This window comes from Ixodes scapularis, unplaced genomic scaffold (assembly GCF_016920785.2).
Source record: "Ixodes scapularis isolate PalLabHiFi unplaced genomic scaffold, ASM1692078v2 PGA_scaffold2__306_contigs__length_199485367, whole genome shotgun sequence".
Taxonomy (NCBI): domain Eukaryota; kingdom Metazoa; phylum Arthropoda; class Arachnida; order Ixodida; family Ixodidae; genus Ixodes; species Ixodes scapularis.
In genome coordinates this window covers 90,659,348-90,731,436 of record NW_024609857.1, presented here as the reverse complement: position 1 = coordinate 90,731,436, position 72,089 = coordinate 90,659,348, and positions in this window count along the sequence as shown.

Below are 72,089 nucleotides of genomic sequence, written 5' to 3'. Positions count from 1 at the left end.
ATAAACAACGGCCAAGGGGAGCACAGCGCCATGCACAAAGCCCGAGAAGCCCGGGCAATAGACTACTTCCATAAAGCCCTGCATGCAACACGGCGCGCGTTGCACTCTGGGAACTAGTTGGCCAGGGAGGAGGGTGGCATGGTTTCGGTTTCGATCGACACGTCGACAAGAGACTGTTTTCTGGTCCCGAGAGCGTCATTTGTGGTCTCTAAACTAACCTAAAGGGTCAGGCCTCGAAGCTTTAGCACAAGCCCGAGACGTATAGCTTGTCTTAACACATGCTTGTTGTATTTTTGTACTTGAGCCTTCCTGTTAGCGTTCCAATCGAGGTATGTGGACGAGCCAGTGCTGGGAGTCTCGACGCTGCGAAGCTCGGGTGCTCGGGGATCTTGCTTGTGTACGAAACAACAAGCTGTAGCAAACAATAAGTATGTATACATCGAGCTCGCGCCTTTACATTAGTGTTTTTGATCAGGAAGTTTGCTTCGTGCGCTTTGTGCAGTAGTGAGGTCGAATTTATTGCGTTTCCTTAAAAGTTCATGCGTAAACGCTGGCATCAACTTCGATACCCCGTGAGGATGCGGCTTGCTTTCCGCCCAATGAAGTAACAAGAAGCAGACGTTTGGCAAACAAAATGTGTGTAAGGCTCCAGACGAACAAATTTCAGTTGTAGTTCACTGGTACTAGACGGGATTACTGACATTGAGGTCAAAGATGCACTCGTCGGGTGAGGTGACTAAGCCACGACTTACTACGTTCGCATACGCACGCACAATATCCGGTGTTTCGGGAACCAAGGAAAGTGCCCCGGTCTTCGTTTTGTATCGCTCGAGAATGAGTATATTGTACGTTCGTGAAAAGTCAGATAATCGAAAACGCAAGCAGCGCGTTCGGTCGCGGCGTGATAGCATGAGATGAAGCTGCTCAGTCGAAACCGAAACTGAGTGGCCAACTAGTTCCCAGAGTGCACCGCGTGGCATTTCGCCGCGATGGGGCGCGTCGGTTTTGGAAGAAGTCCATTGGCGCCTCGGAGTCGCGTCCAGCCGGCGCGCCGGCAACCCGGCCGAGGCCTTGGGGCAGGCGCCGCAACGTTGCGGCCACCGCGCGCCTTCGTCAGCGAAGGCAAACGCCACACGGCGAATTCTACGAATCCCGATGAGCCAGTAGATTTATTGGAGTGAAACACGTGACAGCGTCTCACAGGCGTCCATTCTAGATGCTCTAACTCACAGGCGTCCATTCTAGACGCTCTAATTCGCCCACTGAGTCGTAGCTTCCACGGTTTGCTAAGTGTGCCCATAGGCAACCAGCAATACAGCTGGATGGACGGATGGATGGATCTGGCTAAACCCTGTGAATCGGGCGGTGGCTTGCGCCACCTAGCCAACATTATAAATCTAATTATATGTTTTGAATTCCAAGATTAAATCTCACCCCTGCCTCGATTTTAGCCACCAGTCTGATAACCTCCGCTTGGTTATTTCTACCCGTGTAAAGTCTATTTTTCCTTCACTGTCTTTAAAACCCAATGCTTTGATTAAATCCGCCCGGTCACTGTTAACTGTTGGGTGAAGCCCTTTACAGAAAAGTATTAAGTGTTCAGCCGTTTCCTCCTGCTCCCCACACACACTACATAAAGTGTCCATCTCCTGGTACTTAACCCGGTACGTCTTAGTCCGCAATACTCCTGTCCTGGCCTCAAACAACAAAGAGCTTCCCCTAGAATTATCGTAGATATTTTCTTTGCAAATTTCCTGTTTGAACATTCTGTACGTCTCCAGTGCTGGTTTTGTCTGCATACCCGTTTCCCACAGACCCTTCTCTGTTTCTTTTATCCTTTTCTTAACCCGTAATTCCTGGTTGGCGCCCCCACTGCCGCCCAAATATTTGCTTGATAATTTTCTAGTTCGCTTTCTCCATTTGGTATCTACATTCCTCATGTACAAATAACTGAAAACTTTCCTAGCCCACTGCTCTTCCTCCATCTAGCGACTGAAAAATAAAACAAATGGAGTGGTCCAGGACGGCCCGGGTCGCGAGGGCTGCGGGCGGACGCATTTAGAAACCACGTGCGAACGTGGCATTTTGGATCTGCGTGAGACTTTTTGGAACTGTTTTTTTTATAAAAATAAATCTAAACTTCACGTCTCTATGACCTTTCCGGGTTCCTGTGACATCTCCCCTAAGCCTAGAGTTTCCCCCAAAAATGAACGCCGCTACTGCTGCGTGAAAGACTGTCAGAGTCGCGAAGGTTACCCAAGCCTCAGACTTTACCGCTTCCCTTTAAGATCTTGGGAAGCGACACGGCGACAAAGTGGATTACTGGAGTGCGATGCATCAAGTAAGTGAATTTTACATTAATTGTTGAAGTGAACGAAAATAGATGTGCAGGCTTGGAAAGTGGTCTGGCAGACTCCTTTTGCAAAATAACGTATTTATACAAGTTGTTTTACGAGTCTCTGAGACAGCCATTTAGAGAAATACAGTAGAAAAAATCGGGCCGATTGTTGCTTCGCTTTGACGTCGAGAATCAGGCGATCAGGTCTTCAAGCGAGACGCCCTTCGACCTGTTCCGGCACTCGTAGTTGTAGGCGTGCATTTGGTTGCGACCGCGCGCGCCGTTCGGCACGCGCGGTCGCAATCAAACCAAGCATGCAAGTTTTCAAATAGTGGATTTTCGTCGAAAAATTTTTTGTTTGTTTCGGCTGCCAAATTTAATGCTGAGTCTGGTAACAAATGTGACGGCGTAAGGAAAACAGGATGCACATTTTTTTTTTCTAGGAAAAGCTCGTGCGAAGCGTAAATATCCTTCTCACTCGCACACACTTTTGCCTGTCGCCTTTTTACATCAGGCTTGTGTACTGTTCTCTAGCACGCAGAGTTCGGTTCTAATTACCCACATTTGATTCTAGTGTCGTGGGGGCGTCGGGAGAAGAGGACAGTCGAGCGAGGCGCGAGCGGGGGCCAGCCGGCGAGGAAAGAGGAAGAGCCTGCTGCACGAGGCTGGAGCCGGGCAGGAACGATAGAGCCGTTCTGGCTGGTCCGGCTAGTGTTGGTCCCCGGAGCATTCCACCAGCGAACTTCGGATTAGGACCGGCGGAAACGGCGAGCCTGGCCTTATCGGCCTCGGTCATGACGGTCCAGGAGTGGTTCCGCAGCGAAACTCTGGCTGTGATAGCCCGGAACAGCTAGCGTACGCAGTGCGTGGGAAGGCGATCCGCAGGCGTGGACACGGACTGCGACTGCGAGCTATGAACGACAGGTGACAACTAGGGTCGGCGGGTCCGGACCGCCGGCTCTCGAAGACGGGCAACCGGGAAGTACAGTAAACCCATTCGCTGCCATCTCGTTGTGTTGTGTCAATTGCTGGGATGCGAGCGAAGCACAGACCGATCGGGCGGCGATTATTATAGAGCGACCCTGCAAGTGCACGAAGACAGTTCAAACTGGTGTCGAAATGACAACTCCAGATTATGCTCTAAACACTTCGACCTATCAAGGCTCCCGGTGGTCTTAAAAAACCGCATAAAATAAACAGGGACATGGCGCGCACGTGCACACGGGGACTGCTGAAATCGGGGTCGCCGCCGCTCGTCACGGCCCGACGGGCAGACTGGCCGACCCATTAACACACACACCTCCGCTTGTGGCGCTGAATGCAGCACTCTCGTGGCGCCGCCTGGCCATTACCGGCTGGCTATCATGCACTTGCGCCATCTTGCCCCAAACGACACTTAAAAGCATGATATCGCACAATGTGAAAGACCTCACTCGAAGCTTCGACCGATCATGACACCGCCTTTGTTGCACTTCCTGAGTGATGACTCATTTGCGAAAGGTACGTTGAGGTGCGCGGAAAAATAAAATTCCGGGTGCTGATGAGGATCATGCGAGTCATTTAATTTTATTGCAGCCGAGCGAACGTTATAGTTGACGCAATCATACAATTCTGCGCCCACTGACACCAACTTGACAACAGGAGCCGAAATCCACACGAGCTTTTCTATGCCACAGAGAGAGGAGCGCTAGCAGTTTGGAGCGCTTCCCCAACTCCGACGTTACCGCGCCGCCTCGAGGCGCCATCAGTCCGTTGGCGTCTCGCCGTCTGCCGGGAAGCGAAGAGCGAACGCCGAGGAGAGACGAAAGCGACTCTCTCCCCCCCCCCTCCCCCCCCATACCCCCTCTGCCCTCTACAGCTGGTTGAGAGATTGCGGAGGGCGCTGGCAAGGAGCCTGCAAGAACAAGCACCTCCCCCCCCCCCCCCTCCTCCGCCCTCCACAGAAACCGGCGCGCTTACATGGCGAAGGAGCAGGCGAGCGACACCCAGACCAACCCTGAAGGCCTGAACCCCACACAGTAGTTGCGAAGCGAGAGTCTCCTCGCCCACTAAGACGGCCCGGGAGCTCACGTGACCAACCCAGCTAAGATAATACCAGCGCTCACCGCGACTCATCATGGCCATGGTCCTCAGGCTCACGTCATCACGCAGAATAATGCGATCACCGGACTCATATCCACCCTAAGACTCACGTCTTGATTCAGGCTCATGCTCATGAGCCTCGAAACTCACAATCACACTCAAGAGACCTCAAAACTCACTCATGAGTACTTCACTTAGCACTCAAGCTCACACTCACACTCAAGAGTTCTAAGAACTCACAATCAAACTCACGATCAAACTCGCGCTCATGAGTTCGCAGGGCTCACACTCGCACTCACACTCATTAGTTCCCAGAAATCGCGATCACACTCACGGTCAGACTCACGCTCGTCAGTTCACAGGACTCACACTCACACTCGCACTCATGAGTTCACGTAACTCATGATCACACTCACACTCACGCTCACAATTTTTCGAGACTCGCGGCCTGACTCACGATCACCTCAAATCTGACGGTGAGCGTGAGTGATCGTAAGTGATCGCACTCATGAGTGAGAATGCCGAGGTATGCTCGCGACTCCTGCAAAAGCAAGTCAAGCGCCTGAGATGTAATGTGAGATGTCATTGATTGTTTGTGACACGTCGGCGCACTTCAAGATGCTTCGGACTCTGCAAGACCACACCGAAAGTTGCCCAGAGACGCTTTTGCTGGAAAAAGTGACCTCCTGCAGATTCAGCTCTCGCCTCCACTGGAGGTGTAAGGAAGATCCTTTGACTGTTCGCTCTAGTTTCATAAGTGGTGACTCACGCACTGTCGATTGTCATCTCGCACTCGCATTTATATGCAGCGGTATGCTGTCGGTCAAGTTGCAGAGGTTTTGCGAATTTAGCTTGTTGCCCTACTCTCCGAGTGCCCAGCAAAGGGTCACAACCACGATCAAGGCGGCAGTGCGCCTCTTGTGGATGGAATCATTGACTGTCGCACAGCAAGAAGAGTGCCGAGCAAGCGAGGCCACATGTGCCTCTCCCATGATGAGCAATGAGACGGATGCACGGCATGCGTGCCGTAAAAGCAAGTACCATACAGATGTCATTGCCCTAGGCCAGGAGAGACGCAAGGTCGTGGTAATTGTGCATGTCACCAACAGTGATGAAATCTTGCCGCAGAAGCATGAAGTCGTAGGTCGAAAACGTTGTACGAGTGTTTTGATCCAAATGGAATCGAACTGAAAGATCACGCTCATGACAGGAATACCTCCGTGAACAAGATCATCCGAGAGACGAATGGCAATACGACAAACACGAACAACCGCTTGCAAGCAGCGCGAAGTATAAAAAAGGCGTGATGAGCATAGCCTCGGGACCAAAGAAAAGTGAATAAAAAACGTGGCACCGTCAACTCTGGGAAGAATTCCAGCCAGTACGCAACTATATCTACATCGCCACGGCCACCTGTTGCGGTGATATGACTTCCTACGCGCAGCACCATTAAACTTCGTTAAATATATTGTTCGGTGACCATCAATGTGCTTCGGATTCACATTGCAAGGGCGTTGGACTCGTGCCGAGTACGCTGCTCGTCAAGGTTCCCCTAGCTCTCGATCCCTTGACAAAGTTTATCTAGTTGACGACACTATGCAAGTACGCACATCATTTTGCGTGGTTCAAGAACACCTTCAACGTTTAATCGTTTCAACAACACGGTGCTCATGTACCTGGCCAAACGTATTCACTACAGGAACAAAACGCATGACCTGAGACAAAGCCTCGCATTGCTTGACTGGAATGAGCACGTCGGACGAACGAGCACGTCGGTCTACCGGCACCCGGACAGGCAGGGCGGCAAGACAAATTACTGCAGAAGACATTACAGGTAAAGTCCTACCTTATTTTCACTTTCTCATGAAATGATTGCGTTTTATTTTTATGCTTGTTCTTTAAAGATTAGATAAAATCATTTGCGACCTAGGCAAGTGGTTTCCTTATGGAAGACGACGATGAATGAAAGCTACGACCAAAATTTCAATGTTTAAATGAAGTGCAAGTTTAAAATAAGTAAAATCCTAAGAGTGTCAATTTATTGATTTCTACTATATTCAAATCTCAACACTCAACAACGTCGCAGGCTGCACCAGTGGAAGCTCATATCCATCCCAAGACTAACTTGGTGCACCATATAGCAGTACCGAGTCGTCGGGCTTGTTACTTTCCTTGCATTCCTTTTTAGACCATCAACTCTGCCGCCGTTTAAACCAAACAAGTTCCGCGCCTCCGGTTCTACCAACCATTGTGGAACCGTTCGTTATGACAGTTTTAAGGATATGAAATATCCCTGAATAGTGAAGGATAATGTTTAATGAACACCAAAGCTTAACACAAACTCGTAACACTAAAATCGGACAAACACCTTAAAAAATCTGTAAAAACATAAAACAAACACGTTTTCAGAAAACTGTCTGCGTCGTAGTTGAAGTAATAATCGAGAATTCGGTGCAGACGCGGGTTTGATCGTTTGTGCTTCATCTTGGTGTTTAATGGTGGCTCGTGTCCTACATCGAGCAGGATCGCCGTAGCGTTCACACGAAACTCTTCTGAAAGATCATCTAATACCTTTAAGAGAATACTCGGTGCCAGATGTCTATGCTGGTGTTCGTCCTCGAAAGGTTAAACACCATCACGTGCTTGCGATTCTACACCAATATTGCGAACCTTGGTTCCTTGTGATTCCGACCGACCCATGTATTCTTGAAGTAATATAGAAAGTACTTGTGGTGCTCCGTTCGCCCGAACAATTCCAGCACTGTTTGGTGAGCATTTAAAATCTGTCGCTAACATTAGAAACGCTGCAAGAAAATAATGCGATAATTGACTTTAGCATTAGGTGGTAGTTGGAAATGGCGATAAATTCAGTGTGCATGCTGCTAGAGATTATTTGTAAAAACAAGTAACAGGCATACACGCACCTCGACACTAGGAAGGCATTGACGAAATGCATTCTAGTTAACCTTTTCGAAATTCATAACTGCGTTCACCTGTGGAGGGCTTAAAGTTGCACGGTCAATGACCTCACCGGCAGTCACATTGCCTTCTTATTGGTTGCTTTGCGCTTATTTGCAAAAAAGAAATAGACGAGGGAAACAACCCTGCCTTTACATAGTCTTAGAAGAACCCAAAGTGGATGAAACCTTTCCGGTGCTACTTTAAATATGCCTTCGCACAGCCAGGTGTTACAAGCCTTTATCCGACACGAATCCGTGTTCCAGGCAAAAATTATCCTTTAAGATTCATTGACACCTGTGTCAACTGCAAGATATAATTCAGGAAATTCTTTCCTTGTGTTACACAGGTGGTCTCGTATTTCGACGTATCCGATTCGGTGCGGAACTTGAACAGTGCCATACGTTTTGAGTCTAATTCTGTTAAATTTTCTGTACAGCGATGTTATTTTAAGGAAGTTTTGCGATAGTCCTTAGGTTCGCCCCTTGAATGCACACAGCTACAATGTTTCTAGGGATGCCGTGGGAACGCTTGACTGCAGCTTTTACTTCATCCTGGAGAAGGCTACAGCGACATTATCTGTACTTGGCAGAAGGCAAGTGTGACTTCGTGTCAGAGTGGTAGCCCCATCTGCAGTGACAGCTGGTCTATGTTAACAACCCTGAAACCACTCACATCTACATGCCTGGTTCAAGTTGGACTAGGCTTTGCACGGCTGGGGTGAACATTATGGCGTCCACTCAAGCCACACACCGCCACATTGGAACCCCGCCACAGCACGCAGGCGGAAATGCACGCCACCATTGCCTATGCCAACGCTCGACACGAAAACGTCACCTCTACAAAAATTATCAATCAGTTTCAATTGAGTTTCTAATGCATTCTTATAGAGTACGTTAGAAACTCAACTGAAAATCATTGGTAATGTTTTCAGGGCTTGCAACAGCAGCGACACCATGACCCATATCCACGACTTCACAGAATTACAAGCTACTCACCGAGTCTGTGCGTACGCTCGAAAAACCAGCACTGCGATGAACCATCTCAAAGGGCGCGTAGGCGGTGCGCCCCCTACGCGCCCTCGCACGCACGCTTTTACTTCCTCACACGCGTTCTTTTACTATCCGTGCACGACAGGGCTGGCCTGGAAGTTCAAGATGACCTACCTCCTGAATAAGCTGAGGCCTGCCCACTAGGAAGAGGTCCAGCGACATCACCAAGGCACTGCTCTAATGTAGGGTCTTCCTCTCGGCACCAGCCAATCCACTTTTTGCGCTCTCTCCTTTTTTCCCCCGTCTTCTCCCGTAGGCAGCTTGTCACGTTCCGACGAGTGCAGTCCGGATCTATCCTTACACCGTATTTGTTACACCGGTTCCGTCAGCACAAACGACACAACAGTAAAAGGGCAAGGGACATCCCTACTCCCCCTCCCGGTACGTCCCGATCGCGCCAGACTCAGGCTGACATGGAGCACCTGCCTTGGGTCTGCCCGCTACATTGGGAACCCTGGAACCGCGTTTTGGCCACCGTTCATCTTGATTCTCGGCTTACGTCGTTGCGCGCCTAAAGCGACTGCCACCAAGTTCTGGCGATCGTTGTTCGGGTACCTCCAGGACCCTGCAGCTTCACCTGTTGTCACCGGCTTCAATCTTTCACCGCAACGTTCTAAAGCAATCAATATGAAATAAGCTTGTTACCACCATTACGTCGGCAGCTTTGTGCTCAGTGCACATGTAGCCTTCGAAGCATAGCTTCTGCACACACCAGTAGTCATGCTTCTGTGCAGAATTTCAATTCCTACAGATGAGGTGAGCCGACTGAACTGCTTGACTGAGCACTGCGGACAGTATGCAGCCTCTACACAAGTGTCTTACGTGGAACAGCACTAGCCCACCTTAACAGCGCTTTACAAGAACATATGTGCAAACGAAGCGCCAAACCCGCACGCGCATTATCAGAGTAGAAGACAGTGCGTAATAACAGAATCGAAGACCACAGCAGAATGGCATAAAACCCCGTGCAGGGGTGGAAGGGCGGGATAGGGTAGCGCGGCAGTTCGCCGCGTGTTTCCGCTAATCCTGTCACGGCCAAACAAACCGCCGCGAACCACGGGGAAGGGTTGGTTGTTTGCAATCGTTGCGTGAATGTGTCTTGATATTAAACGTTTTGGAATGAAATGTCTTTGGTCTGAACATTCTGGGACGACCTCTTAACGATAAAATTACCTTGGGTAAAGTAAGTATGCTCTAGAAAGAGGCTAGATACCGCATAAGCTCTGCTGGCATTAAAGGTCATGGTATAATCTGTACTTGGGACAACTGGTCTTGATATGTAACATCTCCGAATAATATCTCTTTCGTATTAACTGTTCGGGATGAACTGTTCGGAGGTGAAGTGGTATAAGTTGAAGTCAACTCATATGAGCCAATAGCCATTATAAGCAAGGCAACGAGGCAACTAAAAATTAACTACAAAACTGACTTCCCAAAGAAGTAGACTCCACTCCTTTTGAACTCAGGAGATATTTGGCAGTTCTGAAAAGATTAAGAACTGGCAGCACCATAAACCAGCCCCCCCCCCCTAAAATAATGGGGAAAGGTGGATGGGGGGGACAAAAAGATTAGAGAAGATACTGAATTCACTCCAGAACCACGAAAATGTACCTGCCACAGGAAAATGTCGCCACTCAACATTGACCACATTCCATAGGGCTGTAAGCACATCAGAAAAAAAAGGGATGAAGCACTTGCAAACCTAGACCTCAAGACAAGCCGTAATACATACATGCATGGATAAAACCCATAGGCGATTAAGAAAAACAGGCTACGACTTTTGAGATTTGTTTTCTACTTTCTGAATAATACGGGGCGCAGTAAAATGTTTTACTTTTTTTATCGGGATTTCTTCCCCTAAAATCGGCCAGTTAAGGAACATTATTTAATTCAATGTCTTTCAGCATTTTAGGGATCCATTTTACGCATTATCCGCGAGAACTTGTGGCTTGTATAATTTTCAAGAGTTGTCTACACCAATGGGTAAATAATGCGGAAGAAAAGGAAATATAACCAAAGAGCGAGTGTTTCGTAAATGGCGCCGGTGTGTTCTCTTGCCGTAAGCGATTTCAATGAAAACAAAGTTGCGCGGCGCGCGTGGTTGCAACCAAACGCAAGTGCGTGAACCAGCCTTAATATGTATTGGATTATACTGTACGCAAAAGGGCATAAGTAAAGGTAACAATTTCGGTATAAATTAAGCTGACTGAGTAACCCGTTTCATTCGTATTGAAACACCGTGTCCGCGGCCCACCAGGTTTTCTGAAAGGTCTTGAGGTACCATCTAGAAATTTCTGAGAGGTCTGATATGCCCGTCGACGTTTTCTAAGGGGCCTGACGTGCATGTCAGGAATTTCTGAAGGGTGTGAGAGGCCCTTCATAGTATCTTGAAGGGCCTGTGGGGCCTGTTGCAATCTTGTGCGCGTAAGCAAATCACCCGCCAAAATAGATATAACCGGTGTGCTGGCGAGACCACATGACCCTTCAGAATATACACCAAATCAACCGGGTTACTTCATGCCCCGGTGGTGGCGCTTCGGAAGCACTTCTGGTCTGGGAGTGTGGTCGGAAAACTCTGTGGGGTGTTCATTCCTGTGTTGTTTTGGAAGAAACAAGTTTAAGTCTGCCTTCCGGTCAAAACGCCGCGAGTGGGGTTGTACCAAAAGAAGCGGGAAGCAGTGAAGATAAGTTTTTGTGTGTAATTTGCCTGATCGGTTAGTCCAAGAACATGAATAGGTGCAATGAAAAAGGAAAACCAGACACCGTCGAATTACGATGGCTTGTGCGGCGAGCACTTTGGGTTGAATGCACGAATACTTGTGGTCGTCAGATTTATTTGTTTTGTTCCAACGTAAACACGGGAAGATGGACAAGTTGTTCGGACCGCCCGCGAATTAAGTTCATTGGGTCTTCACGTTTAAAAATCCGTCTGATCGTTCAAACTATCGTTTGGTCTTTCAAATTCGTCTGCTTGTTCAAACTGTCGTCTGCACGGTCAAACCTTAGCGGCCCGTAACCAAACGTTGATCCGGTAATCGCGGTAAGAAGTAAGCTCGGACCTCATTCGACTTTTAAGCTTCAAGGTTGTTTGGGGTAAGTATGCTCGACGTAAACTGTAGATATAGGGAGATGCTCATCGTTGTTCTATGTGGCCATCACCGACTTCACCGACTTGTTATGCCTGATTCACATGGTCCAAACCTGGTTGTGGGTTTCAGTATCGATGTCAAGCATTGTAGAAACTGTCCACGTTTTTGAAGCCCGAGCTACGTCACGACTGAAAATTGCGATCATAATCTCATCATGTGAATCAGGCTTTAGCGTCCATACTGCGGCGTTTACGGGGAATGAATCGTCGCACGTTCACATTATTTTCACACTCTAAGAAATGCCTGCCCGTCTACTTACCTGGAAAACACTCGAAGAGCCAATCTCTGCGATCTACGAAATCAGCTCAGCGAACTATGAGGCGTAACATTTGTTTAAACCTAAAAATGAAGGCTGCGCTGCGTCATTAAGCAATGCAAGCAGGACGTTTTGCATTGTGTCATGCCGGAGCGCAGACTTCATTTTTAGGTCTAAACGAATGTTCCGCCTCATTATTCGCTGATCTAATTTTGCAGATCACAGAGATTGTTTCTTTGAGTGTTTTGCGGGCGAGTTAACGTGCAGGCATTTCTTAAAATGCACAATGTTTTGCGGTGTAACCAGCCTCCTTGATTTCGCTCAGGCATCTAAAGTAGTAAGACATTGCTGGAAAGGCGCAGAATCAACAATTCCAGCGCGAAAGAGAGCACGATGGGACTCACACCGACGCCGACATCCCATTAAAATCGTTTGCTGATGCAGGACGTGGCGCTTCTTAACCACACCCAATCGCTTTTCTGCTGTGCCGGTGGGTTGCCGATAGGGCTGCTCCGGTTTGTTTGTAAACATGAGTTTGTGAATATGCTTCGGGGAAGCCGCTTGGTCATTTTGTATTGGTCGACCGCCACGAACGAACGCTCAGTGTCGGCTTTCCGTCGCACGGTTAGGATTTATGTTCTAGAGCCGCTCAGTGTGCAAATAAGAGGTCTCTCAGTGCCCTGTATTTTTGCTCTGAACGTGCTACTGAATGTGCGTATGTGTATGCGTAGTGCAGCTGCTCAATTTTAAGAATTTAAGTACCGCACATTACAGGAGTTTACTAAGTGGCAGTGTGAGCACCCCGAAGGATTTTGTTTTGCGTCAAATAATTCAGTTTATGATGCTTGGTCAAATCGATACTGTCTACAGGTGCTTGTGCCCGTGTTTGTGTACATTGGTTAGCATTGTTTCTCGAAACTACGGCAGGCGTTTAAAACGATGTCTATAAAAAACTTCCAATGACGTTTGAAACTGCATCTTTGCTTCGTGGTTTAGAGTTATATGGGCATATAAAGAATTGGAGGGCTGAGGGGTCCGAAATTCTGAAGGGTTAAAGGGTCTGAAGGGCTGAGGGGCTAAGGGGTTTGATCGGCTATTGGAGTTTGGGGACTGAAAGGGTCCAACAACTCTTCAGGGCTGACGGGCTTTTTTCAATGGGTATACGCACCAAAGCAAGACGAATAAAAATTAATTTTATTTAAATCATTATTTAATTCAGACAATCTTCGATGATTTAAATTAAACATTTCCCGTGAAAACAATTCCAAACATATTATTTACCATTTATTTAGGAGTTGTCGCTTTTGCTGCATGTGTTTTTGCTTGTATTTAAATAAAAATATAATCGAGCAAGAAATATTTATTGCAACCAGAACACGAGCAAAAAACAGTGCCCTTCCGAGAAATCGAACCACTGTAATTTCTTTCTATTTTCTATTTCGTTCCTCTATAACTCATTGCAGATGACAACGAGAAATTAAAAAGCGAATACTAGGAAAGTAATGTCCTATGGCAATGAGATCCAATTAGAAAAGAAATAGAACCGTTTAACCAAGTAAACAAAGTCAAGCTGGTTGTGTTCTAATTAGCAATAAATTAATTATAAGTCAACTGTTTTCTTCTGCAATATCATGAGTGATCGGACGGATTGTGAATTAATCTGCCATGTTTAAGAATACATCTTGTGATAAAATATTCCTACTTCAAGCTAGAGATTTAAATAAAATAATGTGATTCAAATTATATAAACGTGATTTAAATCTGATATTTTATTTAAATACAATTAAGTAGATTTTTAATTTTAAAAAAATCTCGATTTTACAGTTTGCCGCCAAGTCTTTACTTCATTCTCAAGTCCCTCTTTCTCTCTCATGTAAAATTTCGTTTTTTTTTAAATAGGCTCACGATATACCCAGCATCATCACAGCATAAAGGGGCACGAAGGCAGCTAGGAGAATCATTCTTTCAGATGGCGTGTCACCTGAACGGAAAGGACGCAAATGAGCATGGTCTGGATATTAGGGAGGGCCAAATACTGCAGTGCCCAATTTCAGCTACCTACACGCCCGATGAAACATTGACTATAGTTTGCCTCTTCGTTTTCTGGCTTACCAGTAAGCCGAAAGGCAGGTGGCAGGCTTCAGAAGGATGCCCCTTCTGAAAGTTCCAGTTTATTCTCGAGAAATATCGTTTTTTTCCGGATTAGAATCACATTGAATATAGTACGTTTGTAAATGCAGAAGTATCTACGGCGCTGCTCCGGAGCAGTCAACCCTTCTCCGTCGTAGTGGGAGTTACGCTATACGTTTTGTATTCGTTACAAGTACAAGTTCGCCTTACTAACCATTATTTTTACTTGAACATTTTTTCACCCGTTATCACGCAATAAACATTAAAAAAACGGGCTGATAAGTTGCTAAAAAGGCGGAAATATACTTTTCAATTGGGAGTGGTCAGTGAAGGCCATATGTGAGGTAATTGTTCGCAAAGAAAACTTAGAAGAAGTCCCCATTTATCGACTCCCCTCTGCCAATATCCTGATTTAATGGTTGGACGCACGTGCACCATTACCGTGCATTTCACCCAATCAGGATCGTTGTACCCGGCAAAGGAGAAATTGGAGCTACTCCTGAGCATGCGCTGCAAATGACCTCAAATATGGTGTCCAGCGGGGAAGAGATGCCTCAATAAAATAGCGGAGTTCGTGCAATTCTTATTGGTACAATAAGTGAAGACTCGAAATTGGGTTATGAGCGAATATTTGGAGGTGTTTCTACACACCTATAGATAAATATGGTATGGTTCTGCATTGTACATAAAAAGAAGCCTTATATTTCGTGATTTAAAATTGAATGCACGGCGCTTACTTTGAAATGATGGCGGATGCTACCTTGATGGTTTCTTCGGTGTCGATGTACGAAAATAACATGTTTTCTGCGCACAATTATATCTGTTTCTGTCCTTGGGGTTAATGGCCTCAAGACTCGACGCTCATTATTTTGACTTAAAAAAAAAAAAAGTTTCGACGCGACCAAGTTAGTCCCGGCGTTAAATAACTCGTGACAGTTCCAAACTGCATTAACTCACTTTTTTCTATCAGATGACGCAACACACTTTATTCCAAATGCTGCCAGCTATACCAAATGACATGGTTCGTTGAACTCGCCCATGTGTTACGGCGTTTGGATAAGTGATTGTTCCACGAGACAGACAGTTAACCTCGTTGAACGTGTTTATTAATTGATTTCACGCGACTGAGTCATCAGCGGCACGTTGAAAAGTCGGAAACGCCTTGCAGCTAAACAAACGCCGAGCACGCAAAGTGAGTGCTTCAATTCGCGGCACCGGAAACCGGAGAAAGGGTCGTTCACCGACGAATACGAATGTCACACGTGAGCACTCAAGTATGGCGTCGGGGACACATTTGAGACCCCAAACCGAGTCTATCACGCGCGCTTGATAGATGATCACTCGAATTATTATATGCATTTTGAATCTAACACATCTGGTATCCCAGGTTTCTTCTTCATGTATTCATTTATTATGGGCCTCGGGGGCATTACATACGTATTACATCCCATGTGAATGTGATTGATAGATACTCAGTTTTGCATTGGACCCGCTGGAGTAAAGTTTTCTTATTACCCATAAATACGTTTTTCCTCAGAACCTCCACGTATTTGTGGCGATGTGAGCCGCAGTGGAGTTACCATTTCCCCGTGTTCTGGGGAACTGTGGCCAGACTACTCTATTATCCGGTCTACACGTCGGACGACTTATAAACGGTAATTTTCACTGAAAGTTGGTATGCACTGTGTTTCCTGAAACGCTGGTCAAATCGCGTTTGCAAAAAGTGCACATGCGCCGAAAAAGAGGTAGATGTCCTTTTGGTCTCGGTACAAGTATCCTGTAATCAAGAAGAGCTGACCAGCAGTCGCCATTTTACTACATACACCGCAAGCTCAGCTCGATTCGACCGAAGGTTAACATGGCGGATCTGAAACCAATGTCGTGGGCGGAGAGACGGTGCAGTGGATGAATTGGATGGTCGCTATGTCCGAAGAAAATCTCATCATCATTAATGGTCGCTTTGAATGCTCTACACCGAGGCCGTTGATATAGATCAATACAAAGAAAGGCAGAGAAATCGGTGAAAGCATCGCGAAAGCGGGCCTCGAGTAACTCAATAAACCGGGCATCACAAGTAGGCTAACTAAGCTGACCAGGCAGAAGGGCTCTACCCCGGTCAACAAGACGCCTCGTCTTTTAGTGGACACCACGTAGAGATAACTCTGGCAGCATTCACCTCCCCCTAGAGATAAAGCTTATACACGGACGAGCGACGGACGAGAAGAATCGAGCCTTTAATCATATGGGACCGCCTCAGGAAACTATACTTGAAACACGAGGCAGTCAACATATCAAAACGAGAACACGCAAAGCGATATAAACTCCGTATTCCGTCCGATCGTCATAATATGATATAGAAACACTGTAAACTGAATACACTGTGTTATTTGAGATCTTTCTCAAATAAACCCTATTCAGACAACGCGGCACCGTCGGGTATGTAAAGTTTTGTTGTTGGATTGGTACGACCTGTTGACTTTTATGTTGCGAGTGGGGATTACCTCTGCCTTTGGGCTACCTTGTGTGGTCAAATATGTTTGTCACTTGAGCCCGTTGTAGATTGTTAAGGCTGTGTGTTTGGCGGCGTGGAAAATCTCCTCAAAATGAAACAAGTACCCCTTCAGGTACTCATTCGGCGTGTGCGACCGGTTTTGGTTCCTGGGTGACCTGATGCGCTCCCAATCCAAGCATGTCTTCGTTCTGATTCAAGAGTTGCCCAGCCTAAACGTGTGTAGTTTTGGAGCCTGCGTAACATGCAAGTCCGCCTTGCAATAGGGCAACGTGCCCATCTTGTCTACTAAAAGGAAATTTCCTAAAGCACATTTTTCAACGACTCAATAGGTGTGCTACCTATTGAGTCAATTGCGCCACACCTTGAGTGTCGGTTTAAATGTTATTTTTATTTGAGCTCTCAATAAGGAGGTCTCATCGAAACTCCACTCAGTGAACGAACACCTTGCATGCTCTCGAGGTTCCCAACATGATTTGTGCTACACTTCGAGGTTGTCAAGGCGCAATGTAAATTGGCCCAAGCGGCGACGCGATGTTATAATGAGAATAAATTATGTGTTTGAGTAGAAGTCTCTTTTGCGCCCCATCGTGCTGTTAGTGTAATTCAATGGATAAGCTCTGAATATGACTTATTTGAGAGTTGAGAAGTAATGGTCAATGGTCGTTCTGCACAGAAAGTGACATACGGATTACGCTCCGCCATAGTAGGATTGAGCAAAAGACGTATAAATAATTATTTATGTTGTGAAAGCTATCAGGAGAGGGAAGAAAGATGCTCCTCTTTTATTCGAAAATTGTTGTGAATTACGCTAGTAGTATCACTTCACGAGGAAAATCACATAAAATAAAGAACCATAACCTAGAAAGCAGTTTTCCCACTTTACGATGCAACGCACGCATGTCTTGCTTCATGTGTAAGAATGTAATCACAAAGAAAAGACTTTACCGTGTGTTACGTCAAATTTTATTTCAGACCACAATTTTCTCAAGAGAGGGGCGTTAGGCTCCGCACTCAGCTGGGCGCTGTGTCTGCGAATGACCTTGTAGGGGCTTCTGCAGGCACTCCGCTTGGCGGCAGTTGAGGTGCGGCGTGCTTCCTCTCGAGGGATCAGTTACTCCTTTCAGGCTGTCGCATCTGTATTGCAAATTTACGTGCAATGATGAGAAAATAGTCCATTTTCAAGAGGGCGTGCCATCTCTACTTCGTTTCACCTTAAGTTCAGACGCAACCGACGCTGTGAGTTGATGGGACCAATCAGACAGCATCAAAAGCGCACCGTCATGGCGTTCGTCATGTTTCTGAACGTGTTCTATCATCGCTGAATCCATAATAAACGAAAACAAGGCGAAGTGACGTGGACTTTTGACACCGCTTAATTGGTCTCATTAGCTCGTAGCGTCGACTACGTCTACCCTTAAGCTGAAACGAAGTATAGTAGCAGCTGCACCTGCTATCCGAGTCCGCCGTTGTTTGGGCAAGCACTACGAGCATGTGTTCGGCGCATGGAAGTAGGAAGCTTCTGGAGGTGACATGCCGCCACCAGAGGTGAAGTCAAAAGTGTGGCAGGGCACGTACCCCAACGATGACCGAAACCACTGTACTTTTGGACACCCTCAGGTGCCCGCCGGCGGGCACCCAAGTGACCAAAACCACAGCTGTGGTTTTGGTCATCGTTGGGGGCGTGTCCCTCCACACTTCTGACTTCACCTCTGGTGGTAGCATGTCAGCTCCACAAGATTCCTACTACCATGATAGCACATGAGGGCTGCGCCAATGTTAGGCGTGAGCTCGGCTCGGCTCGTATTGAGAAGCGCAGTGCTCTGTCAGCGTTTGGCGAGGATTCAGATTCGATCACGCGCCTCGTGCCCAATTAAGGGATGTATGGCTGATTGATGGATGTTAATGGCTACACCCTTTGTAACGAGCGGTTAGCTTACGCCACCTAGACTAAGTTTAAAAAGACAAACATACAATTCCTCCCGCCCTTCTAATCCAATTTTCTTCCCCTATCACCAGGCAGTATGGGATATCACCAAGCTATCCTTTCTGCGATCTAGAAAAAGCTTAAAACATCACCTCCCCCCCCCCCCCCCCCGCCTCTTCCCCTGGGGAGGGAGTCGCCAATTTTTTCTGGTCAGACCTTGTCGGCGTTACCCCAGCACCAGACCCACAGGGAGACAGGGTTCAGAGTTTGTGCCGGACAGGCACGTAGCCAGGAGTTTGTTTCGGGGGAGTTTGTTTCGGGGGAAATGCTGTATGAGGGGGAAGGGGGAGAGGAGGCCCCAGCAAAATGGAAACTTTCGGAGGGGAGGGGGGGGGCGGGGGGGGGGAGGGGCCGGGGCCGCATGGCCCCCCCTCCTGGCTACGTTCCTGGTGCCAGAACCAAACGGGAAGGAGTCCCCATTTTCCTCTTTCCCGCCTGTCCCTAGCCGTGCTAATTAGTTTTGCATCATTCAGTTTTCCCTAGATAATTTCCACCAATCTTCTAATCGCCTCTTTGTTACAGTAATACTTTTCTCTTCCGTCTTTTCATTGTCGCCAGCAAGACCCAGGGCCCCGGCTAAATCCGTTATCCCATCTGGGAAGGCAGGGCGAAGCCACGTGATCTAGAAAACCAATTGCTTAAGTGTCTCGCTCTTATTTTGGCAGGCGGCACATAATGTGTCTCTCTCCGGAAGTTTAGCCCTATACGTCATCGTCCTCAAAACTCCCGTTCTCGCCTCAAACAAAAAATGATTTAACCAGTGAATTGTCAAACATATTTTCCCTTCTTATGTCCTGTTTCTGTGACCTGTACATTGTCAGAGATGATTTTCCCTGCACTCTTTTCTCACCTATTATTTTTTTTTGCCTCGTTCGCTTTTTTGTTTACTAAAGTCGTCTGCTGAGCCCCATCACTACTGTGTAGGTATTTAAAGGAGCTGTGCAACGATATTCAATTGGAATGTTTTTCTCTCTACACGAGCTTACTGGCACACCTGGGACTCAAGGATACTCACACGCAACGCCATTGGCTAAGAAACTCTTTTGTTGCGGTGTAATTTCAAGGACAAAAGCGATCATTTTCATTCAATCTCTCCTTTGCAAAATTTGATGACGTAACTCGGGGATCGCAGTACACCCAAGTGACGATATTTGAATGCGGTTCACAGATTGGACCCGAGCATTGCGTGGGCACTCGACTTGGGCTCGTGACAATTGCTAGCTCGAGAAGCATTCGGGTTGTGACCCGTGTCCAATCGCTGCAACGACGACAACAGCCGAGCCATAACAATGTCTGGAACTCAGCGCGTGTCCTGTGCTTTGCCAACCCCAGCGCGTGGCTATGATCAACATTGGCGGCATATAATCGGCTCCAGATCACGTGGCCGCTTGTTCTGGCTGCGAGTTGAGGGGGTGAACGCTGCTCGTTTTTCTTAAATTTTTTTCTGGGACTTCTATTGCGTGGGGTAAAAAGCGAACGCGTGTTTCATAGGTCATTAACGTTAGGGATCCGTTTTAAGCGGTATTTGTGCACAGTACAAAAATTGTTGCATCGCTCCTTTAAACGTAAGCTTTCGGGTTCGGTTTGTTTACTCTGTGTTTAAACTTTTAATGTATAAACAATTGAATACCTTCTATGCCCACCGCGTATCAACAATTTCGGTGCACTTTTGTTTAAATTTCACTTTACTGATTGCCTCCCAGTTTTTAGAAGACGACCAACCCATGTCTCTCTGTACTCCCTAATTTGGTGTCTTTCCATGTGCTCCCAGTGCCAATCTACATACGCTTCTTTGTCGAATTTCTATTCCTGATTGAACCCCTGATTTCATGCACATATACCTCTGACAACATCATATCTATTTTTCCATAGTGCCATGATCCTCATAAAAGATGATTTTATTCCGCCTTTTCTATTTATATTCTCCTCATGTTCCATTATATAATTCCTTCCTTGATCAAGCCACACTCCCAGATATTTTTATTTTCCTACTTGCTCTACAGCAATAATCTTGGATCCTCAGGGGTTCCCTCTTTTCGTGGTAAAATACCATTACTCCGGACTTGTCACCACTAAACCTCATCCACAAGGTGTCCCCTTCATATCAATCAATCAATCAATCAATCAAATTTATTGCAGCTTTCAATTCACTACATGTGAATTTCAATACATATACACGTATTGCCGCTAGCTCTTGTAATGTGTCCTGATTATCTGCCATAAGTACTATGTCGTTCTCATACAGTTCTAGTATAACCTGTATTAAATTCCCTCCTTACATATAACTCACATCAAAACCTAAGTTGCTCTGCTCTAGTTTCGTTTCAATTTTACTGAGATATATTATGAAGAATATACTGTACACAGCCCTCCCTGAGCCCTCTTTTTAGTGCAGCGGGTTCTGTAGTTTCTGCTTCTCATGTTACAACAACTTTATTATCTACGTAAACCTGCTGAAAAAAAAAACTAATTTTGCATCTAAATTGTACTTCTTCAGTTGACCACAGAGGTTACCTGGCTCACATTATCGTACGCTACTTTGATATCCAAATCAGCTAACCACAAAGAGGTTTGGTTCTTTATTGCTATTTCTATACATTGTGGGGTGTCGAAAAAGTTATCTTCCAGTCTTCTGTCTTTTCGGAATCCATTTTGGAGCTCACCCAATATTTGTATATTTGCAAGCAAGCAACATTGGTGTTAGCCAAGAAATGGCGACCACCAATATTGCTTGACGGAGATCTGAAAAGGTGTATTGAGGGGCGAGGGACGTACGGGGGGAAAACAGGTACACGGAGTATTTGGTTCATCACAGGGAATACATAGAAGTAAAAAGGAATAACGCATTTCTAATATTGAGCCCCCTGTCGAGAACATAAAATGCCGCTCACATAGTTTATGCAAAATCTTCGTTTGTTCCGGATGAAGCAAAAAGTTTGAACATTTGCATTTCGAAACTCCACAATAAAAAACTGGATTATTTCGTGGGGTAACGTCCTATCGTTCTATATGTTTATGGAAGTTAATATGGTCGAGCTTATATCGTAGTTTTATAATATTATTTTCAGTATTTTCTTTTAGGTTGGTCACTTATATGAGGTAAAGTTCCTTTAAGATATTAATCTGAAACCTTTTGCCTTTTGTCACCTTCAAGTTAACAAAACAAAATGAAAAATTTATCCAAGAGTGCTTTCGAGACGAAATATGAATAATCCACGAAAGGGCCAAGCCCAGCAGCTTTAACAAACGCCCAACTAACCAAGAAGCATAATTCAGGAGCTTCTTAGACTAGAAAGAAGTGATGAAAAAAGCACCCTTGACTTTTAATGCGAGAGCATTAACTGTCCCATAAAGCGAACCTAAGTCATCAGCTTTGAAGCCGCGCCCAGACGGCTCCTCCCTATTTAAAAATCCGGCACCAGCTTCCAGTCACAATCGGTGGAAGCAGGTTAATTTCCACTCATTTTCACCAGGAACCAGCGTAGTTTACCAATTGTTTGGTAGAAATATTACCGGCCGCCACTTTCAGTTACCAGATTTCGATGGAAGTCTTACCGGAGACACTTTAGGTTAAAATCCGAAAAAAAAACTTTCAGTGACATTCGGTGGAAACGGGTTAATTTCCACTCATTTTCACCAGAAACCAGCGTAATTTACCAGTCTTCGGTGGAAATATTACCGGAAGCCACTTTCGCTGGAAGGATTACCAGAACCAGTTTCGATTACCCGTCGCTGGAATCCTACCGGAAGCCACTATCGTTTGACGGACACCGAACTTCACTGGAAGCCGACGCAAGGGGAACGGCTAAAGGCAAGGACGCTAAGACGAGCAGTGGAACTGAGCTTGTAATAATGGCCACCAATGCAGTGGAATTCTAGTGAGCGCGTATTTTAGCTCGAGACGACGTTGCAATCCTGCAAGAACTGCGTGCAGCGAATTGTTTTGACGATCCAGAAAGGTGGGCAGCGATCACCGGCAACTTGCTATTTGCGATAGGCTAAAGTCGGGGCCAGAGCAGGTACAAGACCACTCGGGCGGCATTCTCGTGAGTGCGAGTTTTAGCTCGGGACGACGTTACAATCCTTAACAAGTGCGTGTAGCGAACCGTTTTGACGGTCCAAAAATATGGGCACTTTCACCCATTTTCATCCGAAACCCGTTTACCAGTCTTTGCTAGATTATTTGCCGGCAAACAAATTTCACTGGAATTTCACCGGCATCGTGTTTCCAGATTTCGCTGGAATGTCACCGGTAGCCACTTTCGTTTACCAGACGACCCGGTTTAGCTAGATATCTTACCCGAAACGGGTGACTCGCTTTCCTGTTTGCCGAACTTCACTCGAAGCCGACGCGAGGGGAGGGAGAAGCCGAGACGAACTGGGGACTGGGTGTGTTTAATTATGGTGCCTCGAACCAAGGACGAGTCCCCACGCATTCTATCTCCCTCGCATTGGGTTCGTAGGGAAAATGCGAGAGGGTCGTTTTGCTGACTTTTTTTTTTGTGAAGAAACCCGGTTCCTTTGTTCGTCAACGTGCAACGGCCGGCCAGGAACGAACGCTCAGTCTCGGATTCTCGTTCCATGTGTGCGACTTGTATTTTCCAAAGCAGCTGGGTGTGCAGATGAAAAGAAAATATTTTTCAGTGACCTGTTTCTGACGCCTCTTTGTCTGTCCGGCTTCAGAAGCATCCAGCGAGCGAAAAAGACTGTGCCCAAGATTTCTCAACGTCGGCGGATGTTCGTTTCACGCGTTCGTGGTTTTCGCTAAGCGTGCCACTGACAGTGTGTACAAATACGATATAGCTTCGCCAATACTGGAAACTCCTCCAAAAACCTATGAAAGCGGCGGCGAATGTGACAGTGGCGCCTCTTGAGGACTCGGAGTCTACGGGAGATCACAACGCAATGGATCACAACGCAATAGGCTCCGCGACGTCCTCGAGCTTTGCATGCCCCGTTTCGTCACCTCAAGAGCAGGAACAATTCATTACGGTCAGTCCGCTTGCAAAGTGGAATCCACTGATCGCAAGTGCAACGACAATCAAATAACAACGCGCGCAGAAACAAAAATAGAGCAGTTTATTTGGAGGTCTCGAACGCCACTTAGGGGGATCACACGCGTTTGAAGCGCATCTAGGAAGCGGAAAAAAGGCGTTTAGCTACTCGAACTACGTCATAAGAAGTTACTGTTATCCGTTACAAACTGCGTTGTCACAATTTCTTACCTGAATAGGTGATTATTAAAACGTGAGCAATCAATATGTTAAATTTACCAATGCAAGCGCACAAGCCTCTGCAGCTTTACAAAAGCAAAAAAGCAACGAGAAAAATGACGGTGCAAACACTTTCCGAACTTTGCAGAAAAGATGGGTTCCGCATCCCGGAAAAAAAAAATAAAAAGAAATGGGGAACAGTCGCAAACAACGGCGAATGAAACAAAAAACGTTAGCAGACGATACAAAGATACAAATCACCCGCAAAGATCTCCTTCAACGACGACGATCGCACGGAACGTCGAACTTCGGTAGGAGCATTGAAAATTAGCAAGTGGTGCTCGCCGTTGGTGTTGAGTCCACAACAAACAAAGCGAAAGCAACACGACGAAACTATTAAAAAAATAGCTTTACCTCTCTCTTTTTTTTTCAGCTGCTCGTTACACGTTTGTTTATTTGCTTTCGCGGCGTTGCTAGGAACTAAGAACAAAACAGAGGAAAGAAAAAACGTAGTCCAGCTCACACTGCCCGGTAAATAAGAGTCGCACGCTGCAATCTGCGTTGTCACAATTTCGATCATCGATTTAAAGTTGGCGTACCCAGTTGTAGGACTAACATGTACTTCTACTCCTCTGTCCCCAAGACCAGCGTGGACTGGAACCACCTTCCTGCCTCCGTCGTCTCCATCAGCGACCACATTACCTTCAAGTCTGCCGTGTTTCATCACTTGACATCAAAACTATTCTTTGCTCTACATGTTCTTGTTTTCCACCACTCCTCTCTGTAACGCCTAACGGCCCTGAGAGTAAATAAATAAATAAATAAATCTGCTTCGTGCTAGCAGTGTGTGACTTTTTCGTTTTCGCATTGCTTTTCATAGACTTATTCAGGTTTTTTGTTTACTCACTTAGCAAATCAGTTCAAAAGTACATTCAAGTCCTTGTTTACGTACATGTCCAGGCAATCTTGGCACACCGTGCCTTTGTTTTGAGTGTCGACCAGCGGCCTCAAGTGCGTTTTCAGCTGAACTTTTGTTTGGTGAAATATTCGTCTGTTGAGACGTCAGTGGCGATTTTGAAGCCAGACTTGGATAGCTCTTCCAGTTTAATTTGAAGAAACTTAATTACTCACGTTTGTTCGGTCTTCGGGAAGCGGAAGAAGGATTTTCCACCACATCAGAGAAACTTGTTTTTGCACTGGTATAGCAGCCCATGGCATGCCTGCCGTCTCCAAGTACGCGCTGGTGTATGCTCGAAGGTGGCCGGTTCATCAACCAACGATGACCCATAGCAGACGTGACCGCGTATACTCAAAATTCGAATAGAAGTGTATAACGAGCTTACACTTTTTAATATACTTATTAAGTATCAAAAAGTACATATGGAGATTTCGGATCAGAAACTAAAAATAAGGCGAACATAGGAGGTTATCACAAACGACAATGAAAAAAAAAAAAAACTGACAACAAAGTTGCAGATGGCTTTGCAGATGACTGGGCACTACGTAGCAGGCGAACAGGTGGTAGTAAGCGACGAAGCGAAGGAAAGAAAGTAAAAACTAAGCCAAACAAGGCAAAGCAAAATATGGAATGGTTCAAACGTTAAGTAAACACAAGAAATGAAAAAAAAGCAAACAAAAAACATAAACGCTGGAGGAGGAAAGACCGCGGCAGCGTAGCGTCGACTCAAGCATAAAAAAGAAAGTAGACTGAAAAATGGAAGGAGGTGCACGACCGTCCAAAGGGTGTCTTTTTTCTTTTTTTTTTTAAGTAACTACGTTTCTAGTAGTTTTAGTAATAGTGTCAGATTTTCATGTGCAAAATTGACTCCTTCCAGAGGATACTCATATCGCGGTAGCGTACGTGGTTCGAAATTGCCTTTTGCTTCTTTATCCGGAGACGATGGGGATTAGCCAGCTCGCCTATTCGACGAAACGGTTTTAAGCAATACATTCATGAAAAATTGGAATTGCAACAACAAAAGAGATGAATCGATAAGCACAGTAAAGTTGAGACGTAGCTATGTTCTGAAGATTTTTTTACATTGCCATTTTCCAAGAAACAGAGCGATAGTACATTCAAGTTTTGACGGGCTTACGTAAGTTCCGACAGAGTGTTTTCTTCAGGAGAGCCGAAAATTGCACCCTGAAAGCTGTAACATCTTCCCACGCGAAGAAAATGTCCTTTACTCATGAGGTTGCACCTATTTTTTAACATTCAAAGCAGCCAATACCCGTGTAAATTCTTTTTTTTTTTCATTGGTCACTTCGCACGGAGATGGGCAAAACCAATGCGTTTTGGAGAATTCGACTGCTAGCGGAGACTCCGAGCTCGCCAGGGGCGCTGCGATCACTTTTCGCCCGAGCTCCGCGGGAGCTTACATGGTATTTGGTGTGTATGTGTCCGCCTGGTGTACCCGCGTCGACGATATCGGAGACGACATCGTGACTGTGCCCGTGATTTCTCAATTAAGGCGAATGTTCGTTCCGCGTGTTCGTGGTTTTCGCTAAGCTTGCTACTGAGAGTGTGTATGTGTCCGCCTGGTGCACCCGCGTCGACGGCATCAGGGACGACATCGTGAGTGTGCCCGGGATTTCTCAACGGCGGCGGATGTTCGTTCCGGGCAGTCGTGGTTTTCGCTAAGCGTGCTACAGACAGTATACGTGTGTCTTTCCGTGTGATGCGCCTGCGCGGTTTTATTAGTTGAACTACCGTACGTCTAGGAATTTACCCACCGGCATTGTGAGTACCTTGAAAGATATCTTTTGTGACAAAGAACTCGGTTGTTCCTATTTGGTCTGACCGCTTTTGTCTACGGAAGCGAAAGGAGTCCCATAATCCAGTAAAATAGATTTTTACTGGAAATAAACTTCCGGTACCAATCCGGTGATATTCTGGTAAAACATCTGGTGACATTCCGGTGAAAATTCGGTAACAGTCCTGTAAGACAACCGGTGACATTCCAGTAAAAATTCCGGTGACATTACGGTAATCTACGGCTTTACTGGACGTGAAAACAGTCCCATAATCCAGCAAAATAGACTTTTACTGGAAATGGCATTCCGGTAAAACAATATTTTTCAATAGGGCTTCCCCTGTCTCAATGTCGTCTGTGACCGAAAACTGAGGCATAGGCTCCTATCGACTGGCGTGCTTCATCAAGGAACGATGCTTCATTGCCTCCCGTGCGGCGGTGCGGCGGTACGGGCCGGGGCGAGGCGTCTAGTGCGTCGGACACCCGCTATACTCCGTTTCATATATAGCGTGCAACGCTGGGAAAGGTACTGAAGAAGTGCGCATGAAAAAACACAAAAAATGTGCTACTCCGCGCGTTTCGTGGACGAGCGGTACAAGGCGCTGCTCTGGCGCGACCGACATCTCGTTGGCGGTAATTCGAATCCACTTAGGACGCAAAAGTTTGTTTTTTTTTCGACGTATTTTTTGTGCAAAATTGTGCGCATTGCGAAAGTGCATATTTCAATTTCTTTTTTTTCTTTTTTGTTGCTATTTATTTATAAAGGGGTAGACTAAGGGTTGGTGTTGCGCTTAAACCCCGCGCCGGCCTCGTCAAAACGGAAGAACGGTAGAGATCCAGGGCGTCTCTATTTAAAGTCGTTTATTTTTATAGTAGCGTGAAAATGAGAGAGTACCTTGAGAGTGGCGTGGACGCGGTCCTTTATATAACAAATACTGGGATAAGGGAACCGCACTGCCATTGGTCAGACGGCTTGGCATTTTCTCGCATGATGTGACTTCATGAAAGTTTCCTTCAGAGTCGGAATACTCGCCGGTGTATGGAAGTCATCCCGAAGGCAGCATCTCGCTGCTCTGGTGCCGGCGCCCCCATGAACCGGGAGTGATTCACAATAGACGCGTAAACAACACACGGCACTCGAGATCAGGATCGAGTGTTGTTTCCTTTTCGAGGAAAGCAGGGGCCTCGGAATATAGGCACGGGCATGCGCATCGTCCACTTAGCCGAGCAAGGTTAAAGTGCCTCAGGCAGACGGAGCCGACCAAGGTTACGGTCCTGCAGGCAGAAGAACCCAGACGCGTCGGAATGCAACCACGAGCATCGTCCGCTTTGCCGACCAAGGTTAAGGTCCCGCAAGCAGACGGAGCCGTAGGCACGATTCATCACCGACACGGTTCCTTCTTGAGGCTTGTTTCACTTTGAAGCCATAAGGCTGATTTTAACACCAGAAATAACAAAAGGCAGTTCACAACACGGTCCGCGTGCTCGAAGCTTTCACGTTGCGAGGTCTTCGCTTCAGGGACGCCACCTTGCCAGACACTCCGCTGTCGTTACTGACCGTCTCCAGGACTTAACGGACCGACGGCTCCGGGAAACGCGTTCTTGAATTCCTGCACACGTTGGCGATCACCTGCTTGCACTTTTTCGAGATCTTCGCACAACGAACCTTCGTAAATATCCGAACAGAAGAGGAAAGCTTTCTGCGTAAGACGCCATCTTCTCAAAACTGGCGAGGCAGGCGAAGCCGTACAACACGAAAACCCGAAGCGAGTGCCGCATGGACGAAAACAGAAACTAATTTGGAGTAGTTTACATTATATTTTCCTTTTTATTGAAAAAAACGGTGTTTTGTCGAAATCATAACGCCACTATCAATTACTAACCCCGAAAATGCACCTTTTTTTTTTACTTTTTTTTTTTTTTTTGCAGGGCAGCACTATTTTATGGTACGAACGTAGGCGGTCGGCAGTGCAAACCGGTGCGCTAGCTTTGACTGCGTTGCACGCTATGTATGAAACGGAGTATAGGCGGTTACGACTGCCCGAGAGGCTTACTCCTCGTCCCGCTGGGTGCGCCCGCTCCGCCCGCCGACGGTGGGGCCTTCGATATTCATCAATGGCGTCCTCAAGCCGCTCCTTTTAAAAGTGGTTTATGAGTCCAAGTCCTTTGAGTTGCATCCAGCAAATGAAGAAGCATTGTTTTTTTAGCTAGAAGCAGTTCGTCGTGTTCTGCATCTAATAGCGCTGCTGCTATAATCGCGTATTGCCCTTTCACGTAGACCTTCATTTTACTACTCTCGTCAGCGCGCACCAAGCCATGTTGTCGAGAGTATAACGGTTAAATGCGCATAAACACTGATATCCCTCTCAAATCCCCGCCGTTCCTGTGAATGCTTGAGACGGGGAGGGAGACCCGCTGCTTTCGCCAATCGCTGACGTCACGCTCATCGTTCCCCGAAGAGCATCTTTCGTGTGAACACCCCTCAAGATAACTAACATCGCAGTTTGCTAGTGGGTAGTCCCGTTGGATCTGTATAAATTTCTCGCAAGATTTTCAAGCCTTTTCTTTTTTTTAAGGGGTACGGAAACGCACTACTTGCACTTGTTTCTTTGTTTAGATGTGGTCATTGTTGTGCCGGCAGCACAGAAACAGTAATCTAGACATGTGTTTCTGGGCTGCCAGCAGAAAAGTGAAGAACAAACTAATTTTAAAAGATACTAACAGATTTCAAAATTGCGCCTTGTGTCGGTCTGGGAAGCTCCGTTCGAATTTCCTCACGCATGAGTTTCTAAAAAGCAGCGCAAGTTCACGGCAGTACGGCTCGCTCGTGGCGTTACTTAATCCTGAATGGGACTTGGCAGAGAGTTCAAGTCCGAAGGAATGTTTAATCAACAGAAATCACCAGTGATCGGAACAAATTTTTCTTCTCTCTAGCGATTCCACGACCGCTAGTCCTGGCATTTTTTCTTATGTGTGACAATGAGATGATGGTTGAGGAGGTGACGATCCTTATATGAAGTTTTCCAGTCCTCCTCCAGCAACGTAAGCCAAGAGCGAGCTGTGAACATTGGTTCGCCGTTAGACGTCCCCAGCCATATGCGTTCAATTCATGGGTCTCGAAGGTATTTGATCTTCCTGAAGAGACTTCCAGGAATTTTCTCCTTGACTAAAAAGAGCCTTGCCCTCGCACAGGATGTGGTGTAGCAGATTGGGGACGGTCCCCTCTTCCTTGCACCTGTGACTCCTTGGGTCAGGAGAAGGGGCAAATGACTCAAATTTTTTCCATATCTTGTAGGCTTACTCAGGTCGTTAAGCAACGTTACTTCGCTCGCATCCATTATGTTCATTAGATTTCGTCTTCACTTCGCCTCCCTGCTAGGAGCCCAACCTTCAAAGTCTGCGTTCAAATAACCTTCCAAACTTACGTTGTCCTCCGGTACTCCTTCCTAAGATAAAAAATCCACGTAAAGTCATATACTTTGGCAGGTCTTTCATATGTTGAAACAAACGTTTGTTTCTTCTGTGTCGTAGGGGGTGCTGTCCTAATGGCTACATCATCCTGCGTGGCAGAGCACCATTTTAAAGTGTCGATGGCAATGCGGGGAAGTTCTTGAAGCATATGTACTCCCACTTGCGCTTGCATCGTTTTCTGTCCCGGCGTCTTATTGTCGATATGCTCAATCGAGGGACAGCAGTGCAGATCAAAACCAGATAGGGCTATTTTATCCGACCTAATTTTCTGCTGCAGCAGTACGTTCAATTTCATACTTTTAATTCTCCGTAGAAACTCTGGCTGGCGCCTATACAAGCTGTTGCAGTACCATTGCAGGACCTGCAGTGACGCCCCTATTTTGATTGCAGGGAGAGCACGCATGTTGTGGAGCTACGACGCTGCTCGGAGTTGGCGCTTGCTGCAGTGCGGCAAGTTGCTGCATGATGATTTGCTTCTGCTACTGTATCTGCTGCTGCATATGCTGCTACATTTGCTGTTGAATATGGGCAAAAAGCGGCTTGCCAGGGTTCACACGTAGCAGATTTTTCGACACCGTTGTGCTTTGCTTCACGAGCCTGCGTGCCCTTTCTCGATAAACGTTTCAACGATGTGCTTCCTGCCTCACGCTTGCTTTCCGCCAGAGATTCTCGGTCGGCCTAGCGCTGATCTATTTTAATATGGCCTCTAATGATATTGCGTCTAGCTTCCCGTTTCTTCTTTCACAGCTCGATCTCTTTCTTGAGGTTAACAATTCTTTGATACAAGCGAGCGAATTTGTCTTCCTCTTTCTTCTCCGCCGCATCGATGGCCTTAAGTTAGTCCTGCTAAGCCCGCATCTCGAACTCATCGTGCGAGTGGTAGCCCTTGGGTTTCTTGACAGCGTCAATATAGCCGAGACTTGTAGTGCGCGTCCGAGACCATGATCTTACTTTCTGGTTTATTTTCTGGTGCTGCTTGCTCCCAGATGGAGCTTTGCTTTTCGCTCGTTGAGCAGGCTGTCTCTTAATGGAGTTCGACCGACTCCGGCTGCGGCTTTTATATCGCGAGCCACCGCCTAGCGGCGGGAACTCATCGATCCTCACGTGACGATATTCCGGCGTCTTCTTATTGGTTGAACGAGACCTCGAGCACTAATGTTTGGGTTTGCAGTTTCGGCCGTTTTTTTCTTTTTTTACAGAATCTGATCTGCCTTGATTTTGGCCGGGCACCTGTGGCCTGTATCAAGGTGCTTTGAAGAGAAACAGCTGGCGCAGGACACTCTCTCACACGTCGCCTTCTTGCACAATGCACCCGAAAATCCGAGAAGCGAGGCTTCCTTGTGCAAACGATAGCCTTGTGGTCGAGGCCTTGACATCTACATACCTTAGTGGCTGATCTGCAGAGCGAACCTTAGGCGACGCAATCATTGCACAAAACCGTCCTGGGGGGTCTGGTGCCTTGGAACGTATTGAGAGCCATGCTTTTGCCTCCCAGGGTCCTTGCCAAAATGATCTCGTTACACTTGCACTCCATTGCCGCCATGAGTTGCGCCGGCATCTCCGTGGGGTTCACGTCGTGTACTAAACCACGGCATGTGTCACTGGGCGGTTCCTCCTGGGCGATGACCTGGATCTCCCTGCCAGGCACCTTGAAATGCCTGAACGCCATAAAAGATTGAGCGTGGCTTCTTCTTGTAATCGTTACTGCAATTTTATTCGTCGTCTTATTCAGTCGAAACGTAGGAGCTTGATCCTTTGCAACTTCGACGGGGCTGTTCTTAATTGCCAAAAAATGTTCCTCAGCATTGTGCTCCGAAGGATGCCTGTAATATTGTACGTCTCTTAGGCTCTGAAAGCCACAACGTCCCGGTCTGCATGATTGTTCGAATCCCTACCAGGACTGTGCCATGAAGCCGTTGCGGAGGATGAGGTAGCATTTTTCCGCTTCTTCCATCGCTTCCTGCTGTAGGCTTCTTGCCATAGACTTCCATAGTCCTCGTCATCTTGGACCTTGGCTTGACTTCCCTTCAAATCATTCATCGGCGTCTCTATTACGTTTTCGGAGGTTTCTGTAGTGATCGTGCACTGACTGCTATCACTCGGCCTTATCAACACCTCTCTCGATTCGCTGTCGTCATCCGGGACAGACGCCGTCGGAAGCTTCCTACCTAGCGCCTTTACCACTGAGGGGCGGTCACCTGCTGGCCTTGGCCGGCTTGCGCTTTCAGAATTTTTTCTCTCCATGAAATATCCCACTGGGTTTGAATTTTCGAACATGCCTTTGCCCTTGACATCACCATGGTCAAACCTACAGCCATTACTCGCTCGCGAGTACGGTGTAAGGCTTAGCTCCCGCCGTACACGCCGGTGAAGACCCGTGCTCTTCGACGAGTGTTAGGCCGCTAGGTCTTTAGGCTCTCTCAAAAATCGACAATCCGGTGTCCGGGACTGCGAATTCTCACTTGCCTGAGGACGTTGACCCTCTAAAACCTTCAGGAATTGTCGTTCGTGCAAAAAAAAAAAAAGACCTCTTTCGCTCAGGAAACGACAATCTTTGCGCAGCTCGAAGAAACACGTGTTCACGCTCGGGCCGTCATCTTCTTTTTTCAGGCTGCTAAGTACTTGGCAGAGAATGCTAACTATACTCCGTTTCACCTTATGTTGTACCGCAGCGAAGGCTAGAAGCGCGAGCTCATAGCCTTGACAGCTGCCCTTGGTGCACGAGAGCTTGTGCCGCCGAGATGTGCCCTAGAGCAAGGAGCTCGCGCTTGTAGCCTTTACTGCGGTACAACACAAGGTGAAACAGAGTATAGTTTACAACGTACCTTCCGCACCATCAAGTTCGCCGTTCTTTGCAGACGTTAGGTAGGAGCTTGGTCTGAGGATGCGGGGACCTTTGCCATGCCAACCATACCCCCCCCCCCCCCCCCCCTTCCCCGTATGCGCTGCGAATGACGCGCTCAAATATGGCCCCCAGCGAATACCTTTTATACCTAACTTGCAGTTGTCGCCACTGCTGCATACCGATGGTTATTTCTAGTTGCTGTTTCCCACGAGCTACTCCTTCTGGGGTCCGAACTAACAAGGTGAACCGAACGCTTGTGGATGAGCACTGAGGTGCGGTCACCTGCTGGGCTTGGTCGGGTTGCGTTTCCAGAATTTTCTGTCTCCATGGAAATTACCATTAGGCCGGAATTATCGGACATGCCTTTGCCTTTGCCGTCACCAGGGTCGAAGCTAGGGCCGACACCCTCTCGCGAGTACGATGTTAGGCTTAGCTTCCGCCTTACCCGCCGGTGAAGACCCGTGTTATTGCTGAGGGTAAGGCCTAGCACTTTAGGCTGTCTCGAAAATCGACAATTCGGTGTTAAGGACAGCAAAATCACACTTTCCTAAGGACGTTGACCCTGTAGGATCTCCAGGAATCGTTTTTCGTGCAAAACACCAGACCTTTTTTCGCTCAAAGAAAGACTGCTTTGCGGATCTTAAAGAAACGCGCTCGTGCCGTCATAATATTTTTTCAGACTGCTAATCACTTGGCAGATAATACTAACGAGTCTACGAAGTGAATTCCACGCCATCAAGATCGCCGTTCTTTGCAGACGTTAGGTAGGAAACCCCCCCCCCCCCCCCCGGATGCGCTGTGGATAACACGCCCAAATATGGCCACCAGCGAATACCTTATATGTATAAATTGTAGTTGTCGTCATTGCGGCAAACTGACGGTTATTTATACTTGCTGGTTCCCTCGAACTACTACTTCTGCGGGGTGAACTAACACAATGAACCGAACGCACGTAGCACATAAAATACCGGCGTGGCCGCGCATGGCGTTACGGGAAAGCTATCTATAGGCCATGGGGCGTACAGTCCTCGGATATCACTATTCAATACTGGGCAAGATTTCACGCGTAAAAGCCTGCAAGCGGCGACATTCGCAACTACAGTAACTTCGGCCGTGCAGACAGTCGTGACGTCACGAGCGCGATACACATTGCGCTTTTCGCTGCCCGACTTTGAAGCAAGAGGCAGGGAGCTCACGGTTACGTCATTTTGTTTCAGGACCCTTTTAAAACTCGGAAAAAATGGACACTCAAAGGCTACCTTTATCAATGCAATGTTTCTCAACACGCAATGACAATGCAATATTTCTCAACACGCTGTACAAGTTTTGTAGTAAAGGTTTCGCTCGAAATTCACATTTATAAAGTTGGCGAAATAATCTCTGTCAATTAACCAATTTGACACATTGCAAAAACAGCTTGGCTTGCTCAACAGGACTGTGAACACGACTAAATTTGTTCAGGATGCATTCCGTGAACCGTTTTTTTCTAAATCTTGGCATACATTTGCTGATGCATCCTGTTCCATGCATTTTGGTCTAAAGGTCACATAGCCAACAGTTAATTCTTTTAATAAATTCAGTTATTTGGCCAGACAGACGATCACACACACTGATCCGCAAATATTACGAGCCATATACGGCTGCCTCCGTAAAAATATATCACTCACCTTCGGCGATCAAACGACTGACCATGTTACGAAGGACAACTGCGATAGAACAAAAGAAGAAAACAAGAAAAACCTAAACGATCTGTGTTAAAGAAGAACAAAGAAGCAAAAAGAGAAATAAAGGAATATTTGTGCTGATATAGTTTTGCTCGAGCTCTGACATAGATTGCCCTTAAACATAATCATAAATAAATGTTCACAACATTTTTTGAAGCAGTGTGACGCGTTTACGTACTAAAATATCTCAAATGTTTTTTTTTTTTTTTTTTTTTTTTTTACACATGAGCCAGATTCCTAAACTAGTAGATGAAGGCGCTGGATGTGAAGGACTAAGAAACATAACCGAGCGAAATTTGGACACGACGCCACAGATATTGATGTTGAAACTTGAAGCCGAGAGGCTTTTTCTAAAGTGAATTAATGGTCAACTACACAGTTAGATAATGGTGATTCTTGGCTCTCTCTTCTTTTTTCTTTTTTGACTCTGTGAGTTGCTTTGCGTGGCTACCAAAATCGTTATGATTAAATATGTACACTCTTCGACACAACTAGCTGAAACACGATACCGGTGATTTTGTTTTTAATTTGAAGCATGCAAATTACTAACAAACAGCCAATTTCTCTACCAAGCTGTTTTTCGTGATAACCAGGCTTCATCACACTATTGCTTTGAGTTACAGCTTTTAGTGTAGAAAAAAAATAAAACCCATGGTGATCGCCTGTTAGTGGTAGTATTGTTGATCCTTGTACACTTGATCGTTTTGTTATTTGGGGCTCGAAAATTGAATTATTATATTACTTGAAGAGTTCTTTTATTATAACTTTTTTACTTTTCTCTGCAATTTTTGCAAAAAAAAACTTGCTTCAATACATACACTTTGAGAAGCACTTAATGAAACTTAGATCCGTGCAATGGAACATCGAGCTGAGCACAAATAAGAAAGGATTTCACCGACTATTTCGTTCCGTTTTATTGTAATATCCAGTTAAGTGGTGTAATACGTTGTCTCGCACGCTCCTTTTTCGAGATATTTGAAGATAAGGGGCGAGTCTCAGTGTCTTTGTTATGCTTCATTAGGAAAAAGAAATGTTACTGCGAGTGTATATTTGGTTTCGTAGGATTCTGAGGGGGTGTAGACCAAATTTGAACAATAAAAAAAAAGGTCTCCGAAGCTTTTTTGGTACTCCTTTAAGTATCCTCGAATCTAACTCAAAATTCAATAATTCCAGTCTGATTTTTAAATAAAGCGGTAGGAGTTGCCGCAATACTAAAAAGAAGATGTCCTTCGTGAGTTGCAGGATTGTGGCTCAGAGTGCAAAAGCCTTACAGACATTACTGACCAAGATCGCTTGATCCCGCTTTAGTCTTTTCTGAAAAGTGAGACAAAACAGAAGAAGGCTGTCATTAACGCAAGTCGAGAAGGGTACTGGATACATTTTTATTTTTTTTTTTTATTCTTGGTAAATGTATATCTTTAATGCAATATTGTGTGCACACCGGTGATAGCAGAAAATGGCGTATTTGTGAATTTACTTGTAAGGAAAACTTAAACTCAGGAAGTGTTTTTTTTAATATTTTCTTGATGTTGCGATTTCTTCGGTGTCGATTTACGAATATAACATGTTTTATGCGCACGTTTATATATGTTTCGGGCCCCGGGGTTAACGGCCTCAAGAGTTGACGCCCAGTATTTCAATTTTTAAAAAGTTGCGACATGACCTAGTTAGTTCCGGTGTTAAATGGCTCGGGACAGTTCCAAACATCATTAATTCATCTTATAACAATGGATAACAAAACAGACTTGTTTCCAAATGCTGCTAGCTGTCACGAATGACATGGTTCTGGTTCGTTGAACTAGCGCCATGTGTTACGGAGTTTGGATAAGTGATTATTCCACGAACCAGACACTAAACCTGGTCTAACATATGTATTAATTGGTTTCACGCGACTGAGTCATCAGCGGCACGTTGGACAGTTGGAAAAGCCTTGCAGCTAGACAGACGCCGAGCACCAAAGTGCCTGTTCCAGGTTGGGGCGCGGCAAATCGAATAAAGGGGCGTTCACCGGCGAACAATAATATCACACGTGAGCACTCAAATGTGGCGTCGGGGACACGTTTGAGACCCAAAACAGAGTCTATCTCGCGCCTTGATAGATTATCACTCGAGTTATTATATGCGTTTGAATCTAACACATCTGGTATCCCAGGTTATTCCTCCAGCATTCATTTATTATCTCTTAAGGACCCCGGGGGCACTACATGAGTGTTACTTGACACGTGAATGTGATTAATAGATGTTTCGTTCTGCGTAGGACTCACAATACGCGCTGGAGTGAAGTTTTGCTATTTCCATAAATACTTTTTTTTTAGAACCTTCACGTGTTTGTGTTAATGTGAGCCCCGGTGGAACTACCATTCCTGCGTGTTATGGGGTACTTTGTCCCGACTACTATACTTTTCGGTTTATACGTCGCACGACATATAAACGGTCATTTTCATGAAACGTTGGTTTGCAGAATGTTTCCCGAAACGCTGGTGAAATCGATCGCCTCTGAAAAGGTACACATGCCACAAAAAAAGATGTAGATGTCCTTTTGGTATTGGGAGAAGCATTCCGTCACCAAAAAGTGCTTTCCAGCAGTCGCCATTTTGCAACATACACCGAATGCCCAACTTGGTTCAAAAGAAGGTGACCATGGCCTACGCCTATCGCAGACCTGACACCAACGTTGTGGACAGAAAGACGGTGCAGTGTATGAACTTTCTGGTCACCATGGCCGAAGGGAATCCCATCATCATTGGCGGCCGCGAATATTCTACACCGAGGCTTTTGATATAGATCAATACGAAGACAGGTAGATAAATTATTAAAACATGGCAAAAGCGGGCCTCGAGTAACTCAATATACCCGGCATCACAGTTAGGCTAGCTAAGCTGACGAGTCCAAAGAGATTTACCCCAGTCAACGAGAGGTCTCGACCTTGAAAGGACACCACGTAGAAATAACCCCGGCAGCAATCAGGTCGCCCTAAAGATAAAGCTTCTATACAGACGACTGACGGACACCAAGAAGAATAGATCCGTTAGTCAAACGGGACCGCTTCAGAAGAGTATACTTCAAACGAGACATTCAGACGGGAATGCGCAAAGTGCTCTAAAAAGCCAAGTCGCAAGTATCGGTTAAGCCCTGTGGAAAGGTTACCCTGCTACATGCCCACCGGGAGGAACAACACGAAGGCGGGGGTTTCCAAAACAAGAAACTACATTCATTAGTATAAAAGGAATGTTTTGTTAATAGTAATATACAACGTAGCCATGGCGTCCACCGACACGTATCTGTGCTCTCGGTCCGACCTATCCGTTCCGTGGGCGTGTCCCCTTTTTTATCCTCTGGCGTCCATCCTTCATGAGCTCTTGCACGCTTCGGACTTGGTGTCGGTTTTGGGTGGTCAGGAGCGGTCCCTGGGCACGGTGGCAGACCCTTGTCCCCTCCCCCCCTCCCCCCTCCACCCCTTCCCCTCCCCACAAGCGTCCGGCATGTCAAGGACCGCTCCGTCGTTGTCATTGATGAGAGGGGGTTGTCGTCGCAGGAGGTGTGAACGGCGGTGCTGTATGAGCGGTATGGCGCGCTCCAGGTCACGGTCCCCAAGATGATTTATGCGGGCGATGCGGTCCGCGTCTGCCCATTCTCCGTGCAAGGTACCTCGGAGGTGGGCCGCCCGGCATATCTCAGGAACCCCACAGAGCCTCGCTTGCTGAATGCACACCCCAGAGGAACATTTAGCGATTGTCGACGTGGTCAGCGTTACATGTAGAGCGCTATCTTCGACTGTGAACTCTTGTCATGTGTCACGGTGATAAAACAGCACATCCTAAAAGATTTCTCTACTCGTGTGGCGATGTTGTGGTTGTACCCTCAAGACATTAGAAACACTTGTGCCATCGTGTTTGTTTACCTCAACTACAGTGGTCCTTTTCTAGCATTTGTGTCCTCGAACATCGCCTAGATTTCTAATTTTGCGTACTCTATACGTGTGCTGAAGTTCAAGGTACTGCTAGTCGTACTGCTTTGAAGATAATCTGAAGGATGCGATTTTTCAGGTTTGCATTTTCTAAGAAAAGTGATTAGTGGCAGCATTTCTCAATCTTTCAACAATTGTGTGATCACTAAATCATACCTTTACGTTGCTATATCGCTTCCAAAATTGTAGCGCCTTCTGTATCGTAGGTAAAGCGTGTAGCGAGAAATTTATTATTGGTAAAGTCATGTCTTAACGTTATTGTACAGGGCGGCCTACCGCATGTTTCCTTTCTTTTTTCGTCAAATCAGCCCTCGAGCCCTATCCTGGAAAAATAAAACTGAGTAAAGCTTGAGGTTATTCAAAACTGTCTGTCCATTTTCTGTTATACCAGGGAGTGCAAGTGCGTCCCCTTCTTTTTAAAGGCACCCCGAAAACAGTTGATGGCGGCGAAGAAGCGGCCGCCGTGCTGACGACCGTCACGTTCGCCAGAGCTGCTGATCTTGTTGCAATGGTTGCAAGAGCGTGTACGCGCGGCGCAGAGCGGTCGCTCCAGTCGCTCCGGTCACAACGAACGCAGTCGTAGCTCTGGGTTTCTGGTTTCTGGTTGCAAATATTATATAAAGCCGACATGACACGCACCATCCGAGTCTGTGGTTCTCAGATACGCCACAGCTGCTACAGCCTTGGTCGAGGCGTCTGAGAAGATGTGCACTTCCTTCTGCTGAGCCGTGCTAAGTGAAACGGCCGCATAAGTGCGAGGCACTTCTAGCTGCTCGAAAGCCTGAAGGGAATCCTTCCAGTTCTCCCACTCTTTCCTCTTGTTTTCAGGAAGTGGGGAATCCCACTCGCAGGTTTCTGTGACGAGTTCTCGTAGGAGAGACTTCCCTTGTATGGTAACTGGAGCCACGAATCCAAATGGGTCGTACACGCTGTTCACCATTGACAAGACACCACGCCGGGTGAATGGTGTGTCCTGAACTGGAACCCTGAAGGTGAAGACGTCCTTCTTTACGTCCCAGCAAATTCCAAGACTGCGTTGGATTGGTGGAATGTCGTGACTCAGGTCGAGTTCCCTTAGATCTTTTGTGTGGTCCTCCTTGGGGAAAGCTTCCATCACTCTGCTGCTGTTTGATACTATCTTGTGAAGCCTTAGGTTACAAACTGCCAACATTTGTTGCGTGCGTTTCACCAGGTCGATGACACCATCTGCCGTAGGGAGAGACTTCAACCCGTCGTCTACGTAGAAGTTCTTTTCGACGAACTCCCTGGCATCTTTGCCGAATTCTTCCTCTCCTTCCTGTGCTGTCTTCCGGAGTCCATATGTAGCCACTGCTGGTGATGGACTGTTACCAAAGACATGCACTCTCATCCGATATTCCACCACTTTGTCGTGGATGTCATTGTTGCGAAACCACAAGAACCTCAGGTAGTTTCAATGGTCTTCTCGTACCAGGAAGCAGTAGAACATCTGCTGAATGTCCACTGTGACAGCGAAGCAGTCTTTCCTAAAACGAATCAGGACGCCCAGCAGGTTGTTGGTCAAGTCTGGTCCTGTGAGAAGAACATTGTTCAGAGAAGTTCCCTTGAACTGAGCACTTGAGTCGAACACGACCCTGGTTTCGCCTGGTTTGCGTGGGTGATACACACCAAAGATTGGAAGATACCAGCATTCCTCTTCTTCTGCGTGGCCATTCCTGAACATCTTGTTCATGAATGTCGCAAAATGCTCCTTCATCTCTGGTCTCTTCTGCAGTGTGCGTCGCAGTGATGCAAGACGAGACTGTGCAAGCTCCTTATTATTAGGAAGCCGAGGTCTTGGCACGCGGAAAGGGAGAGGGGCTACCCAACTGCATGACTCATCTTTGAAGACTTCATTGTTCATGATGTTTAAGAATTTTCTGTCCTCCACCGATGGAGCTGGTTGGTCGTCGTCCTTTGTCGTCTGGAACAACGTGTCTGTCGTTTCTTCGACGGAGTAGTCTTTGATGGGTACACCTTGGGTAGGTGGTACATGCCGGGTTGGATTGACGGGACCAGTGAATTTCTCCTTGACAAGAAAATGGTTGCGGCATGGTTCAAAAAGGGAGGGTCGTCCATTTTCAAGCACATTGGTCTTGAAGTTGGTGACACAGTCCGGCTTGCGTGTGCGACCTAGGCAGACGTCTCCTATGATCACCCATCCTAGGTCTAGTCGTTGAGCGAAGGGCGCATCAGGAGGCCCATTGCACTGCTGACGCACCTTGTGGACTCTCAGGATGTCTCTTCCCAGTAGAAGCAGAATCTGAGCTTCCGCATCCAATGGAGGTATGAGGCTCTCTATAGCCTTTAGATGTGGGTGATGACGTGCAGCGTCTGGTGTCGGAATCTCGTTCTTGTTGTGTATCATCTGATTGCATTCAATCAGGGTTGGGAGAGGCAGTTTCACGCTGCCATTAATATTTGCAACCAGAAACCCAGAGGCTCTCCTTCCTGTCGTTTCTGCTGTTCCAGCACATGTCTTGAGGGTATACGGCGAACTCTCTCCCTGGACATCAAAGAGGTTGAAGAATTCTGTCCTTGCCAGTGACCTATTGCTTTGGTCGTCCAAGATGGCATACATTCACACAGCCTTTTGAGGTGTGCTTGAGTGACACACACTCACCAAACAAATCTTGGAACAAGACCTTCCACCGTAACCTTCCCCACACACCTCGGTGCACTTGGAAGATACGTCAGGTGATAGTCCGTGATGAATGCTGTCATCTTCGGGATCTTGTCTGAGGCTCGAAGACAAAGGTTTGGAACTGTCCGGGTGAAGCGCTCTGGTATGTTCAGTGCTGTCACAGTCGTCACACTTGATCACGACTTTACAGTCCCTTGCGAGGTGGTTTGTAGAGGAGCAACACCTGAAGCAGATCCCAAATTGTTTCAGCAGAGACTTGCGTTCTTGCAGTGGTTTCTCTCTGAACACACGGCACTTTCGTAGAGGGTGAGGTTTCTTGTGAAGCGGGCACTGTCTGTTAGGGTCCTCCATCCTCTCGGCTGTGGCTGGCGAATAATGGTCGACGGCTTCTGGAGTAACGTCGGTCGCATGGACTGAAACGGGAGTGTTTCTGAAGCCTTCTCTTGCCGTGACCTTCTCATTCTTTGGGAACCTCGGAAAGGTGCTTCCCGTTGTGCCAAAAGCAAAGCTCGGGTCGTTCCGCATCCTGGCCTGGTCTCGGACAAACTTCGAGAAGAACGAGAAAGGGGGAAAAGAGACGTGATGATCTTCTTTGTACCTTGAGCCTTTCGAGATCCACATCTCTTGGAGACGGCGTGGCAACTTCTCCGCGATGGGGTTCACCCCTCTTGCCGTATCCAAATAGCCGAGTCCTGTCAAGTGGGGATCAGCTTTTGCGGCTTCCAGTTCCAGAAGCAGATCTCCCAGTTCCCGTAGTTTGTGAGTGTCTTTGTCGGAGAATTTAGGAAAGCTTCCGATCCTCTTGAAGAGCGCATCTTCTATTACTTCGGGTCGTCCGTAGCAGTCCTCCAGTCTTTCCCAGACTATCTCTAACCCCGCCGCGGGGTTGTCGACATGTACTGAACGCAGCCTCTTTGCATAGACCGAAGACTCACGGCCCAGCCAGTTCACGAGAAGATCTAACTCTTCATTTGCCGTAACTTCCAGAGTTAGCACCATACTTTTGAATGTGGCTTTCCATACTCTGTAATTCTCGGGGTGATCATCAAACTTGACGAGTCCTGTGCTGACCAAATCTCGACGGACCAGGTATTTCAGCACACCACTCAATTCTGGAGCAACCTGCTCAGCAGGCAGTTCGTTTGAGCCATCGTGGACGGCCGCCTGGTTGTGCACATAGTCTACAGTGCGCTGAGCACGGACTTCTGATACATCTGAGATGGTTCGGTCGGAGCGATGCTCCCCGCCGTGCTGTTCTGCAGCCGCTTGCAGGATTTCTGCTTGAACTTCCATAGCAGCCGCTTCCCTTTCCAGCTGTAGGATCTGTAACTCAGCGTCTAGTTCTGCTTTTCTGCCCTCGTTAGCCGCAGCCGCACTCTTCTCCTTTTCTTCGAGCCTTGCTCTTTCGAGTTTCATGGCCACTTCCTTTCTGGTGAAAGAAGCACGAGTGCGCGCCGCTGCAGCCTCGGCGCGTGCCCTCGTTGCAGCCGTGCTTGTCGTGGTCGCAATCGAGTGTTCCGAACGCGTCGATCCTCCAGAACGTCTCGAGCCGTGAAGTCGTGGCCCGGCAGACTTCGACGAGTGCTCCGAGTTAGCGTGTTCCGAGTCCCGATACTTCGTGGCGCGGTCGGGCGTCTTTCCGGTGTCCATCAAGGCTTTCTGAACCGCGCGAGCTCTGTCGCGATCCGTTGTCTTCTGAAGGGCTAGCTCTAGCTGGCTTTGTTCCGCGTTGATCCCCGACAAGTAGGCCACGTAGCGTTCCGACAGCGCTTGGTAACGACCGTACTCTTTTCGGATACGGCTCGTCGCCGCTTGCTGCGTTTCGGCGTTTGTAGCCTGTTCAACTTCCCGAAGATCGTTTGCGATGCGCTCCCAGACGCAGTCGAGCTTTTGACGTTGCTCGTCCCGGTTCGCTTCGTAGATAAGCGAGGCCTTCTGCGACAACGTTTTTTTTCTTCGCGGTCTCGAGTCTTGTGGCGGTTGATCCTTTATGGCGTTCTCACTCACGTGACCAGCCGCCGAGTCCCCGTCCGAAGGGTCCATCTCGTCCAAGCTTGCGTGGCGGCGTCCCGCGTTCGAGTTCGAGCTGAACCAAGGTGGCGAGGCCTAACGTTCCGACGCGCTCACTTGGCGTTCACCGTCTTTTACTATTCTGATTCCATGGCGCGCCTCCGAGCGGCCACTCCTCAGGTAGCGAACGACTGGATGTCATAGAAAAACTGTACTTTTATATCCATAACAACCACCGTAAAAGACGGTGCTTCGTAGTAGCGCGTTACATGGTGATCCCAGATCGAACGAGTCCAAAACAAAAAAGGAAGAAAAACACACACGGCAGACTGATGCCAACGCGATGCGGCTAACCCTAGCAAGTCCAAACTCAACTAGATTGCAGTAACACCACACTAAATCATACCTTTACGTTGCTATATCGCTTCCAAAATTGTAGCGTCTTCTGTATCGTAGGTAAAGCGTGTAGCGAGAAATTTATTATTGGTAAAGTCATGTCTTAACGTTATTGTACAGGGCGGCCTACCGCATGTTTCCTTTCTTTTTTCGTCAAATCAGCCCTCGAGCCCTATCCTGGAAAAATAAAACTGAGTAAAGCTTGAGGTTATTCAAAACTGTCTGTCCATTTTCTGTTATACCAGGGAGTGCAAGCGCGTCCCCTTCTTTTTAAAGGCACCCCGAAAACAGTTGATGGCGGCGAAGAAGCGGCCGCCGTGCTGACGACCGTCACGTTCGCCAGAGCTGCTGATCTTGTTGCAATGGTTGCAAGAGCGTGTACGCGCGGCGCAGAGCGGTCGCTCTAGTCGCTCCGGTCACAACGAACGCAGTCGTAGCTAACGCGCTTAATGCAGATGTTTAAGCCAGCCTTAACGCTTGTAAGCAAATGAACAAAATTGCGCCCTGGAGGATTTAGTGTTTGGAGAAGCACAAAAGATTAAATTCCAGACAGACCGGCTTCCGCAAGGCAAAGGGAACTCAGGACAGCCCGAAGCAACTCTATAATGTCCTAGCCGAGAAAAACAAACGAGACCCAGGACTAGTCGGGGCCCCAATTATTCAAAAGGCCTGTAATTTCGGTTTCTATCGGGCTGTCGTCAGAGGAGCCAAGTCATGTGGCATCCGAGGCAAGGCTCTGAGCTCAATAAAGAACTTTCTTTGCGACCCGACATTCCAAGTGAGGATAGAAGACACCAAATGACCCCCGACCCCGGACCGTGAAGGAGTACTGCAACCTCTTCAACATGTAGATGGCAGGTCTTCCGCCACAACTTCGAGCGATTGAAGGGCTGGGTTGCACCGTATATTCAAATGATGGGACGCCCTGGACCCGCGGAGGATCTTTGGGCGAGCAAGAAAGGAGCATACAGCACGGTTTAGTATTGCACCGTCATGGAACGGTATAGACGTAGTCATTGAGTTCCTCACAGAGGTCGTGATCAAAGCGTCCCATGAAAAGACATGGTAGTAGTCAGAGCTCACATTGCACATATGAGTGAAATGGGCAGTTGATGACCGGACAGCAATATGGTGCAGGACATTCCTGAGTCTCGAAAAAGGGGAATAGGGACTGAAAATATCTAGAGAACTATGCCATTTGGTATTGATTGGGACTGACGGTTGGAGGGCTGCACCTCAAAGAGTCGCGGGTCGTATGGTGTTTGTGGGCCGTTTGAGATGTCTGACGTAAAATATTGCCAAGAAAAAATTCGGCACAGACATGTAGAAGCTATGGTAAACGTGACGATCCGATACGTCAGTTTTTGAAAGCCATGATTTGACTAACACAGGTCAATTTCCAAATTCCCCGGATGCACCATTGTTATTATGGGTGGTGGAGGGGGAGGTGATGATGCCTCGGCATCAGCAATGACTTCCTTGGGAGATGGCAAACAGCGGAACCCTTCTATATTCTCAAGCAAGGTCCCCTACATACCCACATATTCTGCAACCGGAAAATACGGTGTAGCGCACCATTATACACCACCGCAGACGTAGTGGGAAGTGATATAGAAGGCGCATTCATAGAAAAGAGCTTAAAATATGGTGCATGGTTTTCTAGAGAAAAACTACTGCCTTCGTTCTTGTAAACACGCCTCCAACAACTATGTGGAGAACTCTTGAGACAAACATTCGTATGAATAGACTGCTATCCGCCATTTTACCGGATGCCCGCTTCGTTGCAGCAGGCCGCAGTGTAAGAGAGGAGTTGTGTGCCTTTGGGGCATTCACGTGCCGCCTACATTCTTCATCATTCTTTGAGTATCACTTCGGTTCGAATTTTAATTAAAATGCAAAATGACTAACAAAATAATGTAAGTACTTTAATAGCTTTCAGGCAATGCACACACTTAACGGAGCAATAACGTAGCGGGCATGCATCCCTTGATAATTAAGGGTTAGTGACTTCGATGCAAAACAAATTAATACTTTGGGAAATGACATAAGGCTGCATGTCTGTCATAATGAAAAAATGTGCCTGAGGTCGCAAAATTGTGCAGGTGCCGTCACGATCTTTGCATATGCCTCATAAGTTGGATACCCTAAAAGGAGGAGTACAAGAGTTAACAATTTCGTTCCTGTTTTGAGTGTAAAAAGAAAGTAAACTTGCCCTGGCTAAATCCCAGCTTGTTTTTCACCGGACCGTGTAAGCACTGTGTTAGGCGACTTTCCTGGTCATTATGAAGGTTGACAATATCATGGCTTTCCAAGGATCTAGCAAAATAGCCCCATCGCCGCGACCCATTGCAGCGCACCAGTAAAGGTGATTACTCGTTGGCTGAATCCAAGTTTTCCTCTCATTACTGGTTCAAGTGCATGCTCCTCCGACTGTCTGTGCGATTTCTGTAAAAAGATATATAAATAGAAATAGGTGAATGCTCGAACTTATGTTTTGTATTTAAATCAACATTATGTTTCATGGCTCATTTGCTGGTATACAATGTGAAGCCTTCGATGCTAAAAACAAACAAACACAACTAAATTTCGAGTAATATAAAATTATTGCACAAAGTTAAATCATAGTGTAACTAATGTAAGTTTGGGAACTAGTGGCCATCTGTGTTCGCGCAGAGCAACTCGAAGCACGTGCAGGCAGATCTCCAGTAGATCAGTGGTTGAGAACCACTGACCTACTACTGGTTTCGGGGACACCCTCTGGATTGGCAAAAGTGATGGGAGTCCACCCGGTGGGAGGGAGGTTTCTAGATGATTTCAATGACAAAAAGGTAATAGGAAAACGAAAGAAAAACCCACCTTGAAGCTCTGACCCTACTCACTTGGCACACATTGTTTAGTTTCTTTAACATTGCCAGCATTATTAAATATAAGAGTTTAATTGCTCGACTTCACTGAAGTTTGAGGGCTTCGGGAACCCCAGGAGGTCCACCAGGGAGAGCAAAGCGTCCGCATACCCCGCGTAAACTACTGCCATAGGTCCCAAGCTCAATCGCTGCCTTTTTCCGTTTCAATCTAGATGACCATTGCACCCGGGCTGCAATCACTCCCCGTAGCAGGCTGAACACCCAAGGATAGGAGTCGTATTCCACTGACTAAGGTTCTTCTCTATAGTGCGAAATAGTGTTGGCATATCGCAATGGTAGATAGGCTCCACACTGTCTAAATACTCATGCGTGATGTTCTTTTGCCCAAATTTTTTTTCTTCCAGACATTTTGTGTAAATTTTAGGGCTCAAAAACATACCCTTTGAGATATGCCAGCTGTCCAAGATGTGAATGATGTTCTGGTCGTCAGTGGCCATTTCCTTTTTGATGACACTTTTCAGATGTGTCGTGTTGGGCTTGATTAATCGTAGACGTTTGGGCCAGCTGGCATTTTATGATTAAAAATTAAAACAGCGCAAAGACACGGACAAGAACGAGAAGGTAGACGAGCAGGGCGCTGTTCGTCTACCTTCTTGTTATTGTCCGTGTCTTCGCGCTCTTTTTAATTTTTCATCATGAACATGAGATTGATATTTTTTCCTTGCAGGTAGGTGAGTACTCTGACGAAGCCCAGATTTTCTGTCAGCTGGAGTACATTTCATAACGCTGAAGGAAGACCAGTGAATTATGTTAAGAAAATAAACTTTTAGCATGCCATTACTTTCTTCTTTCTTTTCATTCCTTCGTAATTTTTATGCATATATAAAACAAATTTGGTACTTCTCCAACTTGTACTTGCTCACTGCACGTGAATTTCTAGAGTTCACTGCAGGTGCGATATTTGTCATTATAGCGAGGGGAATTTCAGCGTCATTATAGCGAGGGTAATTTCAGTGATAGACGAACCTATCAATGTATCGTATCAACGCATTCTATCCATCCAAACTAGTGAAGAGAGGCGTCGTGAGGATGTGTCTAAAGAATGCAATCACCAAATCGTGCACATACACAATTGAAAAGAGCTTCAATGGGCAAGTCGCAAGCTTAAAGTCCGCAGAATACCCTGATTCCTTATTGACGTCGGTTGTTGAAAGGCTCCTTAAACAGATGAAGGAAGGTGATAGCGTGAATCGAAACCCCAGGGACAAGCCAAGAAGACCGGTGGTAATTCCATACATGCATAAGCTCTCTTATATCCTTCAGAGGGCAGCGAATAAATTTAATGTAGATGTAGTATTTTCGACCTGAAAAAACTCTACAGCCTGTGTAAAAAGGTAAATTCCACTTCAAATACCTAAGTTGCACCAAAAAACACCGAACCAACTTTGTTGCCTGTGTAGAAGGAGTAATTTATTCCTTACCACTTTTCTGTGGGCTGGTGTACATAGGACGGACTGGTAAGTGTGTGAATGACCGCCTTCGGGAGCATGCCAACAACGTCGTCAACGCCAGCACTGGGCATTTGGGAGTGCACTGTAGGGACTGTGGGTGTTCGGCTCGCTTGAGCAACTGCACTGTGCTGGGAAGGAGCCCCAATCAGCTAACCAGGGAGATTATCGAGGCAGCAAGCATCGAAGGACACACTGACAAGTGTGTCAGCAAGCCTTTAACTCTCTCACTAAGGGAGCTGGAGTATTTAACTCTCTCGCTAAGGGAGCTGGACGGTGTTGGGAAGTACTTCAACTATATTGTACTTAAAGTACTATTCCAAGTAGGTTTAGGAAATTTGTACCTTAGGTGAAAATATATTACCTTACGTGAAGTACATTCTCTGAGTATGCACTTGTACTTTACTTTAAGTATTTTTTTTTTGCACTTTCCGAGGAAAGTACAATCCCGACTTCAAAGTGCATTCTCCAAATTTGGTTTTGGTAAATTTGTATCACGAAATGATGCTTTGGCATCTCGGAAGGAATACTGGGAGGGATATTCTACTCTTACCAGAAACGTGAGCAGACGACGCATCGCTCTCTTTGTTCGGGGGGCGGCTTCCTCGTAGCTTTTTGAACTCTCGCTACTTCTCGTTTGATCAGCGCAAGCGAGGAAGTTTAAAATATTAAGCGAGCAAAATTAATCAATGTATCACCTGAAACTGTGGTGCGGAAAAATTTAACTTTCGAGTCGAAGAAAAAGACAACAGAGGATAACGTCAAAATGTTTTGAAAGATTCTCCTTTGTCTTTTTCTTCGACTTGAAAGTTCCTTAATTTTTTCGCAACCCAAACTCAGGTGTCACATTATGATTAATTATCACCAGCTCGCTTGCACACACACTATTTTTTTTTCATTAAGGACAGAACATCCTCTATGAGAGGATTGCTTGTGGAAGCTACTGGGCTGACGTCATGGTCTCTCTTAGTACGTTTAGACCCCCCTTGGGTGCAACAATCCAGGGCGAGAAAATCACTATACAGGGATTTTCAAGAATTTGGCTCAATTTATGAAAATAACTACTGTGTGGCCACTTTTTCAAACATTCGCCGCTGTTTTTGAAGATAGGTCATGCAGCCCTGATTACCCCTGGGCAATGCATACCAGTTAAAAAATCACTGTACAGGAGAATTAAAGGGCATCGTGAACGATTGTGCTAAAACACTTGTACTTTACTTTGAAAGTACAGTACATTGTATTTATAGTACTTTACTTTGAAAGTGCATTGTATTTATAGTACTTTACTTCAAGTACATTGCACCCAGTATACTTACTACTTTACTTGAAGTACATCACGTCTAATTTACTTTGTACTTTACTTGAAGCACCTTTTAGATGTATTTTATCCAACACTGGAGCTGGAGTATTTAACCAAAAGTTCTCCTAGGCACCAGCAGTGAGAATTCTTTATTATTCTTTACTTTTTAGTTCTTAATATTTAGTTTTAAATGATTCTTAAATTGTATTGGGTTTTTATTTTTGTAATCTGTGTTTGAGGTCGTCATCTCTTTCCTGGGGCATAGAAAAAGGGGAGGTGGGTCTTTTTGCATATAAGAAGATAATACAAATCCAAGAGTTGTGAGTAAGCGCAGATTGAGTGTATATTTTTTTTTTTGGCGTGCCTGAGTTTGCGAGTGTTTCTCTAGTTGTGCGCTGTTACGTTATTCGACATGAACTACCAACTCGCCCAGTCATCAATTCTATCAATGTATCACAGCTTTGCCATTATGATAATATTTTGTTTTATAAAGATTTCAATATTCTAGTTCAAAAGGGGCAAAATGTTCTAAACTTTTTGGTTGCATTCACGTTTAAATGGTGCAAAATAGAGTTTTTCACAGATGTTAAGTTCGAAATGCGCAAACTCTGGTTTAAATTGCGGCTTGTTCAACATTGCTAAACCACATAATGTAAACTGCGAGATAGTGGCATTAAAACTTAAATTAGTAATAGCTGGTACCCCTGGAATGTTCGATCAGAAATCACTTGGATGCTTCATGCCCCAGCATTCTAAGGAACACTGTAGGGTTTTCCCCACAGAAGAGGAGGGTAGCCGAGAGGATTGCGTGTTCTTTTCCTCTATTTTCGGTTCATCCGCCCAGTACCTCCAATGCTCACTGGCGTTCTCTGTGTTCAATAATGGACGTATATGCCTTCCGTTGTAAGCGAAGCTGTGCATGGAAAGTGGCACATACTGCAGAACTTGAAGATCAGTACGAGAGATTTCTCATAAACAAGAAACTTCCGCTCTTTGTGGGTCTTTAGCGCTGTGGTTTGATTGTATCATTTAGAAACATTTTAGGAGAATTGAAGGTACACACATTACTTTACCAATTGAAGTCACTGCCGTATTTAGCACTTTTTATATAGAAAGCCTAAATAACTTTTGGCAATCATTTCAGTTACATTATAAAAGGTCACCTGATATCATACCTAAAATTGAAATGCGCACACAAATAGCAAGGCACCTTTCAAAACTTTGGTCCTCTGATCGCAAATGAGTAATTTCATAATCATCAGACGCACCTGACCCAGAGGAAGTCAGTTTTTGAGAGTGGTTCTATGACCCAGGGCAGCTGTCCTGACACCACCTGACAAGAGGACTCTAACTGAAAGAGTGGCTCTGTTTCAGACGCTGACTCAATTTCCAAGCCCTCGTCAGGTGTTTTCTTCAAGGAGATTGGTTGTTAGGGCCAACATTATTAGATAAAGGTTAACTGACAAGCTTTCTAGAACGCCTGATGCCTTTCATAGCGCGTCTGCTCAGCCGCGCTGGCATCGCTATCCGCCCAGATCTCTTTATACTCTGTATCAGCACGCCCTTATGAACAAAACCACGGAACCGGTGAAAGGAGGATGCACACTGCCTGTGGTGGAAAGATATTTTGTTGGAGTTTTTTGTGGTGAACATATAGTTTGTGCAAAGATTCGAACAAAAAGAGTGTTGTTCTAAAATGGTCCTTCTCCGTAGCCCGTGAAAGCGATGCCGGATGGTGGCGTTCGAAGACCCGCCGCACCTGTTGGAGCACGGGCAGCGGAGAGGGGAGCGTTTTTGAAAGACGCTCTTCTATAGAACTTGCCAACTTAATAGATCTAAGAACGTTGATTCGAGCCATTGTGCTTATGGCGAATTCCACTGGTCGTTTTGGAGTGCGCCGGGATCGACTTTTCTGGAGCGAGCCTATTTCACTGGGCGATCGGGATTGAGACCGACATGTTTCACTGGTCGTTTTGGATTAGCTCCCGCTCCAGATCTCGATCTGGATCCGATGGCGAATTCCACGGGGTGTTTTAGAGCGCGCCGGGATCAGTTGACCAGATCCGAAATGGAGCTCACAATCCGAACGGGGTCGCGCCGGCGATGGATCCCCCGTGGAACATGACCACTGGTCTGGGCTCGGCATTTGCCTTCATGTCATTCAACTGCCGGGGAATCCTCTTTCCGTGGCCGCCGCGGTCGTTTCGAAGACGTTTTCGCAATCGCGGCGCTAACACGTGTTCGACGCACGAGCGGCAGGAATGGCTCAGTAGCTTCTAGCAAAGATTGCCGGAATGCCCGTAGCGCGGCAAAACCTTCTCTTCTCCTTCCTGGAAAACGAACCGGCTGTCGAGCCAAGGGGTAAAGGCCCTGTCACACTGAGGGGACAGTTGGACAACTCTATCCGGCAACACGGGGAAGTCGTGTTGCCGGCGACCCTGTCACATCGCGGCAACAACAACAGTCGGGCAACATGTTGCTGCCGCCCGGCAACAGTGTTGCCCGATTTGTTGTCCGACAACCCTGTCACACCGCGCTGACGGCGAGGACAACACGGGGAACACTCCGCCATCTTGATTGTTTACCTTCGTTCGTGTGCGGTGCGGAATCGCTGGAAATGTGACTCTACAAAGTGCTAGTGCGTTCGAAGGGCCGGGAATTACCACGTTACGACATCAACCAGTGGCTGTAATTAGAGAACTTGACACGGGGAGTATTTTCCGCTCTTTATTTTATCAAGATGTTCTTCATTCGCTGACAAAGCAGATAGCCCTAACCGAGGAAAGTCACATCGCTGATATATGTTCGGCATTGACGCCACCGTATAAAGTGTTTCTGTCCGGTTCTTTCATGCAATTCCTATTTCTACTGTGAAATTGCGTTAGCACCGGCAGTACCCCAAACCGTCTTTTGTAACGTGGTATTGAGCTGAACTGACAGTGCTTCAAAACTGCGACACCGACACCATCGGCCTTCATAACAATCGGTGGAATAAATATTTTTCAACGCTGTCTACTTGTCTACCGCCTGCTATGTGATCGATTCATTGCCCCAAAACGTTCTGGGTATTTTTGAAACAAATCAGGTGTCTGGTAGAGGCTGGTTCCAAGTTCCAAGCAACAACGTTTTCGCAATCGCGGCGCTAACACGTGTTCGACGCACGAGCGGCAGGAATGGCTCAGGCGCTGCTAGCAAATATGGCCGGAATGCCCGTAGCGCGGCAAATACCTTCTCTTCTCCTTCCTGGAAAACGAACCGACTGTCGAGGCAAGGGGTAAGCAAGCGGCCATTACCATTTCTTCTGAGGCGAGATCAGGCGAGATGCCCGCGAGAAAGGAAGTCACGTGTGTGCGCCGAGGGCTGGCCCGGCTGGCTTCCGGTTGAATCCGCCATAATCGGGGGAGTGACTTTTCTCGGATCCAGATCGAGATCTGGAGCGGGAGGTAATCCAAAACGACCAGTGGAACACGTTCGTCTCGATCCCGATCGCCCAGTGAAATAGGCTCGCTCCGGAAAAGTCGATCCCGGTGATCTTCAAAACGGCTCGTGGAATTCGCCACGAGAAAAGTCGCTCCCACGATTTCGGCAGATTTAACCGGAAGCCAGCCGGGCCAGCCCTCGGCGCACACACGTGACTTCTTTTCTCGTGGGGCATCTCGCCTTAGAAGAAGGAGAAGCACGTCGCGGGCTGGGCTCCTAGATTGTCTCGACATCAGAAGAATTCGTAATGGCCGCTTGCTTACCCCTTGGCTCGACAGCGGGTTCGTTTTCCAATAAGGAGAAGAGAAGGTATTTGCCGCGCTACGGGCATTTCGGCAATCTTTGCTAGAAGCGCCTGAGCCATTCCTGCCACTTGTGCGTCGAACACGTGTTAGCGCCGCGAGGCGAAAACGTCTTCGAAACGACCGCGGCGGCCGCGAAAAGGGGATTCCCGGGCAGTTGAATGACGGGAAGGCACCCGCCGATCCCGGAGCAGTGGTCATGTTCCACTGGGGATCCTAGGCGGCGCGACCCCGTTCGGATCTTGTGCTCCAATCCGGATCTGGTCGACTGATCCCGGCGCGCTCCAAAACGCCCAGTGGAATTCGCCATTAGTTCGTGTGCTAGAACTGGCAAGTTTGTGTGGCAACGTTTCTGAAAGCTGACATAATTTTTAGTCAAGCCCAGCTTTTGTCCTGGACCGGGACTGCGAAGTACGCTCTGAAGATACCTAAGCCAAAAGTGGAGCGTTGCGGCAGGCAGGCGTGGCGAACACAACAATGTATTTGCATGTAAACAAGGCTTTGAGCATATACTCACATCATGAACATATACTCACATCGTCCTCCCCTTGTTTTCAAATGCAGCGGTGGCAAAGGCTCTTATCGAAAACGGACACCCATCGATTCTATTTTTTTCTTGTGTGTGTTATAGTCCCATAGAGCTTAAATAAACGCCTTATGGATTCTCATCGCAACATGGAAACGTACACGTTTTTCTTTTGTATGTCCCTATTATTTCCACATGACGGTACGCCAACATATGTCGGGTTACAGAAGTTTTTGGGAGCTACTCAATGCCGCTCGTCCAATCTTTTTCAGCAGAGCGTCACGTCAGCATCGGAGTTGCGATTCTCTAGTGGCGCGGCGGTTCGTAAAATCGGTTGTAAAGGATCGTTTTCGCCGCGGTTACCCAGAGCGCGGTGCGTGGATAGGTATTTACTTAACCCTTGCTGCCACTCCTGTTGTTTGAACGTATTTTCCTGAACGTCGGCTCCATTCCGCATCCCCGAAGCCACGACAAGCACCGCGTCTCTTTGTTTACATGCGCGCTTCTTTGCAGAGCCCTACAGGCCGCCTCCTTCTAGCAAAGATGATAGTTGTGTTCACCTCGTAGCTATCGAGTTCTTAGCAGTCGACCAAGGCGGCTACCACGTCATCGGCAGAGGTGACCATTCGGGCATGTTTAAATCGATGTTTTGTAGCGTCGACATTACGCCGCACGGACACAACGCCCAAACTACCGCAACCAAACGTTGTCGGAAAGGCTACCTGAAATTGAAACCAATGACGGCCAACTCTGCTGTGACTTTTTTCACCGAGGCCCTTAGGTACTGCGTTCAGGCCTAGGTAATCTCCATAAATGAGCCTACTTACCGTTGTGGCGCTGCTCTTACTGACCAGATGTCTGCACGACATTCCATCAAAGCTTCACGGACACACAGGAAACAAAAAATAAAAAAGTTATTTTTATATCATTTAATTAAGTTTAAGATATGTTTTCTGGCGTCTCTTTTTTTTTACGAAATATTTTTATTTGTGAAGTCCCATTTCAATACGTTTTACGTTGAAGTGAAAAAATAAGCTCTGAAATATGGTTTCCGCACCCGTTCAAATCTAGGCTGTGGCAATGAGCGTGGCGAAGCAAGTGCATCCACATTTAAATTGTTTGTCCGAGTATTTCTGTCGGCCAGGTTAGGCATATTGCCGCGCGCCAAGTAGGCAGCGCAGCCGTAGCCTAACGGTTATCGCGCTTGCCTCCCACGCGAAGGGCCAGGGTTCGATTCCTGGCCGTGTTTTGTCCTGGCACTTCCACAGCAGTTGCCAAGTTTTGGCGACTGCTGTGGAAGTCGCCAAAAACTTGGCGACTTCCACAGCAGTCCCTGAAGGAAGAGCTTTCATTTCGGCGTACCGCGTGAGATAATCTGTGGCGGCGATGATCCAGCGGTTCCCCGACGTCGAAGGCGCAAAAAAACCAAGTAGATCCATTCCGATCTGCTGGAAGGGTGTGGTTGGCGGAGAAATGGGCTGAAGAAGTCCGGCCGGCCTCGTCGGCGGTTTCTTGCGTCGCTGGCACTCGTGGCATGATCGTGTGTATAGGTGGACGGTCTTGGGGAGCTTCGGCCAGTAATACTTTTCACGAATACGGGTCAGTGTCCAGCTGTAACCAAGGTGTCCGGATGTCGGGTCGTCGTGGCAGGCTTGAAAGATCTCCTCTCGAAGGTCACTCGGGATTACCAGCAACCACGGTCTGTTGTTGTCGCCGAAGTTCTCTTTGTAGAGTACACCTTGTCGGATGGCGAAGGTCGGCAGTACTTGTGAGAAGACACGTGGCACGGTACTCCTGCCCCCTTCCAGGTGTTCGATTAATGCGCGCAGCTCAGGATCGTCCCGTTGACGTCGTGCCATATCGTCGGTGTTCACTGCTCCTAGGAAGCACTCGTCGTCATTGTCGTCGCTGCAGCCGGAAGGGGTTTCGACGGGGGCTCTGGACAGGCAGTCGGCGTCGCTGTGCTTGCGGCCTGACTTATAGACCACTGTAATGTTGAACTCTTGTAGTCGAAGACTCCATCGAGCGAGGCGTCCTGACGGGTCCTTCAGGTTCGTAAGCCAGCAGAGCGAGTGGTGGTCCGTGACTACACGGAACGGGCTCCCGTACAAGTACGGACGAAACTTCGTTATTGCCCAGACGACCGCAAGGCATTCTTTCTCAGTCGTGGAGTAATTTTTCTCCGCCTTGGACAATGTCCGACTTGCGTAGGCGATGACTCGCTCGATGCCTTCTTGCACTTGGACTAGTACTGCGCCCAGTCCCGCGTTACTTGCGTCCGTGTGAATTTCTGTTTCCGCAACCTGGTCGAAATGTCCAAGCACAGGAGAAGTCTGGAGTCGTCGTTTCAGTTCGTCGAATGCCTGCTGTTGCTCCTCGGCCCATTCGAACTTCTCGGCGTCCTTCGTGAGATTCGTAAGTGGTGCGGAAATCCTTGCGAAATCCCGAACGAAGCGTCGATAATAGGCACAAAGTCCAAGGAATCTTCGCACGGCCTTTTTATCTGTCGGCGCTGGAAATGCCGCGACGGCGCGAGTCTTCTCGGGGTCTGGGCGGACACCTTCGTCCGCCCAGACCACGTGGCCAAGGAACTTCAGTTCGTCATAGGCGAACCGGCACTTTGACGGCTTGAGTGTGAGTCCGGCGGTCTGAATGGCTTGAAGAAAAGCTCGGAGTCGTCTCAAGTGCTCGTCGAAGTCAGCTGAAAATACTACGACGTCGTCAAGGTAGACGAGACAACTCTGCCACTTCAGCCCTGCCAGTACGGTGTCCACGACACGCTGGAAAGTTGCTGGCGCCGTGCATAGCCCGAAGGGCATCACCTTGAACTCGAACAGTCCATCCGGCGTGACGAAGGCTGTCTTCTCTCGGTCCCGTTCGTCGACCTCGATTTGCCAGTAGCCGCTCTTCAGGTCCATCGATGAAAAGTATCGAGAGTGGCGCAGCCGGTCTAGAGTGTCGTCGATGCAGGGGAGTGGGTAGACGTCTTTCTTCGTAACCGTGTTGAGCTGCCGGTAGTCCACGCAGAACCGAAGAGTTAAGTCCTTCTTCTTAACCAGCACGACTGGAGAGGCCTATGGACTGCTTGAAGGTTGGATTATGTCGTCATTCAGCATCTCTTGAACTTACTGATGGATCACCTCCCTTTCCTTAGCGGAGACTCTGTACGGCGATCGATGCACAGGGCGCGCGTCGTCCTCGGTAACGATGCGGTGCTTGGCAACCGCGGTCTGGCGCACCTTCGACGACGTCGCAAAGCAGTCGCGGTATTCGGCGAGGAGGTTAACCAGTTGACGCCGTTTAGGGTCCGGAAGCTTAGGGTCAATGTCGAGCTGCGCTGGCGACGTACTGTCTTAGGGGGCGGCGAGGATTCGTCAGTAATCGCGGTGATTTCGGCGGGGTTTCGGAGTTTCTCGACGTGGCCCACGGCTGCACCTTTCGTGAGGTGTTGCGTTTCGTTTCGGAAGTTCGTCACGAGGGCCACAGTCCGCCCATCTTGAAGTTCAGCTACTCCCCTTGCGACGCCTATGCCTCTTCCCAGGAGCAATTGGAGGCTTCCCTCGAGAAGAACTTCGCCACAGGAAGCTTCATCGATCCCGACAAGTACGAAAACACTCGACCGCGGTGGTAAGTTTACGTGGTTTGCGAGGACTCGGACCGTGGGTGACGTCGCTTGGGGTTCCTCCGCTGGTGGAGCATGTTTTCGTAGCGTCAGCCGGTTTGTTCTGAGGTCGATGACGGCGCCATACTCGCAGAGAAAGTCCATTCCGAGAATAACGTCCCTCGAACAGTCTTGCAGAACGACGAACTTGACAGGGCACGTTTCACCGTGGATCTCGACGCGAGCAGTGCATCTCCCGACTGGTGTAATGAGATGTCCTCCGGCGGTTCGTATTTGGGGTCCTTCCCACGGCGTCATGACTTTTCGAAGGCGGCGGGAGAGCCTCCCACTCAAGACTGAGTAGTCTGCTCCGGTGTCCACGAGTGCCGATGTGTCGTGGCCGTCGATGACGACGTTTAGGTTGTTGGACACCGTTGCAGGGGCGTCGTAGCGATGCGTGGCGTCGGGAGAGTGGGGGCGCTCCGGCGTTCTTGGAGGCTCTTTACTCGGGTCGTCTTCGGCAACGGCACCTCCAGGCGTTGCCGCACTTAGTTTTCCCGACGAGGTAGGGGGGACAGGCTGTCACGGCGCGACCGACGGAAAGGCGACGCGGAACGTCGGGGGGATGGAGAACGGGAACCTCGTGGTGCGGTGGGCGCTGGTGACGGAGGGCGACGGAGGTATTCCTCGATGTCCCTTGGTCGTTCTCCAAAACGAGGTCGACGGTCGTTTAGAGCCAATCCTCGCAGGCCGAGCTGGCGGTAGGGGCACCTCCGGTAAACGTGGTCAGCCTCCCCGCAGTGGAAACACACCGAGCGTCCGTCATCCGTGCGCTACACGTCGGTCTTTCGAAGTCCACGCTGCTCTTGGCGCGGCGCGTACTGCGGCGAAGAGACTTCTCGTTGGGGTGCAGATGGGTACTGCCGAGCAATAGGAGGCTGCGGACGACGAACAACGGCGGCATAGGTCACAGCTGGTGGTTCCGGTGCGGGCGGCGTCGGCGAGAACGTCTGACTGGAGCGCTTGCTGGACCTCTTCTCGAACAATCTCGGCGATCGATTGTGAAGCTAGACGTTCGGCGGCAGGTATCAGCTTCTTCAGTTCTTCACGGACGATGTCCCGGACTATTTCTCGGATCCCCGGAATATTGGGGCTGAGGGCGCAGCTTGACGGCGTGGGTGCAGCGACGGCAGGAGCTCGATGGAAGTGAGCGGCTCGTGCTTGCAGGGCCCGTTCAATGTTGGTCGCCTCTGTTACAAACGTTTCGACGGTGGTCGGCGGGTTGCGGACGAGGCCTCCGAAGATGTCATCTCGTACGCCTCGCATCAGGATCCCCAACTTCTTTTCGTCGGTGGCTTGAGGGTCGGCGCGAGTGACCAGGTGCAGGACATCCTCGACGAAACTGGTGATGGTCTCGTTTGCGTCCTGGGTTCTCATTCGAAGAAGGTCCTCGGCCCTCTCCCGTCGATACTGGTTAGTGAAAGTTCGCCTCAACTCATTCTTGCAGGCGGTCCACGAGATCAACGAAGTCTCCCGATTCTCGAACCAGTGCCTGGCCGTTCCTTCGAGCGCGAAGTAAAGGTTCTGCAGGCGCTGGTCGTCCGTCCATCGGTTGTGCTGGGCCACCCGCTCGTACTGTTGAAGCCAGTCCTCGACGTCTTCGTGGGCGTCCCCGTGGAATGGCGTCGGAGTCCGGGGTGCGACGGGCAGGTAGATGAAGGCAGGAGCGGCCGGGGTCTGGGACTGGTTGGCCATCGTCGTCTTCTTCGGCTTGGGCTTGTCCAGTAACGAACCGTATTCAGGATCCTCTCCCTTGATGCGCCGGCTGGTCCGAGTTTCGGGTTCCGCGGGGACTGGTCTCCTCACTGGGCTTCGAACTGGACTTGCACTGCGGGCTCTTGGAGGGGAACGCTGCACGGGCATGCGGTACCCCACACCTCCACCAAAATGGCAAGGGTGGTGACCAATAAATAAGAAATAAACAGGAAGAAATAAACGTTTAATGTGGCGAACTTGTGCCAAAAAAATAAAAGGGTACAAACGATAATAACGGAGCGTCGCGGGCGTCGAAGTCGGCGTGACAGCAGAGTCGAACGCTGGGACGAGACTCCGGCTTGCCCGCGGAGCCGCTTTTGTACACACGTTGGCTTCTGGAGCATTCGACGTAGAAGGTTCGACGCGTAGAACATTCTGACCTCGAATCAGCTAGACGGTTCTCGATTTCACCAGAACATCACAGTACAGTGTTAACAAAAATGCATAGCCGCGGCCTGGAATCGAACCCTGGCCCTTCGCGTGGGAGGCAAGCGCGATAACCGTTAGGCTACGGCTGCGCTGCCTACTTGGCGCGCGGCAATATAAAAAATTGCCAGCGACCTAATTCACGAAATTTAGTAAATTTTTATGAAGTGATCATTTAAAGTTGAAGTATGGAAGTAACCAGTCACATTGACACGTGACCTGACGTCAGGCTACATCACGGTGTCAAGTCGTGGTGTGTCGTGACGTCACGCCACAGTGTTCAGTTGTTGTGCCAGGTAACGCCACAAACGGTTGTTGGCACGCTCTGCTGATATTCCCTGCATGGGGTATCCGCGGACGCCTTGAGAAACGGAGGCACGGACCCATGGACGTGCAGGTTTTTTTTTAGTAAACTCATGCTTTAGAACACAAGGAGCGTTCAAAGGCTCGGGTTATTGACGGCGAAAAAATAAATTAACGCCAAATTTTGCTTTGTGAAACAAACACATGTCCCTGTAGCCTCGGTAGTATGAAAATGTTCTTTTACAATGCAAGATAATTTGCACATGGTGAAGGTCCCCGCCCGATGTGTTCCGCGACTACTCACGTCCGTGCAAGAACAGCACCGAAAAGAAATCTATAAAAACGTTTGTGAAGCAACGCCCGCGGTCGCGGTAAAGGGAGGTGGTTGGCTAACTACGATGTGTTCAACTTCACACTGATGGCCTTGAGAACCTCCATGCATAACTTTTTGCGTCGAGATGAGGTCGCAATGCTGAAGGAAATCGCCCCTCCCCTGAGAGTAGAAGGCATGCTGTCGCAGTGCTTAGGGTCTAAGGAATGTGGGATTGGAGGAATTGAAAAAAGAACATGAAACTCTTTCCTCATCTAAAAGGAGGACATCCTCGAGGGGAGACAACGAAACCTGAGAGCGATTCGGTAGCAGAGATCCAAGAACCGTGAGATCCATTATCAAAATGAAACTCGGGACACCTCGCGCGATGCAATTGGCAGGGTATAGACCGACATACCCGCAAACTTAACTTTAACGTGAGTACCAGTTTAAAAGCCCAATTCATGGAAAGGTGGAAAAATGGCCCAGTCAAAGTGCGCCAGAAAACGTCAATATGTCCCCTGCGCTTTAACATCCGCTTACGTAAACGGGCTTCGCGATATCACCAACCCCCAAAAAATGCACCACCACAAAAAAAAAAAAAAAAACAATTCAACGTTTTTTAAAAGAAACAGTCAGCTTTAAAAAATAAAAAATAAATAAAAAAAAAGCCTGCGCCTGGCTTCGAAACGTCGGGTCCGTAAACGGCCCCCGCCCCAACTTTTTTAATTAGACAATCAACATAGATATAGGCGGCAGCGGCAGCAGGAGGGAATACGTCGTTTAAAGTGTCGGTCCTGCATCTTTCAGTTCCGTGGTTTCCTGACCTGTGGTATCGCCGGACGCATTGATCTGCCTGGCTGCAGAAGTGGACAAGCAACTATCTTCAGGCTGCGTTTTCTGGATCGTCCAGCTAGCCTGCCACTACGCACAATCAGCTGCGACGTCATCATCACGAGCCGCGGGCGTGGCTTTGAAAGTACCGGAATCTTGCATATACCACTATCAGCGACCGGCTTCAGCGTAGGCGGCAGCGGCAGCAGGAGGGAATACGTCGTTTAACGTGTCGGTCCTGCATCTTTCAGTTCCGTGGTTTCCTGGCCTGTGGTATCGCCGCACGCATTGACCCGCCTTGCTGCAGAAGTGGACAAGCAACTATCTTCAGGCTGCGTTTTCTGGATCGTCCAGCTAGCCTGCCACTACGCACAATCAGCTGCGACGTCATCATCACGAGCCGCGGGCGTGGCTTTGAAAGTACCGGAATCTTACATATACCACTATCAGCGACCGGCTTCAGCATAGGCGGCAGCGGCAGCAGGAGGGAATACGTCGTTTAACGTGTCGGTCCTGCATCTTTCAGTTCCGTGGTTTCCTGGCCTGTGGTATCGCCGGACGCATTGACCTGCCTTGCTGCAGAAGTGGACAAGCAACTATCTTCAGGCTGCGTTTTCTGGATCGTCCAGCTAGCCTGCCACTACGCACTATCAGCTGCGACGTCATCATCACGAGCCGCGGGCGTGGCTTTGAAAGTACCGGAATCTTACATATACCACTATCAGCGACCGGCTTCAGCATAGGCGGCAGCGGCAGCAGGAGGGAATACGTCGTTTAACGTGTCGGTCCTGCATCTTTCAGTTCCGTGGTTTCCTGGCCTGTGGTATCGCCGGACGCATTGACCTGCCTTGCTGCAGAAGTGGACAAGCAACTATCTTCAGGCTGCGTTTTCTGGATCGTCCAGCTAGCCTGCCACTACGCACAATCAGCTGCGACGTCATCATCACGAGCCGCGGGCGTGGCTTTGAAAGTACCGGAATCTTGCATATACCACTATCAGCGACCGGCTTCAGCGTAGGCGGCAGCGGCAGCAGGAGGGAATACGTCGTTTAACGTGTCGGTCCTGCATCTTTCAGTTCCGTGGTTTCCTGGCCTGTGGTATCGCCGCACGCATTGACCCGCCTTGCTGCAGAAGTGGACAAGCAACTATCTTCAGGCTGCGTTTTCTGGATCGTCCAGCTAGCCTGCCACTACGCACAATCAGCTGCGACGTCATCATCACGAGCCGCGGGCGTGGCTTTGAAAGTACCGGAATCTTACATATACCACTATCAGCGACCGGCTTCAGCATAGGCGGCAGCGGCAGCAGGAGGGAATACGTCGTTTAACGTGTCGGTCCTGCATCTTTCAGTTCCGTGGTTTCCTGGCCTGTGGTATCGCCGGACGCATTGACCTGCCTTGCTGCAGAAGTGGACAAGCAACTATCTTCAGGCTGCGTTTTCTGGATCGTCCAGCTAGCCTGCCACTACGCACAATCAGCTGCGACGTCATCATCACGAGCCGCGGGCGTGGCTTTGAAAGTACCGGAATCTTGCATATACCACTATCAGCGACCGGCTTCAGCGTAGGCGGCAGCGGCAGCAGGAGGGAATACGTCGTTTAACGTGTCGGTCCTGCATCTTTCAGTTCCGTGGTTTCCTGGCCTGTGGTATCGCCGCACGCATTGACCCGCCTTGCTGCAGAAGTGGACAAGCAACTATCTTCAGGCTGCGTTTTCTGGATCGTCCAGCTAGCCTGCCACTACGCACAATCAGCTGCGACGTCATCATCACGAGCCGCGGGCGTGGCTTTGAAAGTACCGGAATCTTACATATACCACTATCAGCGACCGGCTTCAGCATAGGCGGCAGCGGCAGCAGGAGGGAATACGTCGTTTAACGTGTCGGTCCTGCATCTTTCAGTTCCGTGGTTTCCTGGCCTGTGGTATCGCCGGACGCATTGACCTGCCTTGCTGCAGAAGTGGACAACCAACTATCTTCAGGCTGCGTTTTCTGGATCGTCCAGCTAGCCTGCCACTACGCACAATCAGCTGCGACGTCATCATCACGAGCCGCGGGCGTGGCTTTGAAAGTACCGGAATCTTACATATACCACTATCAGCGACCGGCTTCAGCATAGGCGACAGCGGCAGCAGGAGGGAATGCGTCGTTTAACGTGTCGGTCCTGCATCTTTCAGTTGCGTGGTTTCCTGGCCTGTGGTATCGCCGGACGCATTGACCTGCCTTGCTGCAGAAGTGGACAAGCAACTATCTTCAGGCTACGTTTTCTGGATCGTCCAGCTAGCCTGACACTACGCACAATCAGCTGCGACGTCATCATCAAGAGCCGCGGGCGTGGCTTTGAAAGTACCGGAATCTTACATATACCACTATCAGCGACCGGCTTCAGCGTAGGCGGCAGCGGCAGCAGGAGGGAATACGTCGTTTAACGTGTCGGTCCTGCATCTTTCAGTTCCGTAGTTTCCTGGCCTGTGGTATCGCCGGACGCATTGACCTGCCTTGCTGCAGAAGTGGACAAGCAACTATCTTCAGGCTGCGTTTTCTGGATCGTCCAGCTAGCCTGCCACTACGCACAATCAGCTGCGACGTCATCATCAAGAGCCGCGGGCGTAGCTTTGAAAGTACCGGAATCTTACATATACCACTATCAGCGACCGGCTTCAGCATAGGCGGCAGCGGCAGCAGGAGGGAATACGTCGTTTAACGTGTCGGTCCTGCATCTTTCAGTTCCGTGGTTTCCTGGCCTGTGGTATCGCCGGACGCATCGACCTGCCTTGCTGCAGAAGTGGACAAGCAACTATCTTCAGGCTGCGTTTTCTGGATCGTCCAGCTAGCCTGCCACTACGCACAATCAGCTGCGACGTCATCATCACAAGCCGCGGGCGTGGCTTTGAAAGTACCGGAATCTTACATATACCACTATCAGCGACCGGCTTCAGCATAGGTGGCAGCGGCAGCAGAAGGGAATACGTCGTTTAACGTGTCGGTCCTGCATCTTTCAGTTCCGTGGTTTCCTGGCCTGTGGTATCGCCGGACGCATCGACCTGCCTTGCTGCAGAAGTGGACAAGCAACTATCTTCAGGCTGCGTTTTCTGGATCGTCCAGCTAGCCTGCCACTACGCACAATCAGCTGCGACGTCATCATCACAAGCCGCGGGCGTGGCTTTGAAAGTACCGGAATCTTACATATACCACTATCAGCGACCGGCTTCAGCATAGGCGGCAGCGGCAGCAGGAGGGAATACGTCGTTTAACGTGTCGGTCCTGCATCTTTCAGTTCCGTGGTTTCCTGGCCTGTGGTATCGCCGGACGCATTGACCTGCCTTGCTGCAGAAGTGGACAAGCAACTATCTTCAGGCTGCGTTTTCTGGATCGTCCAGCTAGCCTGCCACTACGCACAATCAGCTGCGACGTCATCATCAAGAGCCGCGGGCGTAGCTTTGAAAGTACCGGAATCTTACATATACCACTATCAGCGACCGGCTTCAGCATAGGCGGCAGCGGCAGCAGGAGGGAATACGTCGTTTAACGTGTCGGTCCTGCATCTTTCAGTTCCGTGGTTTCCTGGCCTGTGGTATCGCCGGACGCATCGACCTGCCTTGCTGCAGAAGTGGACAAGCAACTATCTTCAGGCTGCGTTTTCTGGATCGTCCAGCTAGCCTGCCACTACGCACAATCAGCTGCGACGTCATCATCACAAGCCGCGGGCGTGGCTTTGAAAGTACCGGAATCTTACATATACCACTATCAGCGACCGGCTTCAGCATAGGTGGCAGCGGCAGCAGAAGGGAATACGTCGTTTAACGTGTCGGTCCTGCATCTTTCAGTTCCGTGGTTTCCTGGCCTGTGGTATCGCCGGACGCATCGACCTGCCTTGCTGCAGAAGTGGACAAGCAACTATCTTCAGGCTGCGTTTTCTGGATCGTCCAGCTAGCCTGCCACTACGCACAATCAGCTGCGACGTCATCATCACAAGCCGCGGGCGTGGCTTTGAAAGTACCGGAATCTTACATATACCACTATCAGCGACCGGCTTCAGCATAGGCGGCAGCGGCAGCAGGAGGGAATACGTCGTTTAACGTGTCGGTCCTGCATCTTTCAGTTCCGTGGTTTCCTGGCCTGTGGTATCGCCGGACGCATCGACCTGCCTTGCTGCAGAAGTGGACAAGCAACTATCTTCAGGCTGCGTTTTCTGGATCGTCCAGCTAGCCTGCCACTACGCACAATCAACTGCGACGTCATCATCACAAGCCGCGGGCGTGGCTTTGAAAGTACCGGAATCTTACATATACCACTATCAGCGACCGGCTTCAGCATAGGCGGCAGCGGCAGCAGGAGGGAATACGTCGTTTAACGTGTCGGTCCTGCATCTTTCAGTTCCGTGGTTTCCTGGCCTGTGGTATCGCCGGACGCATTGACCCGCCTTGCTGCAGAAGTGGACAAGCAGCTATCTTCAGGCTGCGTTTTCTGGATCGTCCAGATGCCCTGCCACTACGCACAATCAGCTGCGACGTCATCATCACGAGCCGCGGGCGTGGCTTTGAAAGTACCGGAATCTTACATATACCACTATCAGCGACCGGCTTCAGCATAGGCGGCATCGGCAGCAGGAGGGAATACGTCGTTTAACGTGTCGGTCCTGCATCTTTCAGTTCCGTGGTTTCCTGGCCTGTGGTATCGCCGGACGCATTGACCCGCCTTGCTGCAGAAGTGAACAAGCAACTATCTTCAGGCTGCGTTTTCTGGATCGTCCAGCTAGCCTGCCACTACGCACAATCAGCTGCGACGTCATCATCCCGAGCCGCGAGCGTGGCTTTGAAAGTACCGGAATCTTACATATACCACTATCAGCGACCGACTTCAGCATAGGCGGCAGCGGCAGCAGGAGGGAATACGTCGTTTAACGTGTCGGTCCTGCATCTTTCAGTTCCGTGGTTTCCTGGCCTGTGGTATCGCCGGACGCATTGACCTGCCTTGCTGCAGAAGTGGACAAGCAACTATCTTCAGGCTGCGTTTTCTGGATCGTCCAACTAGCCTGCCACTACGCACAATCAGCTGCGACGTCATCATCACGAGCCGCGGGCGTGGCTTTGAATGCACCGGAATCATACATATACCACTATCAGCGACCGGCTTCAGCATAGGCGGCAGCGGCAGCAGGAGGGAATACGTCGTTTAACGTGTCGGTCCTGCATCTTTCAGTTCCGTGGTTTCCTGGCCTGTGGTATCGCCGGACGCATTGACCTGCCTTGCTGCAGAAGTGGACAAGCAACTATCTTCAGGCTGCGTTTTCTGGATCGTCCAACTAGCCTGCCACTACGCACAATCAGCTGCGACGTCATCATCACGAGCCGCGGGCGTGGCTTTGAATGTACCGGAATCTTACATATACCACTATCAGCGACCGGCTTCAGCATAGGCGGCAGCGGCAGCAGGAGGGAATACGTCGTTTAACGTGTCGGTCCTGCATCTTTCAGTTCCGTGGTTTCCTGGCCTGTGGTATCGCCGGACGCATCGACCTGCCTTGCTGCAGAAGTGGACAAGCAACTATCTTCAGGCTGCGTTTTCTGGATCGTCCAGCTAGCCTGCCACTACGCACAATCAGCTGCGACGTCATCATCACGAGCCGCGGGCGTGGCTTTGAAAGTACCGGAATCTTACATATACCACTATCAGCGACCGGCTTCAGCATAGGCGGCAGCGGCAGCAGGAGGGAATACGTCGTTTAACGTGTCGGTCCTGCATCTTTCAGTTCCGTGGTTTCCTGGCCTGTGGTATCGCCGGACGCATTGACCTGCCTTACTGCAGAAGTGGACAAGCAACTATCTTTAGGCTGCGTTTTCTGGATCGTCCAGCTAGCCTGCCACTACGCACAATCAGCTGCGACGTCATCATCACGAGCCGCGGGCGTGGCTTTGAAAGTACCGGAATCTTACATATACCACTATCAGCGACCGGCTTCAGCATAGGCGGCAGCGGCAGCAGGAGGGAATACGTCGTTTAACGTGTCGGCCCTGCATCTTTCAGTTCCGTGGTTTCCTGGCCTGTGGTATCGCCGGACACATTGACCCGCCTTGCTGCAGAAGTGGACAAGCAACTATCTTCAGGCTGCGTTTTCTGGATCGTCCAGCTAGCCTGCCACTACGCACAATCAGCTGCGACGTCATCATCACAAGCCGCGGGCGTGGCTTTGAAAGTACCGGAATCTTACATATACCACTATCAGCGACCGGCTTCAGCATAGGCGGCAGCGGCAGCAGGAGGGAATACGTCGTTTAACGTGTCGGTCCTGCATCTTTCAGTTCCGTGGTTTCCTGGCCTGTGGTATCGCCGGACGCATTGACCTGCCTTGCTGCAGAAGTGGACAAGCAACTATCTTCAGGCTGCGTTTTCTGGATCGTCCAGCTAGCCTGCCACTACGCACAATCAGCTGCGACGTCATCATCACAAGCCGCGGGCGTGGCTTTGAAAGTACCGGAATCTTACATATACCACTCTCAGCGACCGGCTTCAGCATAGGCGGCAGCGGCAGCAGGAGGGAATACGTCGTTTAACGTGTCGGTCCTGCATCTTTCAGTTCCGTGGTTTCCTGGCCTGTGGTACCGCCGGACGCATTGACCTGCCTTGCTGCAGAAGTGGACAAGCAACTATCTTCAGGCTGCGTTTTCAGGATCGTACAGCTAGCCTGCCACTACGCACAATCAGCTGCGACGTCATCATCACGAGCCGCGGGTGTGGCTTTGAAAGTAACGGAATCTTACATATACCACTATCAGCGACCGGCTTCAGCCTAGGCGGCAGCGGCAGCAGGAGGGAATACGTCGTTTAACGTGTCGGCCCTGCATCTTTCAGTTCCGTGGTTTCCTGGCCTGTGGTATCGCCGGACGCATTGACCCGCCTTGCTGCAGAAGTGGACAAGCAACTATCTTCAGGCTGCGTTTTCTGGATCGTCCAGCTAGCCTGCCACTACGCACAATCAGCTGCGACGTCATCATCACGAGCCGCGGGCGTGGCTTTGAAAGTACCGGAATCTTACATATACCACTATCAGCGACCGGCTTCAGCATAGGCGGCAGCGGCAGCAGGAGGGAATACGTCGTTTAACGTGTCGGTCCTGCATCTTTCAGTTCCGTGGTTTCCTGGCCTGTGGTATCGCCGGACGCATTGACCTGCCTTGCTGCAGAAGTGGACAAGCAACTATCTTCAGGCTGCGTTTTCTGGATCGTCCAGCTAGCCTGCCACTACGCACAATCAGCTGCGACGTCATCATCACGAGCCGCGGGCGTGGCTTTGAAAGTACCGGAATCTTGCATATACCACTATCAGCGACCGGCTTCAGCGTAGGCGGCAGCGGCAGCAGGAGGGAATACGTCGTTTAACGTGTCGGTCCTGCATCTTTCAGTTCCGTGGTTTCCTGGCCTGTGGTATCGCCGCACGCATTGACCCGCCTTGCTGCAGAAGTGGACAAGCAACTATCTTCAGGCTGCGTTTTCTGGATCGTCCAGCTAGCCTGCCACTACGCACAATCAGCTGCGACGTCATCATCACGAGCCGCGGGCGTGGCTTTGAAAGTACCGGAATCTTACATATACCACTATCAGCGACCGGCTTCAGCATAGGCGGCAGCGGCAGCAGGAGGGAATACGTCGTTTAACGTGTCGGTCCTGCATCTTTCAGTTCCGTGGTTTCCTGGCCTGTGGTATCGCCGGACGCATTGACCTGCCTTGCTGCAGAAGTGGACAACCAACTATCTTCAGGCTGCGTTTTCTGGATCGTCCAGCTAGCCTGCCACTACGCACAATCAGCTGCGACGTCATCATCACGAGCCGCGGGCGTGGCTTTGAAAGTACCGGAATCTTACATATACCACTATCAGCGACCGGCTTCAGCATAGGCGACAGCGGCAGCAGGAGGGAATGCGTCGTTTAACGTGTCGGTCCTGCATCTTTCAGTTGCGTGGTTTCCTGGCCTGTGGTATCGCCGGACGCATTGACCTGCCTTGCTGCAGAAGTGGACAAGCAACTATCTTCAGGCTACGTTTTCTGGATCGTCCAGCTAGCCTGACACTACGCACAATCAGCTGCGACGTCATCATCAAGAGCCGCGGGCGTGGCTTTGAAAGTACCGGAATCTTACATATACCACTATCAGCGACCGGCTTCAGCGTAGGCGGCAGCGGCAGCAGGAGGGAATACGTCGTTTAACGTGTCGGTCCTGCATCTTTCAGTTCCGTAGTTTCCTGGCCTGTGGTATCGCCGGACGCATTGACCTGCCTTGCTGCAGAAGTGGACAAGCAACTATCTTCAGGCTGCGTTTTCTGGATCGTCCAGCTAGCCTGCCACTACGCACAATCAGCTGCGACGTCATCATCAAGAGCCGCGGGCGTAGCTTTGAAAGTACCGGAATCTTACATATACCACTATCAGCGACCGGCTTCAGCATAGGCGGCAGCGGCAGCAGGAGGGAATACGTCGTTTAACGTGTCGGTCCTGCATCTTTCAGTTCCGTGGTTTCCTGGCCTGTGGTATCGCCGGACGCATCGACCTGCCTTGCTGCAGAAGTGGACAAGCAACTATCTTCAGGCTGCGTTTTCTGGATCGTCCAGCTAGCCTGCCACTACGCACAATCAGCTGCGACGTCATCATCACAAGCCGCGGGCGTGGCTTTGAAAGTACCGGAATCTTACATATACCACTATCAGCGACCGGCTTCAGCATAGGTGGCAGCGGCAGCAGAAGGGAATACGTCGTTTAACGTGTCGGTCCTGCATCTTTCAGTTCCGTGGTTTCCTGGCCTGTGGTATCGCCGGACGCATCGACCTGCCTTGCTGCAGAAGTGGACAAGCAACTATCTTCAGGCTGCGTTTTCTGGATCGTCCAGCTAGCCTGCCACTACGCACAATCAGCTGCGACGTCATCATCACAAGCCGCGGGCGTGGCTTTGAAAGTACCGGAATCTTACATATACCACTATCAGCGACCGGCTTCAGCATAGGCGGCAGCGGCAGCAGGAGGGAATACGTCGTTTAACGTGTCGGTCCTGCATCTTTCAGTTCCGTGGTTTCCTGGCCTGTGGTATCGCCGGACGCATTGACCTGCCTTGCTGCAGAAGTGGACAAGCAACTATCTTCAGGCTGCGTTTTCTGGATCGTCCAGCTAGCCTGCCACTACGCACAATCAGCTGCGACGTCATCATCAAGAGCCGCGGGCGTAGCTTTGAAAGTACCGGAATCTTACATATACCACTATCAGCGACCGGCTTCAGCATAGGCGGCAGCGGCAGCAGGAGGGAATACGTCGTTTAACGTGTCGGTCCTGCATCTTTCAGTTCCGTGGTTTCCTGGCCTGTGGTATCGCCGGACGCATCGACCTGCCTTGCTGCAGAAGTGGACAAGCAACTATCTTCAGGCTGCGTTTTCTGGATCGTCCAGCTAGCCTGCCACTACGCACAATCAGCTGCGACGTCATCATCACAAGCCGCGGGCGTGGCTTTGAAAGTACCGGAATCTTACATATACCACTATCAGCGACCGGCTTCAGCATAGGTGGCAGCGGCAGCAGAAGGGAATACGTCGTTTAACGTGTCGGTCCTGCATCTTTCAGTTCCGTGGTTTCCTGGCCTGTGGTATCGCCGGACGCATCGACCTGCCTTGCTGCAGAAGTGGACAAGCAACTATCTTCAGGCTGCGTTTTCTGGATCGTCCAGCTAGCCTGCCACTACGCACAATCAGCTGCGACGTCATCATCACAAGCCGCGGGCGTGGCTTTGAAAGTACCGGAATCTTACATATACCACTATCAGCGACCGGCTTCAGCATAGGCGGCAGCGGCAGCAGGAGGGAATACGTCGTTTAACGTGTCGGTCCTGCATCTTTCAGTTCCGTGGTTTCCTGGCCTGTGGTATCGCCGGACGCATCGACCTGCCTTGCTGCAGAAGTGGACAAGCAACTATCTTCAGGCTGCGTTTTCTGGATCGTCCAGCTAGCCTGCCACTACGCACAATCAACTGCGACGTCATCATCACAAGCCGCGGGCGTGGCTTTGAAAGTACCGGAATCTTACATATACCACTATCAGCGACCGGCTTCAGCATAGGCGGCAGCGGCAGCAGGAGGGAATACGTCGTTTAACGTGTCGGTCCTGCATCTTTCAGTTCCGTGGTTTCCTGGCCTGTGGTATCGCCGGACGCATTGACCCGCCTTGCTGCAGAAGTGGACAAGCAGCTATCTTCAGGCTGCGTTTTCTGGATCGTCCAGATGCCCTGCCACTACGCACAATCAGCTGCGACGTCATCATCACGAGCCGCGGGCGTGGCTTTGAAAGTACCGGAATCTTACATATACCACTATCAGCGACCGGCTTCAGCATAGGCGGCATCGGCAGCAGGAGGGAATACGTCGTTTAACGTGTCGGTCCTGCATCTTTCAGTTCCGTGGTTTCCTGGCCTGTGGTATCGCCGGACGCATTGACCCGCCTTGCTGCAGAAGTGAACAAGCAACTATCTTCAGGCTGCGTTTTCTGGATCGTCCAGCTAGCCTGCCACTACGCACAATCAGCTGCGACGTCATCATCCCGAGCCGCGAGCGTGGCTTTGAAAGTACCGGAATCTTACATATACCACTATCAGCGACCGACTTCAGCATAGGCGGCAGCGGCAGCAGGAGGGAATACGTCGTTTAACGTGTCGGTCCTGCATCTTTCAGTTCCGTGGTTTCCTGGCCTGTGGTATCGCCGGACGCATTGACCTGCCTTGCTGCAGAAGTGGACAAGCAACTATCTTCAGGCTGCGTTTTCTGGATCGTCCAACTAGCCTGCCACTACGCACAATCAGCTGCGACGTCATCATCACGAGCCGCGGGCGTGGCTTTGAATGCACCGGAATCATACATATACCACTATCAGCGACCGGCTTCAGCATAGGCGGCAGCGGCAGCAGGAGGGAATACGTCGTTTAACGTGTCGGTCCTGCATCTTTCAGTTCCGTGGTTTCCTGGCCTGTGGTATCGCCGGACGCATTGACCTGCCTTGCTGCAGAAGTGGACAAGCAACTATCTTCAGGCTGCGTTTTCTGGATCGTCCAACTAGCCTGCCACTACGCACAATCAGCTGCGACGTCATCATCACGAGCCGCGGGCGTGGCTTTGAATGTACCGGAATCTTACATATACCACTATCAGCGACCGGCTTCAGCATAGGCGGCAGCGGCAGCAGGAGGGAATACGTCGTTTAACGTGTCGGTCCTGCATCTTTCAGTTCCGTGGTTTCCTGGCCTGTGGTATCGCCGGACGCATCGACCTGCCTTGCTGCAGAAGTGGACAAG